Source organism: Mustela nigripes, chromosome 7, assembly GCF_022355385.1.
Source record: "Mustela nigripes isolate SB6536 chromosome 7, MUSNIG.SB6536, whole genome shotgun sequence".
Classification (NCBI taxonomy): domain Eukaryota; kingdom Metazoa; phylum Chordata; class Mammalia; order Carnivora; family Mustelidae; genus Mustela; species Mustela nigripes.
The window spans coordinates 103516146-103588234 of record NC_081563.1 but is presented as its reverse complement, the minus strand read 5'-3'; the positions used below and the strand labels follow the sequence as shown (position 1 = coordinate 103588234).

Below are 72089 nucleotides of genomic sequence, written 5' to 3'. Positions count from 1 at the left end.
GTATCTCCATACCCAGTGTGGTCCTTGAACTCACAACCCCGAGATCAAGAGTCACGAACTCCAACAACTACGCCAGCCAGGTGCTCCTCAAGCTTATTTCCATATCAAAATGTTAAATTATAAACTTCAATATGAAAACTGCAACGTTAAGGAGTACATTCATAGTTTATTCTGTTGGGAAATGATGTCCTTGCTATCTGTATGAAGCTTGGTATGAGCATAGTAGTTTTTAATAATTGACAAAACTTGACTACTGGAAGTGTTCAAATTTCCCATTTTTTTCTGAATCCTCAGAAGGCCTGATAACATGAGACCTCTCATTCCTACACGGCAACTATAGAAAGGGGCTCAAAAGTAGCAGGTTCTTTTACAAAGGGGCAAATTTCATAGTCTCTAGCTCACCTTTTTTATTCATTTATATTGCCTGCCTACCTTTTGCTTGAGAAGTAAATCAATCTTGAATTTCCTTATAAATTTATATTACTAGAGGAAAGAAATGAAAACTTATTATGGATTCCGATTAGCATATCCATTATACTTGAAAGGGACAGCAAATAATTTTATCACTCTTTTCAGACATTTTATTTCAGGGAATGATTTTTTCTTTAATATTGCTCTGTTATGTTCTTTTGGACTACCTGTCCAAATAGATAACCTAATGCCGAAACACTGTGAGTTAATGCACCATTTAGGGGTTACATAGATTTCCACTGAATTTTCCTCGGTCCTAATGGAAGCACTTATCAGACTTGGTGCCAGTGTGATCTGCTTTGTAGCTGAGAAACCTAGCCCTTTCATTTATCATCCCCACTAATTCTAGTCCACTTTTCTCTAAGAAAAGTCTCTAATCTGTCTGAAGTCACTCTTAGTATTTGTGGGCAAATTTCAATGCCTTCTGAGAAGGGTTATATTCTTACACTCTAACTGTAAATGATTTGTTTCATAATTGACTTGCCTAACAATAAAATTCTCAAAATGTTTTAGATAAATAAGTAAGTTTACCTACTTACATCTTCTTCAAAACAACCATTGCCTAGCAAAGATGGGCACAGCATAGTGCTGGCTCAGCTGCTTCTGTAAAGATTCTAGAAGAACTGTACTTTTGAGTCTAATTCATTTTCAAACATTAGAAAGAGAGAATGAAAGGCATTTAGCTGGTTTTCCAGTAAAGGAATAGAATCTATTTTGGCAAAGAATAGAGACACAACAATTCAAGCTCAGAATGATACTTACCAGCTCCTTAAAAGAAAAGCTGACTAATCAGGGTCATTCATTCCTATCTTGAGGATATCAAAGTATATTAATTGATCCTTGATAAAAGTTTTTTTTTTTAATTCTATGACTTACTATAGCTACTTGTTCACTGTCAGAGGTCTATATCTTTCTCATCTTTATAGATGTAATACAGTGAATAGTTCCTTCCTCTGCCCAAAGTAAGCGCTCAGTAAATGCCAATCCACTGACTTACACAGAGCCTGACTGAATATTCTTCATGCTCCTACTGTGGGTAGGTATATCCCTTTCATCCCTCAAGTCAATCACAATATTCACAATAGCATTAGTGACCTTCTGTCATATCCATCCTTCTCTCCCCACCTCTCCCTCTATGGCCCACAATCAGGAACTGTTCATCTCTCACTAGGACTCTTACAATATCACCCTTATAGTCCTCCCTGCCCCTGTGGTCTTTCTAATATCAAATTCTGAACATACCACTCCCCTTTAAATTCTTCAGTGCCCTTCCCTCCCTACAAAATGATAACCTTCAGGAATGCTCTAACACATGCCTACCTGTCTAACTTCATTTACCATTCCACCTATGATCCGATTATAAATTCCAGTGTTACTGGACAATCCAAACATGCTATCTCTTCAGACCCTTTCTTTACATAGGCTGTTTCCTTGGCCTGGAATGGGTACTTCTGTCTGAAGGCCTGGGTAGCTCCGACTCATTCCTCTCAGCTCCTAAGAGCCTTCTCTGAAACCGACCCTCCCTTCTCTAAAAGGACCTCACCTCATCTGGTACATACCTCCAATAGAGTATTCCTCACATTGTAATAAAACTTGTTGGGAAGTGTTTCTCACCCCTACACTGTGAATTCCTCCAAGGGAGGCAGCTATCTCTTTTTTTCTTTGCATCCTTGGTACTTGTTACTGACAAGTTAAGGGAGGTGAGCACAAGGAAGGCATTCAATTCATTTTGACTGAATGGAAGAACGGACAACCCTGACTAGTCGATTCCTTGAAAACTTCATTCATTCATTCATTCATTCATCCATTCATTGGGTGCTTGCTATAAATGAGTAGACTATTGTAATGGAAGCTTAATAAAATGAGGCCACTTCATTTGTCAGGGCCAGAGGCACTGAACGCCAAGTTAACCCACCTCAGAATTCTGCTTAGGGCCATCATGTCCCAATTATTAGGGTCACAATGTAAATATAATAAAGAGAATAATAATACACAATGTACACGATAATTATGGCATCTCATATGTAACATCATTGAGGAGTTTATGAAGCACTCAGGTGTTTGCAAACTATTTATCACATTTTAAATCATTAGAAATATCTGAGAGGAGGGTTGGGTTCTGGATTATGATCATCTTCAATTTACTGACAACAGAACTTATTGTTCTAAATCACTGAATTTGGAGGTGGTTTTGTATAAGGCATTATTGTGATAATTCATGCAGTTAATAAAAAACTAGCACTAGATAAAATAATGAGCAAAATTTTGTTACTGTAGTCACCCTTTGCAGATATTGGCAGCCCTAAAAGACATTAGGGGCCTAGGTATTTGAAGGCTGAACATATCCCACGTAAGGAGTCAGAATTCTCTTCATTTCCTAGGTATTATCCACCCTGAGTAGTTCTGTGACTTATCGGTGAAAGTTTAGATATACTTCTTTATATCATGAATGGCTCATGATTTTATGACTTCCAAAGTATCCTTCCTAGTAGAAAAAATCATTTTTAATGAGAAAAAAATATTTTTGTAACATTTATTTTAGAAAGAGAGAGAGAAAGAACACAAGCAGGAGGGGCAGATGGAGAGACAGAAAGAATCTCAAGCAGACTCTGCACTGAACATGGAGCCCAATGCGGAGCTCAGTCTCAGGATCCCGAGGTCACGACATGAGCTGAAATCAAGAGTAAAATGCTTAACCAACAATGCCAACCAGGCGCCCCGAGAGGAAATATTTTCATAGCACATTATCCCACGCTAAGGTAAACTGCGATTTGAAGACTAGTTGTGACTGATGTGAACTGTTAGATGAGGCTACCCACTCATGGGAGCCAGGGGTATGTTAGAGGGAAATTGTCTATGTAAGTTTCTGGGTCAGAAATGGGATGGATGAAGGGGTAGGTAGAGGTCAGCGGTGGATGCTTTTTCCAAGATCTCTCTGGCTATCAAGTATAATGGCTCTAGAGAGAGAGAGGAAGGTCATGAGACATGAGCTGGGATGAGGGATTTGGCCACTTGGATCAAGGAGGTGATAGAAGTGGAAGCAGAGACAGTACTTTGAAGCCCAGATGACAAAGACTTTTATGATGGAACACAGACTCGGACTCTTGTGAATGAAACACAGCAGATGTTCTTCAGTCACCCTGGATTTTGATAGCATCTGAAATACTGGGCAAAATCCCTCTTGGTAGAGACATAGTACCTACTTAAAAGGCTTGGCATCCATGTTACTGATTGAACCACCCACCACACACCTCTTGGACACCAAACACTAATGAATGGTCAGAGACAAAATCCAGAAGAAAGTCCCTCTGAGCTAAATGGACAGTTGGAAATAATTGCATGGCTCCGAAGTGGGTATTAAGACCCTGCGTTTATGTAGTTGGGGACAAGGGACAACAAAGCATATTTCAGTGTTAAAATCAGTGTTTAGGGGTGCCTGGGTGGCTCAGTCGTCAGGCGTCTGCTTTTGGCTCAGGTCATGATTCCGGGTCCTGGGATTGAGCTACGCATCCGGCTTCCTGCTCGGCGGGAAGCCTGCTTCTCCCTCTCCCACTCCCCCTGCTTGTGTTCCCTCTCTTGCTGTGTCTCTCTCTGTCAAATAAATAAATAACATCTTTAAAAATAAATAAATAAAATAAAATCAGTGTTTAACCTACAAGCTAGTGATAACAAGAGGCTCAGGTTCCAACTATTCGTATCTCCATGATGATACTGCACCTAAAGGAATGAATACGATGAAAAAGACGGATAATGTGACATTTTGGTGAGATTATGAAATGACGAGAACTCTCAAATGATGCTGGTGGGAGTATAAATTTGTACAACTACTGTTGGGTGATGTGTACCAGAGTTGAATATATACAAATCCTCTGACCCAGCAATCCCACATGTAGGTGCAAGTTCAACAGAAGCATGTACCTATGTTCATCAAAAGACATCTATAAGAAATTCACAGTACCACTGCTTCTAATAGGAAAAAAGTAGACGTGACCAAATGCCCACCAATGATCATATGGATGATTAAATTTTGAAATATTCATATACAGGATACAATACAATGATAAGGATGAACAATCTACCACCATACTTCATAGTCTGGATGGAGCTCACAAACTTAATATTGAGTGAAGAAAGACACAAAAGATATATACCATATGATTCCGCTTATGTAAAGTTCAAAAAGGCAAAATAAACGAATGGTGTCAAAACAAAGGATAGTGTTAATCTGGGGTAAATGGGCAGTATTGTCCATAAGACGTCTGAAGTAGGCCTTTCGGATGAGGGTTTGAGTGACGGTTGCATGGATATTTTGAAGTTGGGAAAATTTCCTTAGTTTCATACTAATGATTTGTATGCCTTTTTACATGTACTAGTTTGATAAAAATTTTAAATCTTGATATTAAGCATCGAGTCAAAGTAACATGATGTGATAAAAATTCAGTTTTGTTTGTTTGTTTACAAATAGTCAAAACGGTCTTCATAGCTGAATCAGTAAATTACCATCTCTGAGTTTTAGCTTCCTCCTTTTAAAAGTGAGGGAAATGGTATCTGTTCTGTTCATAAGGTTGATTTAAAAGTCAAGTGAGTTAGTGGGCATGAAAAGAAACTTTGTAAATGGTGAAACTGTGTACACATGGAAGATATTCTTGTTGGAACAAAGCAAAATGAGGTTTTAATTCTAATTTTTAAATGATTTTTACACTGTTAAAGAATAACTCCCTTTGACAAATGATAGTAATTTTAAGTGTTTTGGATCAAGTTTTAAAAAGCAGGTTTGTCAATTATATAATGGTCTTTAATGTACCCAGATTGTTGCTTTTGTTTCAGAAAACAGAAAATTACATGATAGCTTGTAAATGGCACATTCAATTTCACACACTGAGAATGTTTGAAAAGCGAAAGGTCCACATATAATGCAGGAACTCAAATTTAATGGCATCAAATGATACATAATTTGATTCGTTCAACTACATTTCCAGAAATTAATCACTGAGTGTCAGTATCCTTCCGTCCTTCATGACTTGGTTTGTCAAAAGAAAGCTGCCCTTTTTGCCATACCCTTACTAATGAGTAATAGTTGGTTCTCTGGATTTAGCATTTCAATCCTGCACTCAGCATCTGGCAACATTTAAGAAGGTCAGATTGCTACTCCCTTATTCAGTTTAGTAAAGTTTCATAAAACAAAATGAGCTGCCTTTCTATGCCTCCCAACGTGCTTAGCAACACCTTTAGAAATCAATGGAAACTTTGTCAATGTAAAATTTGGGAGTAAAGATTAGAAAAGGAAATTGGAAGGCATGACCTATAGCTTCTTTTCCCACTGATGTTGTTTCTCTAGATCAGAATATCTCAACAGGGTCATAACCGAACTTCTAGGATGGCTAATTCTTTGTGGGGTGGAAGGGTATTGTTCTGTACGTGGTAAAATGTTTAGCAGCATTCCTGATCTGGAACCACCTGATGCCAACAGTTCCCTCCCTCCCCCACATCGGTGACAAACAAAAACATCTCCAGCCACTGCAAATATCTTCAAGCAGGGAAGTGGGGGGCAAATTTTCCTCCAGTGTGCTTCTGATGGATATCAGCTAACACTGTAGTCTTCAGGTCTTCTCCAAGATGCCTAAACCTTTGTACAAGTTCTTCCAACCTTTCTAGAAACAGTCTAGAAGTAAAGTGCCTGCACCAAGGGTGTGTAAATAGCCTGGTAGTTTGACAAACCCATGTTGTCCCATTGGCATAGTGGGTCACCATCTGGTATGAAGATTTTTTTTTTTAAGATGTTATTTATTTATTTATTTATTTGACAGAGAGAGATCACAAGTAGGCAGAGAGGTACGCAGACAGAGAGAGGAGGAAGCAGGCTCCCTGCTGAGCAGAGAGCCTGATGCGGGACTCGATTCCAGGACCCTGAGATCATGACCTGAGCCGAAGGCAGCGGCTTAATCCACTGAGCCACCTAGGCGCCCTAGATTTTTTTTTTTTTAAGTTCTAGTTATTTACTTAAGAGGAAGAAGGAGGGACTCTCCAGCAGACTCCCCACTGAGTGCAGAGCCCGGTGGCCTGGGGCTCCCTCTCAGGATCCCGAGATCATGACCTGAGCCAAAACCAAGAATCAGATGCTCAACTGATTCAGGAGCCTTTAGTATGTGTATCTTTAGAATATAACTTTATTGAGAGTATTGAATTCTGAGAGTATCAAAGAGGACAAGAAAACAGAAAACATGGGGAAGGAGGTATTAAAGGAAATGAAGATAAAATTCAGGTCTGCCTTGGAAGGGACTGTATGATGATGCCACTTTGTGTCCCTCTGTACCTGGTGCATACTGGTGCTACCCAGCTCTTATTTCCTTACATGTACTGGTTCAAGATGCCTGGCTTACAACTGCCAGCAACTGATAGTTTTTGACTTTTTTTCTGGCCACAGAAACACCTTTAGTTTATAAGCAAGGGTAAATCAAAGTGCAGGGAATAGCTTCCCTGGGAGCAGCCCTCTATCTTGGATAGACTAGATTCCAGCTCTCGTGTCCCTTGATGAATGGTAGTTAGTGGATAATGATCCCAGCTCCCTGGACTCTTGACTGGAATATCCCTGAGGCACGTGCTCTGTGCTGGGTCCCAGAATTTTCCTTGCATGATTGAACTTCAGCCTGTAACTTGGCTGCTTCCCCTTCATTGTTTTTACTTTCCCACTTCACCACCAGCGTTTCCTTGGATCATCTCCAAATAAACTACTTGCACTTGAATCCTGTTTGGAGGTTTGGTTCTAAGGAAAATCAGAGCAAGGGGTGGGGAGTTGGGTGAGATACAGCTTTATGCTGTCATATTAAGTTCCAGAATATTTCAAATCCACAAAACTAACCTTGGGAGAATCAGAATCTATAAGGCCTCCCCTGGTCCAACTTATTTTATTAGAAAGTATAAGTTATCCAGCTTTATGAGGAGTTACACAGTAATAACCGTTTTTAAAAGGGCAAACAGCACAACATAAGTATGTGGTGTTTTCTTAGGCTATTTTTTGTCATTTACTCATGTAGGCACAAAATGTTGCATGGCAATTCAAAGCTCTATGAACTGTAATTTACTCTTATAAGGTTATAATCCAGTAACAAATAATTTATAATGCCTGTTTACAGGGAAAAAGAAAAAAGGTTTCCATAGGTCTTTGAATCTCCACCAAAGAAGTAACCCCAGAGATGGAAACATAGTTGTTCTAGTTCTTAAAGCAGAGCCTAGTCATATACCCAACTGATGAAAAACGATGGCTTTTATCTCATGTCTGGGTTTATGAATCTCTCCATACAAAACCCTTCAGGATATTTTCCTCAAAATTCAACCAGAAATGGTTTTATATGATGAACTGGGGAATGATTTTACTTGATAAATTAAGGTATCCATTGTAAGGAAATGCAGCGGATAATGCTTGTGTTAAGTACAAAAGTTAAATGGGTACTGAACAAGCAGGAAGTATTTACCAATATTATATGCATATGAACATTCTTACTTATTTAATCTTTCTGAAATCTGGTTGAGAATTTAGACAAAATATAGAGCATTTTAAACCTTTTTTGGAGGGTGCCTGGGTGGCTCAGTGGGTTAAAGCCTCTGTCTTCATGCTCCCAGGGTCCTAGGATGGAACCCCACATCTGGCTCTCTGCTCAGCAAGGGGCCTTCTTCCCTGTTTCTCTGCCTGCCTCTCTGCCTACTTGTATCTCTGTCGAATAAATACATAAAACCTTTAAAAAACAAAATAAAACAAACCAAAAAAAAACCCTTTTTTGGGAAAAAAACTTTTTTGAACTCAAGATAATGTAGTCTTTTAAACACATTATATCTGTTTACTGATTAATTGATCAAACATCCTATTTATTTACATTATTTAATCCTACAATCATATTTTAAAAAGAGGCTTCAAAAAAGTGTAAAAATGACTAAACCACAAAGAAGAGTTCTAAAAGACGGATGCTAATAAAACTTAGAGAAAGAAAGATTTCTTTTACAACAGGCAAAAATATTCAACCCCGCAGCCAAGATAGATTAAAAAATCATTGTAGAGTAAGAACTGGAAATGAAGAGAATAAAATATGATAGGACTAATCAAACAAAACACTAAACATGGCAGATTGAATGCACTAATGTCTGTATCCACATCCTTTGGGAGTGCCCTCCTGCACGGACTCTGGGCTTGCCCAGGTGCCTTGCGCTGGCCAATAAAACAGTGCCAACTTGATACAATCAGAGGCTTGAAAATCTGTTCTAGCTGAGACCATCCGAGATCAACCAGCCTCAGGCACCCCATCCACTAAATGTGGGTGCTTGAGAGAGCACGGACAAGATTAGCCAAGCCTGGCCCAGACACAGAACAGCCCAGACAGACTGGCAGACTTGGAAACAACAAAGGTTGCATTTTTAAAGTCAGTAAATCTTAGAGTGGTTTGTCACTGAAAAAAGTTAGATGTACCCAATATATTAGGTGCGGATGGTCAGTAATTGCTGGAATAGAAAACAAGATGGAAAATACTTGTCATGAATGTGCGTTAACTCTTATGCAATAGGATACTGGACACAAGAGTTAAACATATCAAATAAATGTAGGCATCATAGAAAAGTTTTAAGACCTGGTTGTCAGAGGTGGTTTCTCTATGAGGACATTCACTAAATAAACACAATGTAAAAAATCCAGACAACATATACAGAAGTGCCACTGAGACCTAGGCTGTCCCACTAAAGTAGAATATAAGGTATAGAAATAATTATTTTAATATTCATATGACTTAACAAAACCTTGCTTAATGTATGTGTTTACTTCTTTCAAAACTGGATATAATGCTCTGTTAGAGGTTCATTTTTAAAGGAAAAAACCCCTCTGTAACCCAATACTGGATTTGTCATACTGTTTTTTATTCATTGCTTATACAAAACAATTTATATGCATTTAATTTTTATGATTATACTTAATTTGATATTTTAAATGTCACTCTGATATAAAGTTTAATATTCAACAATAAAGGTATAATTAAAATGTGTAAAAGTCAGCTAATTGGAAAGTTGTGTCAATCACATTTTGTTAGTGGGATAAACTATTAGAAGGAGGTAAAGAATAACCAATATTGTGCCATGTTATTAAATTTTGATTTTTCATGATCAAACATACTTGTAGGAAGAAACATTTATATTGCCATTCTCTCTACTGGTGATCAACATTCTACTTGTGATACTGAGCAAACTGAATTCATTTGAATAGCATAAAAAATCATGGAGACTCTACATATGAATAGTGTAGAGCTAATTGTGTTTTAAGTCTAATTTTAAACCATTTAATGCTAGCACACTGGTTAAATTTTCAAGGCAACATTCCAGGGTTTGTAATTGAAAAAAAAAAAAAAAATCTGGCCCAGGATGTATTTTAACTTATTTCACATCTCCTATTATCATTATTATTCATCAGATGATAATTAACATCCATGGCTGGAGGCCATTCCTTTTGATTTTTATTAAAACTCTTCCTTTTCTACTATAGGGTTTTCTTTAATCCCAGATTAATTTATTTCCCATTCACCATGGCAAAGTTCCTGAAATGAATATATTCACAAATTCTCAAAATAAAATATCCTGAGTATTAACAGTTACTAAAATGCTAGGTTATTTCCCCCAAATCACTTGCTTTTGTAAATGCTGGAGTTGGTTCACCTTCTCCCATGGTGGAATATTTTGTTCTCGGCCAAAAGGAAAAAGGAGGGCACGTTATGACAGCACTGGTTACAGGACATACATGATGGTCATCTTTGTCCACCTGTGTAATGGTTTCCAACTGAATCATTCCTGTCTTTTTATAAACCCAAACACCCACCTTTTGTTATTTTCATTTTGGTTTTTATGTATTTTCCTAATAAATCTCCATTAGGTCAGGGAAAATTTATCTCAGTCTTTTTGTTTTTTAACTCTAAAGTTACATTCTCCCTTAAAGATAACAGGCTTGATAATAAAGAGAAAATAAAGAAAACTGGAGCTTTTACATCTTGAATGACCAGTAAATGTTTGCCCTACCCCACCATCTCTTTTTCTGGTAGCTCAGAAGTGAGTCAGTGGAATGTTATTTTAGTTGATATTTATCAGCTTTGCTCAAAACAGTTTTAAAAGATGCCTGCTTCTCTACCCCTTAGGCTATGCAAAGTTGGGGGCCACAATGGAGACAGGTTTAGTAGAGTGAGTCCGCAGCATCAAGTTCCTGAACAAAATGTAATTGGCCCAATCATTCACATCCTTCCAAAGGAATTTGCCACATCCTACCTTAAATTACAGTTATGATTATTCATTTTTTCATAGGCTTTCTGATAAATTCCCTGAGGGTAGGGATGTTGCCTAGTACATAGTAAGTGGCAGTATTTGTAGATTAAATGGAATATTTTATCCATTTTTTGCATACTCCCAGTAGCTATGGGCCCGCCCCAAAAGGAATTTAATAAATACACTGAGTTCTTTATCATGTACCTACTCTGAGACTGGGAATTATTTCAAAAGTAACCTCCTCTTTGGTTTCTCCCTCCAAGTAGCAAGTAGAGTGAACCGAACTGAGGCTTGAGTTGGAATAAAAAGTTCAGATGTGAATTCATATCTCTGCTTTGCATGTTTGGTGTTTTAAAAAGTACAGCTAAGGGGTGCCTGGGTGGCACAGTCAGTGAAGCATCTGACTCTTGATTTCGGCCCAGGTCACAAATCAGGGTCCAGCCTGGGTTGGGCTCTGAGCTGGACAGGGAGCCTGCTTAAGATGTTCTCTCTTTGGCTTCTCCTCCCTTCCCTACTTGTGCGTGTGTGCGCATGTGCATGCAGATGCACGGGCACTCTCCCTCTCTCAAATAAAGTAAAAGTACACCTAAAGTCTATCTTTACTTAATAGATCATTTGGCGTTTATTTGCAAAATTAAAATATTCATATGTATCACCTTTTAGCATGTCTGAGTTAGGAGGATCAAAATTTTGTTACTTCTTAAATTTATTACATTTAATATTATTACTCAGTGAACTGAGAAAATGCTTTTCAGTGCCAATATCCATCTTTTCTCCTCTTTTGGTTTTGCCTTTGCTATTCAATTCACAAGCAACAGTAGTTGCCACTAATTCAGACCCTAACATATGCTGCCTGTTTACCTACTTTCATTGAATTTTTCATAACCTCTCAAGTTAAAGATTAGCATCTCCATGTTTCAGATTCAGATGGTAATTGACTTATGTAATTTTCATAAACTTGCAAAGTATACTAGTCAGGGCCCTCCAGAAAAACAGAACAATTTGTCTGTCTACCTACCTACTTACCTATCAAAAGGGAGTGAACTGAGAGACTTATTTCAAGTCTCACATGACTCACATGATTGTGGAGGCCGGCAAATCCCAAATCTGGAGGGTTGGCTGGCTCGGTGGAGACCCAAAGGAAGAATTGCAGTCTGCTGGCAGAATTCCTTCTTACTCAGGGGATGTCAGTACTTTTCTATTAGGGCCTTCAACCTTGTATGATGCCTACTTACATTATGGAGGACAATATACTTCACTCAAAGGTCACTGACTGAAATGTTTTCCTTACTTTGAAAAAATACCTTCCTGGAAACATCTAGGACATGTCTGATGAAATATCTCAGGGCTGTGGCATAGCCAAATTGACACATTAAAATTAACCATCATGATTCCATTCTGCTGATGAGCACAGTTAAGACTCAGAGATATTAGTTATTTGAACAATATCAAACGGTTTGTTATAGAATATTTGGGCTTTAGAAAAGGGGTTTTTGTTTCCCAAAGCCCACGTGTCTATACACAAACACACACAGTCTCTCGAATTTAAGTTTTTCAATTGTGGACAAGTAAGGGCCCAACCAGGGCCCAATTCCAGTTAGAAGAAACATTTAGTGACTGCGGCTAAGTATTTTAGAAGTCTAATTTATCCACTAATAAATACTTACCAAGGATGATGATCTAATCTAATGAAGTTGGTATCTTTAATAAACTGCCCTGTATATGCAAAAAGGCAGTGACATAAGCTTAGGAATTCTCCTGTCCTTCGCAATCTTTGAAAACTACTCCATGCTTTCTATGCCTGGTGCCAACACTGGAGTTAGGACCCACTAATATACACATTGTACGTCTCTAGTCTTTGTAGTTCTAAATTCTGCATTTAATCAGACCTCACCTCTTCCCTTCCCACCATCTTTAGCATTTTTCAATCACCCACTGAAAAAAGGTAAGTTTGAGGTTAATCATTAAAAATATTTTCCAGATGAGTTTCAAGTGCCCTTTCAGCCATTCTATTTGCCCTTCATTATGAACAATACACTCTGGTTAAACTTGTCTCCATGGGGTGTGTGTGTGTGTGTGTTAAGTTTTTGCAACTTAATTCCCTTGTGTCCACCTTTCTCTCTAGGTGAACTTCTGACGCCAGTTCTTATTCTTCCAGGCTTCTCAATGAAGTTTTCGGCATCACCGCAACCCAGAAGCAACTCTCCTTTCCCAAACCACTTAAGAGTGTTGTATCTGTTCAAAGAGAAGGACGCAATCAGTTCAGGAAAAAGGAATTTCAAGACAATGGTTCCCCGTTATCGGAGAATGCCCTGTATCCTGAACAAAAGCTCTGCAAAAGTAGGTGCTCAATAAGTGCTGAACACATGACTTGAAGGAACCAGAGAAAAAAACCCTGCGGTCTGCGGGAAAAGGGTGAACTTAACTCTCAGGGAGGAGGAATCCTACCCCTTTTCCACTTTGCCCCCATTCCCAGTTCCAGGGTCACCGCCCTCTTCGCAACTGGACCCTAGGAAAGGACAGGCACTGCGCATGCCCCTTATCCAGGGCTGCCTCCAGGCGCGCGGCCTGCTTGGCCCCGCCCCTCCCGGCGCTCGGGCGCGCGCGCGCGGCCCCGCGAAAGCGTGCCCTGCGTGCGGGTGCCCGCCAAAGCCCGCCGGGCGCTGGATCCCCGAGTGCCCGGGCCGGGGCCTGAGGAGTGGGCACCGGGCCGGGGCGTCGAGCGGCGAGCAGCGCAGGCGGCGGCTACGCCGGAGGTGACGAAGAGCGCGGACGGTGAGTGGAGGGCGCCGCGGGTGAGCTGGCAGGCGCCTCCGCGCGTGCGCAGCACCGGACCGCCCGGCCAGGGGCGCGCTCCCGACCCCGGGCCGAAGGTGCGGAGCGCTTCTGGGCCGGGACGGGGCCGCGGGGCAGGCACCCGGCCGGGGGTTATGGGGGCGCCGGGATCCCCAGCCTAGGCTGGAGAGACACTGGCTGCACGAGCGGGCTTCCCGAGGGGTTCCAGGCGGGAAGGTGCGGGGCCCGCGTGGGGGGTCCCGGCGCCGTGGCCCGAGGGGCAGGGCCAGCTGCAGCCAAGGGGCGCCGGGGAGGGGCGAAGCTAGCCCGCCCGGGTTCCAGTTGACCACACGGCCGCCCGCAGAGTGCGCGACCCGCGGAGGTGGCGGAGGTGGCGGAGGTCCAGGGAGGGGGCGCGGCTGGGCAGCATTGGCGCCGAGCAGGTGGCGGGGGCCGCGCCCCTGGGTCGGGGAGGCGCATGGTTGGAAACCGGAGCAAACTTCCCTGAGTAACTTTATTGAGGCGCTGCCAGCGGGGCCCGCATTGGGGGCTCCAGGGACGTACATTCCGGCCTTTCCCAGACCTGGTCGCCTCAGAACCTCGTCGAATGATGGTGGTCTTACGGGAGTTCTATTTCCTTCTGGTGCTGGAACTCGTCCTTCCAAATTCTGAGAAGCATTCGTGGTACATTCGCTCGAAAAATCGGTGTAAAAGTTTAGTGTTTGGGTCGGAAGGATGTTTGCTATCTTGGGAAGAAAAAGGTTATACTACCTAGTCTTTTTATCTCAAAGAAAGTACTGTTAGAGCATGCTGGGGATTCCTGTTTGTCAAGAAACCTATTGTCCTGTGTGTGCTTGGAGAAAGCCAGCTAATTCTATTATTAGCCTTAAAAAGACAAAGGGAGATAATTGTGCCGCCTTTTTTCTCTCTTTTTCTTTTTAAACACTCTACCACCTCGCCAAATCACGGACTATAGTAGTTTTCAAAATTGCCCGCAGAAGAGAATCACTGGAGAGTTTTAAAACTCTTCAGTCTAAATAGCACCCCAGACAAATTAAAACAATGTATATTTTAAAGATCCCTAGGTGTTTCTAATTTGCAACAGAGTTTGGGAAACGCTGGTTTAATAAAAAGTCAAGATTTCAATTTTACCAAGTAGCATTCTGTTTGTAGTGGAGATAAAAGTCTAGCTTCAATTTGCCGAGACAGGAACTGACAAAGGGTATTTTGTTTCCCACCGGGTAGGGAGGGAAGTGTCTAATGGTTCAAACTTAAGTTTTAACTATACTGTGACTCCAGCGTCCAGGTCATTGTTCTCACTGATGTTTTGAATTTCCTTTGGGGTCACGCAGCCCTCCTTCTCTGACCCCTGCCACAGCCAAGGAGTTTCATTGTCTTTTAACCTCTCAACCCACCCCCCTTTCTTTACCCTCTCCCCGTTCCCTTCTTTTAACCATCCCCCAACCTCTGGGAGAGTCCCCCTCCCCCAGACTGTACTGGCTCTGAAGGGTTACTGCGGGTTCCTATAGCAACGAGTCCTCCAGGGGAAGTGGGCGGGTCCTCCTACCTTTGGGTTTCAGGATAGGACTCTTCCTTTTCCGAAGAATTTGAATCACCCTTTTCAGTTCTTGGCCTCCGCTCAGGTAAGGGTGAGCTCATACAGTTCCAGTTTTTCTTTCTAAGTGATTACAGAATTATTAATGCTGTTGTATGGCGTGATACAGCTCGCAGCTATGAGGATATTCATTATCCAAGTCTTTGCGCAGAGAACTTGTTTAACAAAGTTCTAAAATGTAGTGGAGACGGTGTTTCTTTTTTAAACAGTTGTCTTTTGGGGGCACAGAAACCTAAATATTGTATATTTAATTTCTGCAAAGTCCTAAGGCATTTCAGAAATTTTAAAATTGAAATACAATCCCACAGCCAAAAAATCTTCTGGTAATTTGTGGCCAAAAAGCAAGAAAGAAGTCGTCATCAGCCTTAACTTGTTTTGTTCTTAGAAAGTGCTTTGCTTTGATTCTTTACAAAAAGTTAAATGACTTGTAGTGATATACTTTAATAAAGGAAAGGTGTTTTTTTTTGTTGTTAAATCTGCAAATTTGCCCACTCCTTTCTTTCCCAACATACACACATCCAAAGATAATTTTTGAAAATGTTCACTCTCAAAACAGGTATTCTAATTCCGGTTTGGATTGCAAGGAACTGTTGATGCAGCTCTGAACAAAGTAGTACAGAAATCTGTCATTTACATGTCTTAGGCTTTTGCTTCTTGAAACCTTTCAAACTTTACTGTGTAAATAATAATCAGAATTCGGTCCATCAATTCCAAAATGTTTTTAGTAGACCAGTGTTTCTGAGCATGCTTTGGGAGTTGAAGAGGTTTTCTCCTGCAACTATCTCCTGTCTTAGGTGCTAATTAAATATCCATTAACTGGACTATCAAGCAAATTCTGAAAGGATCATTTTTTCCCCCATCTTACTCAAAATAATGATGGAAATCTTTCTCATTTGATGTACCTTGTAGTTCAACAGTAATGCTTTGCTGCTAAGATCATAAACTCTCACCTCCTCTTTCCTTTTTTCATCACATTTCAAAATTGAGGCCTTCAAAGCACCTACATTTGAGAGAATCTGTTGGTTTTATGGCTTCTGAACATTTTGAAATAAAAAGAAATTGTCCCTGTTGTAGACATTTAGGGAATTACCCCCCCCAAATTAAAATTAAAATCATATCATCAGAAATAAACTGTTCATGAAATGGCATGCATCCACTTGTGCCTTATTTGTCTGAATATTTTAAAATTGGCAATTTTAATTTCATCTGCAATTTTAAATACTGCCCTTTTTTTTTAATGATTTCATTTATTTATTTGACAGATAGAGATCACAAGTAGGCAGAGAGGCAGGCAGAGAGAGAGAGAGAGAGAGAGAGAGGAGGAAGCAGGCTCCCTGCTGAGCAGAGAGCCCCATGTGGGGCTTGATCCCAGGACCTGGAGACCACGACCTGAGCCAAAGGCAGAGGCCCAACTCACTGAGCCACCCAGGTGCCCCTGGATGTAAGATTTCTAATGATGGATATGTCAGACTTTATTTAAGTAGTTTTCTGTTGTCTGACATTTCCTTTTTTTAGTAGTTGAAAAAAATGGTGTTAAATGCTATTGTAAGTCCTACTTCCGCCACCTCAGATCTAAGTAGTCTTTATTAATTACCCAATTCTTTTATTGGGTTTGCTTTATCTGTGGATTCAGGGTAATAACGGTGCCTGTAACATAGAGTTTTGGAAAGATGGAATGAGCCAAATAGAGGAAGGCCTTCAACAGAATCTGGCAAGAGAGTTAGTAGGCTCAGAAAGTTAAGAGCAGACTCGCAGGCAGAACTGGGATAAATGCCTATGCCTTAAATTCTTGGTATCTCAGACTTGCTTGGGCTAGATTTATAGCAGAATTCCTAGGGCAGAGGTGAACTCTTTTTAGGACTCTTAAGGCATGTTGCCGAACTGCTTATGCCAAGACTGCTTATGCCAATGCCGCCCCACTGTGGCGGCATTCTAGTGTTTAATCTTTCCTAATTTTCTATAAAAATGTGGTCTTAACTTATACTCTTTGGTAACTAGTGAAATTAGTGATTTGCTTCTTGTTTTATCTTTGAAAGGTGTTTGTTCAGGTACTTTGCTCCCTTTACTCTTAACTGATGATTTTAAAAAATGATTTTAAATACCTGTTTCATATAAAGAGTATTATGCCTTTATCATATTTGCAGTGATTTATTTGTCTTTCTTATTTACTTGATGGTATTTTCCAAACAGCAAAATAGTTTTATGTATTCAAGCTCTATCTTGTCCTTTATGATTTTTCCTTGTAAACATTTATGTTTGAAAAGTGTAGAGGTGAGGTAAATGTAACAGAAAATTTGGAAATATATTAGATTTTCACATTTAATTATGTATTAATGTATGGATGTGAATTGTCTTATACCATCTCCTCACCAGCTGGTCAGTTCCACCAACATCCTTTCCTTGTTGGTTGTGGTCTTTCCATTATTACATATTAAGATATTGGCTAGCTTGGGTTTTCTTCTGTTTTAGGTCTTACTCAACTATGTGTTGATCTCTAAACTTAATGCCAATTCTTTTAAATTGTAGATTAAGAATACGTAGAAATACCTGGTAGAGCAAGTCAGGATACTCCTTAGAAAAACAATTACATTCATTTGTCCTTGCAGATAAAGATAATTATTTTATTATTCTTAAACTAATACTTGCACATAGTTTAAGTCTAAGAGTACCAAAAGGCTTACTGTAAAATAAATGGTTCCTTGCCCCTCTCTTTTCTACCTCTCCCCCATTCCCCTCCCCAGTGACAGCCTTTTGACTGTTTACTGTTTCTTCGGAATTGTTCACTGGAGCCTTTTGTAGGGTCTTTCCTCTTGGGCTGCTCAGAGAGTGTGGTCTTCCAGCATCCTGAGCTGTGGAAAGGATCTAGCTGCCATGTTCCCAGAGGCATCTGGCAGGAGTCTCAGCATTCTCTTTGTATAGAGTCACTTTGGGGGAAGAAGGTTCCTGGGCTCTCACAGCCCAGAGACTTAACTGATTTATCTACTCTCCTATGAATCAGTCTCCAGTCTTACTGAGCTCTGGGACTGTCAGCCAGACCTTTGCAGCAAGTTAACTTGGAAGAGCATCCTGGGATGTAGGGCTCCATAACCAGCTTTTACTAACCTTATTTTAGCCTGACATCCTTTCTTCTCCAGTTTGAGTAAACTGGAGTACTTCTCAGTTTTCCTCACTTAAGGTGTAACATTTCATTCTTTTTAGGTGGGCTAAGTTGCTGCTTGTCTTACCTGCTTTCCCCTTTCCTGGTTTTGTTGCAGTTTTCCACTACGGTAACGAGTATTCTTGTTCTTTGGCAAGGACTGTCATCTACATGTAGTCACTGTCTCTCTTAAGAGACTTAAAAGTTTATCTAGACCTTCTAGCTCTCCTAGAAGAGTTTTTTTGTTTTTGTTTTTTGTTTTGTTTCATTTACGTCATAACATGTCTTATTAGGGTTCTTTGGTATTTATGTTTTTGTTGCTATTGTGATGAGTTCTTCAAATTGGCTACTGCTAGTATAAGATAGTCGTTGATTTTTGTATATTTATTTTATAGCTGGCTTTTACTCTAAGAGCTTTTACTCTAAGAGCAGTTTATTCTCTTGGGTTTCCTAGTTATATAATCAGTTGCCAATAATGACACTTGTTTCTACTTCTTTCTAATAATTATACTTTTTATTTTGGTTTTATGGCATGCTGCACTAATGTTAAGATTCCTAGAATATGATAAAATGATTCTGGAACATTATCAAGTAGTATTGGTGGTAATGTGCAAACTTGTGTTGTTCTTTATTTAATAGGAAAAACAAGAGTGTGATAGTGGCTTTTGGTTTGTCATAATTCTTCACCAGGACAAAATATATATTTTATTTCCAATTTACCTAAAGGTTTTTTTGTTCTTTTTTTTTTTTAAAGATTTCATTTATTCATTTGACAGAGATTACAAGTAGACAGAGAGGCAGGCAGAGAGGGGGGGGGGAAGTAGGCTCCCTGCTGAGCAGAGAGCCCGATGCCGATGCTGGACTCTATCCCAGGACCCTGAGATCTTGACCTGAGCCAAAGGCAGCGGCTCAACCCACTGAGCCACCCAGGCACCCCTGTTCTGTTTTGTTAAATGATAGGAATTAAATTGCTGATTCAGTTATTCAATTACTGACAAATTACTGATAGAATTTATAGATTATCACTTTCTTTCTTTTTTTTTTTGAATATTTGGAGTGAGAGCGAGCATAGGCAGACAGAGTGGCAGGCAGAGGCAGAGGGAGAAGCAGGCCCCCTGCCAAGCAAGGAACCCTATGTGGGACTCCATCCCAGGATGCTGGGATCATGACCTGAGCTGAAGGCAGCTGCTTAACCAACTGAGCCACCCAGGAGTCCCAGAGTATCACTTTCTTAACAGTATTTCTTAACAGATCAACTGATTTGAGTCCCAAATATTAAATTGTAGTAAATCCTTTCTTATGGGTAATTCTTTAGAAAAACATTCAGTTCATATGCAAATTGAAGTGATAACATCATATTTCAATCCATACCGTCACTAGGACATTTTCACTTGATCTTAGCCAAAAGGCCGAGAAGCGATTACCAGGACATTTTCTAAAGAGATTCCAAGTTGCTAAACCTTCGGTTCTCATCTTCACCTATTGGTAGCATTGATAAAATTGGTCATTCTCTTTTTTTATATACATCACTTGATTTCAAGGACTCCACATGCTGCTGCTTTTCCTTGGCCACTGGTTTCACTTTTTCAGTCATTTTTTAAAATTTACACTGCTTTTTTTCTCACTAGCCTATTAATTTGGAATGCTTCGGGGCTCAGTTCCTGTAAGACTCTTGTCACAGTTATAAGACTTCAGTAAAAAAGCATATAGCTGCATAAGACTCCCAAATGTGTATTTCCAGAAAGTGCTCTGAAACTTCTGAAGCACATGTCAACTACTTTTTTGAAATCTTAAATACATTAAAAGATACCTCAGTTTTAACAGGATTAAAGCTGAGTTTTTATTTTTCTTTACAAACCTGCTGTTTCTCCAGCCTGGCCCATTTTGGTGGGTGGTAGGTTCATTTCTCAGGTTATTCAAACTAAAACCCTTGGAATCATCCTTATTCTCTTCTTTCCACATCAAGGCTGTCGGCAGATCCTGCTCCTATATCTTCAAAATGTATCCACAATCCTGTTGTCCACATAAATCCAGGATCTCTGCCCCTTTCCCCACCTCTATCTACTCCTCACACCCTTGTCCAAGTTTCCAGCACCTCTTGACTGGATTATTACAGTGGCCCCTCTTTTTTTCATTCCTTAGCTTCCTTTTAATATGTTATCAGCATAATAACCAGAGTAATCTTTTTAAAACAGGAGTCAGGTTAAATTAAAACTGTGCTGTGGCTTTCCACCTTACTCAGATTAAAGTCTGTTTTCTCATAAAGCTTCACAAAGCCCAATACAAATCTGCCTACCACTAACTCTGCCCTTTTCCCCACTTCTCTCCCTCTCTTTCCCTCCATTCCAGTCATCTTTACCTCCTTGCTGATCCAGAAATATAATAGACTCATTCCCACTCATTCCCACTCTTTGTGTTGGGTTTTCCCTCTGCCTGTAATATTTTCTCCCCAAGTATTTTCATGGCCAGTTTCCTCACCTCCTTCCAGACTTTACCTGAATATCACTTTGTCATGTCAGTGTGGTCTGCCCCATTTGTAAGTGCATGTTAAGCTCTGTATCCCTCTTACAGAGCTCTGCATTATTTTCTTTTTCTGTAGCATCTATTAACATTCTAAAATACCACCTGACTGGTTAATTGATTGATAGTGAATTGTCTCTTTCCCTACCCCTGCTAGGCTGTAAGTTCTTTGTGGGCAAATATTTTATGTCTGTTCATTAATTTGCCCCATGTGTCTGGTATGTAGGTGTTCAGTAAATATTTTTGAATGAATAAATGTAGTCTGCCTTATCTTTTTGTTTTCTTTTTCAATAAATTTCTTATAAAGTAGTATAAACCTTGGCATCGTTGGGTCCAACATTAATTATTTAACATCCCACCAGCAAGGGAGAAGTTCTAGAACGTGGGATTTACAGTGGATGTAATAATATGTAGACTGGCTATGAGGATTAAGTCAGAGACTGTAAAGTGCTGAATTGTGCCAGTGTGTGGGGACAAGTTGCTTAACTGTCAGGAAAGCCCAGTGCTCTGCCTTGATTCGCATTTGAATGATGTGAATAAGGTTCTAGAACCTGCTCTCTGGATTTCAGCTTTTAACCAAGGGTACCCTGGCTTCACTTTGGAAACTTTTCAAAATCATGTCTCAGCTCCCTGGTAAATATCAGTGATACACTGTTACTAAATTTTTTAACCACTCCCTCAAAGTGGAATGCGACCATTTTTTTTTCTCTTTTTGTGCTTGCTTGCTGTTAAGGACATCCTCCATCTCTTGTTCCCTTTAAACTTTTTTCCTCCGAGGTTGCAATAAATAAGTTCTTTCATAAAGTGATTTTGAAACCACTCAGAGCCACAGTACATGTTCAATTATGTAATTGAACATGGTACTAAATCCACAAAATCCAGGCATCTCAGTCCTTTACCTTCAGCTTCCCAGACTGCAGTCTGCTGCAGTCATTTTAGAGTTTTGCTTACAGTGTTTCTAGAGTCTCCTCTTAGGTTCTTCAAATCCAGAGTATGGCAAAAACATGAGACTCCCTTCCCTTCTCTTTTGGTAGAGTAAGAGCTGTGTGTATGGTTTGTCCTGTTGTAGTTGCTGTGCAAATAAGTGATGTCAAATACAAGAAAAAGCTGATTTTTTTAGAGATCATATAAGCAACCAAAGAATAAACCAAAATGTATGTAATTCTAGAAATGCGTTAAGCTCAACAGCTATTACCTAAACACAAAATCTATGACATTTTTCTTAAGTTTGTGCTTTCTTTTCCTCTAGGCATGTATAGTTCCTTATTTTTTACCTCCTGAATTTTTCTGTAGTAGTATATGAGCAAGAGCAATCCCCATATTCAGTTAGAGGGTGTTAAGTGTTTTAGACATGCTTACCGAACACATTTGGAATAGAATTTCTGAAGCACCACTATTCTGAGTACATTTGCCTGAAAAGTTTGATTTGCCTTTGAAACTCAGATTAGCATTATATCTGGGTTTAGTTATTGTCAGGATTCATTCTTTTGCAAATATCACTGTTATAATTTATTTTATTTTGAACCGCAAACAGTGTTATTGGCCAAGTTGGAACAGAAAGCATTGACCTGTCTTCCTGCTGCTGAATCACAAAATAACCCTTAGATTAGGCTATTTATTAATTGATAGCTCAGTTGGAGAATATACCTTGTTTTTATAGTTCTACACTTGGTTTGGGGACATATGTAGCAATTGTTTTCTTTGTAAAGTTATTTTTTTGTTTTGTTTTGTTTTGTTCTTTTTTAAATTGCCACCTCTTTTTATATTCATCCAGTGTTTTTGGAAGTGGTAATCTTGCCTACCCAACACCAGCAAACATACCTGCTCTATAGTGAGGGACTAATTTTGTCCTTTCGGCATTATTGCACTTTAGGTCTCTGGATAGACAAGGGATTACCAAGATCCTACTTACTTTCATATCTCTGTTCATGAAAAATGTAGTTAAAAAGTCAGGTATAGTAGTAAACTACATTTAGATGTGTTATTGGGGGGCTTTTTGGGGAATGATCTACATTCCTAGAAAGTCTAGAAAATGGTAAAATTTTTAATTAGTGTTACAGCAGGCTTCTCTTCCTGAAATAATAATATTGCCATCATTAAAAATCGTGGAAAGCTACTCAGAAGCACCTCTTGCTTAAGATGTAAGTTCAAGCTCCAAACAGCTGTTGCCAGCTGTTGCTTTCTCTTGTATAGCCCTTCCCACAGGCCACATCCCCTCACCCCCATGTCCCCTCTCTCTCCATGTCCCCATGTCAGACACCCATTCTGGCAGGGGTGCATCCCAGAGCATCCCCACCCTTTCCATGGTTTCTTCTTTCCCTTTCCTGGGGCCTTAGGAGATAGGGTAAGTAAGTACTAGAAACTGACACCTGTTTGTTGGAGGGCAGTCAGCAGTGGAGGGAAGTGTGTGGTCCGGTCACTTCTGGTCCCTTCTGATCGTTCTTCAGCAGACTCCCCACCCCTCCCCCACATGGTTTCAACACATCTTTCAATATATAGAATTATTTATGTGAATTAGTGGGTTTTCTAGTTAATTTAGTACTACTCGACAGTATCTCTGTGGGACCTACAGCCTATACTTACCTGAGATACTGGGTTACTTTATTACCTATTTTTTCTTGTCAGTGTCATGAAAGACTCCTCAAAGTGCCAAATTTGATCTTGAACTCTTGCTAGCATACAGCTGCTGGCAGGTACTCAAAATCATCACAAGGCATTGATACATTCTGTGAAATGGGTGTTGGTTAGGGATGTCAATATATAGTAGTGTCTGGCTTGAGTAATAGGAAAATCAGATGCTCAAGTTTGGGACAACCTGTATTTTGATTTTACTGTCTTTCTATAATAACATATAATTATTGGGTATAAAGTAATTATGAGGATTACAATTGTACCAACATACACAACCTCTAAAATCCTTTTATAAGTGAAGCTAAGAAAGTATTTGAACACCAGGTCTTCAGTAAAAAGTTTTTTTTTTTTTTTTTTCCTTTTTTAAAGATTTTATTTTTAAGTACTCTTTATACCCAACAAGGGGCTCAGACTCACAACCCTGACATCAGGAGTTGCATGCTCCACCAACTGAGCCAGCCAGGTGCCCCAGTAAAGGCTGTTTTTAAATGAGAAATACTGCTTGTAGATGAAGTATTTCCTTTGGACTTCAGCAAAGTCCTAACCTGAACTTTATTTCCAGCAAACTATTTTCTACTTAATATGTTACAAAGATTTTGGTTATTATGTAGAACCAAATATATTGTACTGTGTATACATAGTTCATAGGACTGTATTAAATAAGTGTGAGAGAGCCAGGTTTAACTAATTGTGTGTCTCTAAATGAAGGGAGAAAGTGAACAGCAAATTCTCTTTATGTTGGCAGCCATGCTTACTTTGGGGGGACAGCAGAGGTTGCTACTTTTTCTTTTTGTATGTATGTATATATTTATTTGTTTATGCTATGTAAGTCACCATACAGTACATCATTAGGTTTTGATGTTGTGTTCCATGATTCATTGTTTGCATAACACCCAGTGCTCCATGCAGTACGTGCCCTCCTTAATACCCATCACCATCTTAACCCATTTCCTTACTCTCCCTATCTCCGAAACCCTCAGTTCGTTTCCCCAGAGTCCGTAGTCTCTCATGGTTTGGAAATCAGAGGGGAAGATGAACCATGGGGCTGCTACTTCTAATTCTTCTAAGGAAATGTGGTATAAGAGAAAGCAGATTATCAGGGAGAAACATCTACTTCATTCTTAGTGCTAAAATTTATGTGAAATTTCTAAGGACAGTTGTCAACTCAAAATCTGTTTAAATTTTTCTCATTTTAAGTCTTCTGAGAATCTTGTACCTCATGTTCTATGAATTTTGTGAGGTTGGGGCAAAGCTAATAAGATACCATACAGGGTCATAGAACAAATAGAATATTAGTTCTTTGACTGCTGTTAATTTTTGTGGCAGTTTGTCTTGTTTCTCTTGTGTTCTCTATTCTACTTACCTAATGTGCAAAAAAAAATTTTTTTTTTTTTTTTTTTTTTTTTTTGCTCTGGGAATGTTTTCTAGAAGAATAAAACCAAAAGCCTGTTGTGTTAAAAGAACCTTTGTTAAAAACCCTTAAGGGCTGGGCACCTGGGTGGCTCAGTGAGTTGAGCCTCTGCTTTCAGCTCAGGTCATGATCTCAGGGTCCCTCAGGGCCCTGGGATTGAGCCCCCCAATCGGGCTCTGCTCAGTAGGGAGCCTACTTCCCCCTTTCTGCCTGCCTCTCTGCCTACTTGTGACCTCTCTCTCTTTCTGTCAAATAAGTAAATAAAATTAAAGCAAAACAAAACAACACGTAAGAGCTGACCACAATTCATGCTTACAATAAAATCCAAACTCTTAATCCTTATAATGCTAGGCAGGTATCAGTGGTTTTCATACTTTTTGGTCTCAGGATTCTTGTACTCCTATTTTGAGAAACACAGGGAAGTTTTGTTTATAGGGGTTTTCTCTCTTGTTATTTATTAGAGTAGAAATGAAAGCAAAGAAAAAAATTATGTATTATGTGTTTAAAAATAAATAAATTTGGGACTCTTGGGTGTCTTAGTCAAGTAAGTGTCTGCCTTCGGCTCAGGTCATGATCCCAGGGTCCTGGGATCAAGTTCTCCATCCGGGTCTTTGCTCATTGGGGAGCCCATTTCTCCCACTACCACTACCCCTGCTTGTGCGTGCTCTCGCTCTCTGACAAATAAATAAAATATTTTAAATAAATAAATGTATGTATGAATGTATGTTTGTATGACGGAAATCTCGTCTCCCAGACAGGTAGCTGGGAAAGGAATGATATTTTAATAGCCTTTTCAGATTATTGTGAATATTCTTTGCTGCCTTGTCAAAATTTGAATGTTAGTTTTTTTTAAAGGTTAATTGCCATGTGAAATCTGAAACTATCAGTGAACTTGTTGTACTTCTGTTACACTAAAGTCCATTGGTCTGTCTTGTACTTCAAATCGACCATTTTTTTCCCCTCTGCATGATTTTGTAATGTAATTGCACTGTTATTAGAAAATATTGGTTCAGTGAGTTATGCAAATCTCTCAAATGTTATGTTTCATTATACAGTATTTTAAAACTACATTCATTTAATATCATCACCAATCTCATTAGAAACAGTCTTAAAGTAAGTGTTGGGAAGCTATCAAACAAACTCATGGTGGTATAATCAAGATTTCTGAAATTTTAATTTCCTTAAATATTAGAATTTTATCATTGGCAGTAGTTTTTTTTTTTAATTTGTTTTGTTTGAAGTGACACTCTCACTTTATTCATTTTTGAGAAGATGTCAGCTAGATATTTAAGTGTCATAAAGCATATTTGGCAAATTTTCTCCAGTACAATGGTATTCCATGAAGAAAGTGGCTCGTTCAGCTCTAACACAAACGATTGTATGAGTTGTTTTTTTTCTCAAGGCAACCATTCTATCTCTGTTTCACTATATATGCTTTAAGGGTACTTCCCATTTCATCACACAGAATATTAAAAAGATATGTGCTCAAGGGTCAAGGTTTAATTAAATCCAACAGTTTTTACTGCTGCATCTCCCAGAGATTCCCCCACGAAATAGTACTTTGACTATGGCAAAGGAAGGAACAGTAGCTAATCTCTATTCATCGAAGTTGTTTTACCACTGTTGCTAAATCCTCCAGTTCCCCAGGTGTGGGCAGGGAGGAATGGGGGGAGAAAGGCAATTTGACTTGTCCTTCAGTGCATGTTCCCTTTGGCTGTTCAGGACCCGCTGGAGTGATCTTCACTTCAGGTGGCTTAGGAACCAGCAGCATCAGCAGTGATAAGAGTCGCAGAGCTAGGCTATGGATCAGTTCTTTAAGAGCTTCTGGAGCGAACTCTCCCTCTTCTGATTTGGAGCAGATGGCTCTTCTCATGAGGGCTTTTGGTTATGCATCACCACTACCAGATGTTATTAGGAGGTTTCAGAGGGCTGCAGTCACTTCTACCTACTTCAGATATTTCTTAACTGGTTCATTTCAAAACTGCTTAACATGCTTCATACCTTAAAGTCATGCATACTTTTAACAACAGGCACAGAACAACATATTTACCTTATCCCACCTTCCAAAAAAATAAATCTTATAGCCATTTTAAGTTACTTGGAAATCCAAGTTACTTTTTTTTTTTTTTTTTTTGCTAGTGCACAATTCAAACCATTGCTTTATAACAGTTTATTAACATTATCAACCCTACTTATGGTTTTTAAAATCATTTCTGGTGGTAAGTTTCCTTTATTAACATGCAAGAGACTTTGCAGCCATGGAGAAGGTACTGATATTACCGTCTTCATTTATTCTTACTCCAGTGTTGTAAGAGAATATATAGACAAGTTGAGAATTCTTTATTTTTGGTGGAACAAAAATCAAACACTATTTTAGTTCTTCTTGGTAAAGGATGATGTGGAAACACACATGTGTAAAAAGTGTACTTTTCTACTTGTGCTCATGCTCTGCAGTAATCCTGTTGTGAATTGCCCATCCGGGCACTGTGGTATGTTTGCCACGTAGGTGTGAGTTTCCAGACTGTTCATATACTGCGCTCTGTACACACAAGCCTGTTTTATTACTTTGTTTGAAGATTGGGTGTGTCTAATGTAGTGGAAATTTATCCATTCAGTGTTAAGTATAGACAAAACGCATTTCAAAGCAAAAGTCTCTGTAATTATCTATTTTTTTAGATTATTCATATGACTGCTTTCTTCTTTTCATGTGAATTGCTGAGAATTTATTATCCCTTCCAGTTCATTAAATCACTAAAATTCTCTATTGGTGCTATAAATAAATATGCCAGACCATGAATTGAGACTAGTTGATAAAGGCAGCTTTGTCCTAGTAACTGGGTCTTGCTTGCATATTCTAACTTTGAATATGTGACTATCTGTACTACAATAAATTTTAGACTTCTGATGAAGAAAAGCCTTGATTTAGGCACATGTGGGGACTTGCTTTAAGTAGAGCTTTAGCATTGTCAGTTGACCTAGCTGCAAGATGAATGCAATATTACAAGACCACATTTGTGCTTAGACATGTTCAAGAGAGCCTCGGGACACATTTAAAAGATGTCTAAGTTCTTTACCATTGTACCTCACATAAACCAGCTCAGGCAGCTAAAAACATCATAAACCTCAGTTTCAGACCATTTTAAACCCAGAATCAGTTGCACTCCATAAATGCACTGTAGGGTTCTAGATGGACTTGGATGTGTTGGACACGGTCCTCCCTGTTAGACAGTGATTGGAAGCCAGACGTGGGTGTGGTGCTGTTAGCTCTTATTGGGAGATGTGGAAATGGAGCCCTCAGAGAACTCCGACTCATTAGACCACGTAGGGCAGGAGGAAATGTGAGAGAGTGCTGCATGAAGAGTCTCTAAGCACCAGGAAATCTTCCTTGTTGAGGGGTTGGGGGGGGGTGCATTAGGAAGGATGGGTAGGCTTCTGGTAGGTAGATTTGCCAGGAAGAAGGAGCAGTGAGGATGGCAAGAGGCAACAGGCTCATTTGCAGTATGGGAACAGTCTTCTTTGCTAGGTGAGCTCATGAAGAGGACAAGATAAAGAGCTCACAGCCAGGTCATGGCAATTCAAAATGCATTGCAAACCATGTGAGAAGGGTGAGAGAGAATTTCTTTTCTTCCTGGATGGACTCTTGGTCTGCAGTCCTATCATGCTGGTGGAGCAGGAGAGACTGAGCCATCCTTGTTTCACATTGTACCTCTTCAGGAAGAGTGGCACAGAGTCGTTGGTTAAAACTTGGCCACACACCACCTACTAAATTTTCCTTTTTGTTTCCCTTTTGATGCTATCTTTTACATTAAAAAAATTTTTTTAAGGATTTTTATTTATTTATTTGACAGACAAAGATCACAAGCAGTCAGAGAGGCAGGCAGAGAGAGAGATGAGGAAGCAGGCTCCCCACTGAGCAGAGAGCCCGATGTGATGTGGGGCTTATCCCAGGACTCTGGGATCATGATCATGACTTGAGCCACCCAGGCACTCCTGTCTTTTACATTTTATGAGAGAGTTTTACCTTAAATGCTGATATCAACCAAGTCTCCTCTACTGAATTCCTGGTGGATCCATGGCCTTGCTGTGGCCAGCTAGTAAAATGCTTATGCAGAACTCTAACGCCTGTAAATTGGGATCACCATTTTCAGAGACTGCTTTTCCTTTGGTTCCAGTTATCATCATTACCGTAGACCTTGAATAGGTGCATGTAGCTCTCAACTATGGTGAAATGGTAGTTCTGTTATTTAAAAAAAGTAACAATTGAATTGCCACTCGTTGAGGATATATTTAGGTTTGGATATTTATTAATCTTTAATCTGCTCTTTATACTTAAGGTACACACATAAATACTGTCTGCCTATTGTTTTATGATGCAGAAATTAGGGAAACCCAAATTTAAAAACATTTTTATGAATACTTTTGACTTCCTAAGTGAGACTTATTTGGGCATTATTTTATGAGCAATTAAATTATCTTATTCTATACATCTGGGCAGTTCAAGTACTGACCTACTTACATAGTAGCTCTTAATTAAAAAAAGAAATGCTTGCTGAATATATATTAGAATTTGAATTTTCGCTTGAAATACCTTATTTTCTTAGTTCTGGCATATGCAGTGAAACTAAGTACAGAACCGTCTCAACTTTTATTCTGATGACGGCAGCATGAGGGATGGAAACAACAAGGGAGTACTTTATCAATGCCAAATAATTATTTTCTGCAGCAAATGGAAGTCATCTCTGAATGTTACTTGGTGTTGATATAGTGAAGGTTTTGCCAACCTTTATAGGACAGTGTACCTTTATATTGTGTCCTTCTCAACAGTCATGGAACATTGTATACTTTAAAGCTAATTAAAAGTAGGATAAAACATTTTTTAAATTTGGATTTAGAACAGATTTTACTTTGAATTTTTGCCAGAAGTTGGTTGCTATAATAATCTTTTGTCACAGGTTTCTAATTCTACTTGAATTTTTTGTTAGGAAACATTTTTGTGACTTAGTTTAGAACTGTTTGTGCCTTTTTAATTTTCATTTGATAGTCTCTACTCCAGAAAAGTTAGGTTAGAGATTGGGTGTGAAGATGCCTTGTATAACTTCACATGTATTTGTATTTTCCCATAGCACGATTTCTCTCAGTGGAGCAGATTTCTTATTTTTAGATCTTGCACTGTTTGCTTAATATAACTATATTTCATGCTAGTCACGTACATTGTAAAAGGGAAAGCAGGCATTTCATTATTAGAGATCCTTGTGGATGTGTTTATTATGATGACCAAATTGTAGAATTGGTAACTGTTTTTTTTCTACATGATTTTGTTAAAATAAGAAATAAAAGCCCCCACCCCCACCTCCCCTGGCCTTGCCTTTACCAAACCTATCCTGTTCACTTTACAGTGATAAAAAATTTTAACCTAAGTTAATGCATTTCATTACTTAAGATGTTTTAGGACGCAGCTGGTGCATTGATAGGAGAGCAGTATTCATTTCTAAGCATTCTGTAATGATAAATATAAATATAAGTATATATTTAGATGACTTGTGTTTGGTAAACTTTTTTTCTTTAATCTTGTAGAGCTTTTTAAATAAGAGTTGTGGATGTTGGGAGAAATTGATCTGTGACATTTGTGCCATTTATACACTGTCTGGTGGTTTGAGCACATTTCCCATTGACCCATTCCATGTGCTTATTGGAAAAGGATGACTTGCCCAAATAGAGCAGGGATTCTTTAGTTTAGTTAACCATTAATGAGGAAGGGTTTTGGCTTTTATCTTAATGATCTGATTGTAGAAATGTTTTTGGGTATTCCTACTATCAGGGAAAAAAAACAGCACCTGCTAAAGTTAAAAAAAAAAAAAAAGTTTTTCTTTGACTAGCAGACAATTTTCTTCTGTTAACTGAAGCCACCAACCAGCCTGGAGAAGGCAACAGCAAAGTTACTCCATTCTAGCATTTCCAGTGGAATTAATGTCCCCTGTTGGATCAGTACAGTCTCCCTTCTAGCCTTCTTAGAAGTGACTTTCTGAAGCCTGATTTTAGTTTTCTTTGGAAAAATTGTTTTTTAGGTACCTAGGTGAAAGTCATACATGTAATGGAATCATTGTATTATGATAATAATATTTCTGCCTCTTAAACTGACATTTTAATATAGATTCTATTTGTTTGAAAATAATTAAGGGGTCATTTAGCTCCAGGTTTAATCTATATATAGTGTTGTTATAAGTTAATCTTTGATTGACTGATAAAATATCCTTAGCGAATATTACCCAGAGAATTAATAGGCTTCCGTTAGTCAAGTTTATGTACATGTATAGTTGTGTGCCATGAAAGTGTTAGAAATGCATTGTATTAATACTGGAACTCTTACCAATGGAAATTCTCATTTTGGAATTTCCATCCAGACTTTCTACTGTATCATCGGTTATTGTTGTAGCAGTCTCAGTTGAGAACTATGATTATATACTTTATCAAATGACTATTTGATAAAAGCTCAATTATTCTAATGTAATTGAGTCAGAATTCTGTGCTGCCATCTTGCCTGATTAAGGGAGTAATTAACCAATCTAAAGAAGAGAGCCCTTTCTTTTTGTTGAATTATATATCTTCGACCTTACGTCACTGATCGTAAGGAGCTATCAGTTGTAAGATATGCTATTATTTATGTACCAAGAAGAAAGGGAAGAAAAGGTCCTAGTACTTATACTCATGAGATGCCATCAATTATAAGATAAACCCAATTTCAGAGATGTTAAATGGGGGAGAGAGTAATAATTGATAAAATATGGCACATTTGTATGTATATAGTTTTTGTTGGGTATAGGTTATAATCATAATATGAAAATGTAAAGAAAACTGTATTAAATAAATCAGTATTCCTGCCAAACACACAGATTCTTTAATCCTAGAAAACTAGAATTGGAAAAAAAGAAGAGATTATGTAGTCAACACTTTTACACAAGAGGAAATTTCCTAGGAGATCATCTAGAGTATATAAAAATTAGCAATTTTTGTTTAGTATCCCATATGACATATGACAAGTGCATACGACAGAGCTTATAAGCATCAAATATCATGTTAAATACCATATGAAATTTTTTAAAGAATCATTTTTCCTGCCTTCAGAGAACAGTCACATTCAACCTTTGGGCATATTTCCCAAGATTTAAGTACAGTTTAATGTTAATGGGAACTCTGTGTGATGAAAAGGAAATGACTTAGTCAAACTATCCATGAGCTTCATCCTTCCAGCCAGCACTGAGGTATGCCACGCCCAGTTACTTGTGTTGCTTATCACCCTTGGTGCCACAATTAAAACTAGGTCATTGTTGAGAGAGGCCAAGTTGACTTGATAGTGTAGACATTACTCTGTGCTCCGTAGATAGACAGCTTGCAGCTTTCGGCTCTCAGAAAGGGGTACAGCAGAGCATCTGCTCTCAGTTTCAGTCAAGCAGAAAACGCCTAGAGTAGGGGTTTCTTTGGGTTTTGTTGTTTTGGAAGATTGTATCACAAATATTTCCCGCTTTGGGTATAATTGTTACTAATAGTGAAAGCTTACCTTTGCAAAGTGTTTTCAACTTTTATCAAAATGTTTTCACAAACATGTAATCTTGCCTTCACAGTAAACCTGAGAGGGTTGAATGGGTATAATTATCCCATTTGGCAGATGAATAAAACAAGGCTCATGGATATTAAGTAACCTCTTAAGGTCACTTTTTGTTGGCTGTCGGTCTTTTTCACTATACCATGCTGCCAATGCTTGACTCCATATTTATTTCTAAATTTAGAAAGCATCTAGCCTATTTTGCAGCAGCTCTTGCTGTCTTAAAAACTGCCAACATTTTGTTGCTTACCTGTTTTACTTCCTTAATCACAAACATAACTTCTGCTCAGTATTGAAAAGTAAACAAAAGCAAAACACTATTCCATCGTGATTACCAGGTTAAATTAAAATTATTCTCCTCTCTGATGGTCTGTTAGTAATTTTTGGAAGTGATACTCATTTCCACAGTCTACTCTGACTTGTTTAAGCCTCAGTTAACCTTGCTCTGTAGCTGTTTAGGTATCTTGTGGTAAACCATACACAAGTCCAGACAAGAACTTCAAAATCAGAGCAAGTTAAACAAGACTTGCCAGCATTGTTAGTTGTTGACATAGGATTTGTTAGTATAAATCACAAGTGCCCGGTTTTTCCAACTTTGGTTTTACCTGGCAAGCCCCTTCTGTTCTTGAGCAGCTTCCTCATGGCTGTTAGGCATTTACGTTCCTTCCTGTTACAGTTCCTCTCCATGTCTTTCCAGAAAGTGTCCTAGAATTCTTCCTGCAGGGTGCAGAGTATATATGTTCACGGTTTTCTTATCTGTACATTTTGCATATATTTTTTTCTTCTAAAGTAGATTAGAAGTATGAAGACAAAGCATTATATAAAAATATGGGGTAATTAACTGTGGATGGAAATTAGAGTCAGTGGAACAGACAAAATTAGGCAGCCAATCTGGAAATCTGCATTCTAGTCCAGACATCGCCCCACTGCTTAACCATTCACAAATCCCTTCTGGACGCCTAGTCCCTTTATCTGTTGACAGAGTTGTATTAAATAATTTCTAGATTCCCTTTCTTTTCCGAACCTCATTCAAGTCCCCGCGCTGAATATACAGGATTCTACTAAATAAAGAGGGATTCCTGGCAGACCTTCCAGTGGTGAAAAAGATGATCTAAGTGAGCTTAAATTCAGCTGATAATCTTGTTGTTATTGGAAATTGAATGAAAAGAGGTAAAGGTGGTTGAACTTTCTGACAATTGTAGAAATCATCAGAAACCCACAGTGACTAGCTAACCTCTTAAGTTTGGTTCTTGGTCTTGCTCACTATTGTGTGACAGTCACCAGCATGCTGTAAGATCATCATGTTGAATTTTAAGTGCAGGTTTTCCCTACTATTCAAAGTACAGTGTACCTGTGAAACCTTTTGTAAGCCAAAATGGCATAAAGAGGCAATTACCATTAGTTTATTAGGGAAAATTTTTGAGTTTTCCCAGACCCGAAAAACAGCCTCTCTTTGGCTTTTCTGATACTTTAGGACCTATCTTCCTAATGGGTGCACAAAGTAAACCAAGGTAAAGCATAGATGCTATGATAATGGGATGGCAGCTTGATGCTGAGTGTAGTTCTTGAGAAAGGAGCTTGGTGGTGCCACATTTCTCAGGATGTGTGCTGCTTCCACTGCAAAACACGCTGAATGCTATTTTTGCTTTTTCCTTTTTTTCGTGAAAGCAAAAATTCTTTGGGTTTCCTTTAGCTAGTGGAAACATATATTAATGTAGGTCTTTCATAAAAGCAAAGTGCATAACATGAACTTTCAGAAAGTGAGGGATACATATGTACTTTCATAAAAGATCAATGGGCTTCTTAATCCATTTACTTCATTAGGGCAGATTAACCTGTCTCATAACAGCTTTAAAATTCAGGAAGTCTGGGACGGGACGCCTGGGAGGCCCAGTCAGTCAGGCGTCTCCTTCAGCTCAGGTCATGATCCCAGGGTCCTGAGACAGAGTCCTTCATCCATCCTCCTTGCTCAGAGAGGAGTCTGCTTCTATCTGACCCTCTGCCTTCTTCCCCTGCTTGTGCTGTCTCGCTCGCTTGCTCTCAGGCAATAAATTAAAAAAAAAAAAAAAAAAATCCAGGACGCATAAGAAAAAATACAATGCTAGTTGAAAAGAATTATTAGAATGAAATACAAAAATACATTTGGGTTGGTATCCTTTATTTATCCACCCTTCAACCTAATGGGGGGTGTTTTTGCATTGCAGATTCAATAGATGGAATTTTAACTCTATGCTTAATTTCGCGGGGAGGGGGGAGAAACCATAATTTGTATTTAATGAAATAGCCTATAGATACGTAAGCAGAGAAGAAAATGATATAAGGGCGCCTGGGTGGCTCAGTGGGTTAAGCCGCTGCCTTCGGCTCAGGTCATGATCTCAGGGTCCTGGGATCGAGTCCCTCATCGGGCTCTCAGCAGGGAGCCTGCTTCCTTCTCTCTCTCTCTCTCTGCCTGCCTCTCAGTATACTTGTAATTTCTCTCTGTCATATAAATAAATAAAATCTTTTAAAAAAATGATATAAATATTTTGTGTATTCAAATCAATCATAAATCTTCATAGTATTTCATTGTGTTCTGGGTCATGGATTACCCTGAAAGACAGATGATAACTGTGGCTCTTCTTCCAGAAAAATAAATGCACACTCCTAGTTGTGCATGCCATTTGTTGATGCAACCATTGCCTTCTTCCCCTTAGTCCCAAGTTCTTGATAGGAAAGTCACCCTGGAAAGTTAAACCTTGAAAGCTATTAGAAATCATCTAAACTAGTACTACTTAAACTGTGCTTGTGAAATCAGTGGAATGAATCAAGACCAACATTAAAAAGAAAAGAAAAAAATAGGATAGAAAATATCTGTGCTATCATAACGGGCTAAGAGTTCTGTTTTGTGAACCATCTTTCCATTTATGGGCGCATATGGTGGCGTGCACATGTGCTAGTACTGAGTCCAGATATAAAATGCATTTCTTAACTGAGGATTGAAGGTAAAGATTGAGAAACACTCAGCTGTTCTAGAGAACCTGTTCATATTGTAGCTGAGGAACTTGATGCCCTTAAAGGCTAAATGACTTGTCAGACTCCCCTCCCCTTCAACACACACATACAATCAATTTTTGGTGGTTGAGCCAGTACTGAACCACATTACTCAATTGCTAGTTTTGCTGTTCCACAATACTAAGTTTTCAAAATAGAATTGTGAAGTAGATTATTTCAAAATATTAAGTGGTCATCTGTTTCACACTTGGCATTCTTTAATCCTTTATTTTTCCTACTGAAATGACCTCTGTCATTGTCCTATAAAATAATCATGAGCATGAGCTGCTTTTCCAGAGTTTGAAAAATATTTTGAGGCCTTTCTGTTGGCTCTCCACACACCTGAATCCTAGAATTCTGACACTTAGGGCCTAATCAGAAGAATTTTAGAATAAGACACCAAGGTTAAGTTTTATGACCAAACCAAATTAATCATTTTGAATTATTTCTACATTCAGTTGATAACTAAATGCAAAATGTGGCTCCAACTTTTGATACTGGATCACTGGGAGACCTTGTAGCCTTCTTTATTTTAATCTAACAGGAGGCTTTCTCAAACTTGAATGTCATACAGATTGCCTAGAGGGTCTTGTTAAAATGCACTTCTGGGGGCGCCGGGGTGGCTCAGTGGGTTAAAACCTCTGCCTTCAGCTCACATCATCCCAGGGTCCTAGGATGGAGCCCCTCATTGGGCTCTCTGCTTGGCAAGAAGCCTGCTTCTTCCTCTCTCTCTCTCTCTCTCTCTCTCTCTCTCTCTACTTGTCTCTGCCTACTTATGATCTCTGTCAAATAAGTAAAATCTTAAAAAAAAAAAAATGCACTTCTCATCCAGAATCTGGAGGAGTTTCTGGATTTCTAATAGACTGTCTGGAGGTGCTGCTGCTTCTAGTAGCAAGGGCTTGATGTTACCTTTTAAACCATGGTAGGAAAATAAAGCTTTCAAGAAGCTTTCCATGTCTTGATTTTTATTAACATTTTCATGCTTTTCAAATGGGCTACAAAAATTAAAATGTCATTTAAATTTTAATTGTATTACTTTTTGTATTTAAGAATATAACTTTAAAAGAGCCATACTTATCAACCCCCACATTATATGAATGACAGTGGCCCTCTTTGCAGCGTTGTTCTAGGGGATTCAGAATGAGCAGTGCTTCATGTAACTAGAATGTTCAGGCTTTTCCACAGAACTTAATTTTCCAAATACCCAAAACCTTGAATTTCAAGAAGAACATTTTCTAAAATATTATATAATTTTCTTAAGCTACTGTGTGCACTTGTTGTTCTAATGATGTAAGAGCAGTGGTTGTTCAAGGTTTTCTTGGAAAAAGGTATTGAACTGCATGTGAAATGAGTAAAAGCCACAACGCCTTCTTAAGTTCTTACATCTGCTTTTTGTGCTTTGACTATTTTGTCTGTACAGATGACAATTATTAGTAGTAAAGCAGCTCATTTCCCTTTGCAATCTAATTGGTTGCTATCTGACCTGAAAGTCAGGTATGTTTGGACTAATCCTGGTCAGAAGGACCTCCCTGTTGTGGGGGCTTTCTATTGAGGCTGGTGTCTGGAAGTTCAGTAGCAGTTGAGCAGGAGAGAAATCTTTTGGTTTTATCCATATCCTGGGTAATTAGCTCAAATAGAACACATGTGCTCCTTCTTTATACCTTTCACTGCATGCTTTTTAAAAACTGGTCTCTAGATCTCTCTCTCTGGAACATTGTGTGATTTGAAAGGATGGGTAGCCCTGTGATTGGGAACACACAATAATTGTAATAAATAAGCAGCACTTCGGGGTCCTTCTAAAATGGGGATGAATAACCTTGTGGAAAGACCGTTGGTTCTCTTACACAGTCAGTCCTGTCCTGGCTTTGCAGTTTTAAGAGTGATAATGAAGACAATAAAGAGGATATTCCTTGGCTCAGTGTCACGATTTAGGGTCCAGGGATTAAAAGTTTGATTTCAGTGTGTTCTCTTCAGCAGATTATTAGTTATAATAACCATCACAGTGCATTCGTAGAGCCCTCGCTTGGTCAGGCAGTCATTATTCTGAAGACTCCTGTGCTATAAGTAGGACTGTGGCCATGAAGACTGCCTTAGGTGAAGGGCTGGGGGGACGGGGAACAAATTTCTGCTGCACTTGAAACAAATGAGAGTAATCCAGGTAGATAAGGGTGAGATTCAGTCTCCTCACTAGTCTGTCTTTAGAAATAAACAAGCATGTGTGGCACCCGTAGCAGGTGTTTTTTCTTGCTCATCAAAGGCTAGAAATTGTTGGGGGATTCACATGCATGAAAACCACATACGTAGTAGTATATATTCTTCTGATTCAAAGGAGGGAGAACCTGTTTGCATTTTTAACTGAGCAGCATCAGAACATTTATCATTTTGAATAGCCTTATTACTGGTTTTGTGTTAGAAGTTGTGGATTATATTCTTTAAAATCATGACAAGTTAAATGTAGTCATAACATTTAGGCTGGATTTTGAGATCCTGAGCAGGGCCCATCTGACCTATTTTTAGTGAATTATAATTTTAAATGCCGATTAGCAGATTTGTGTAATTTGAATCTTACTTTTTATGTCTAAAATCTGTCTGTTTCAGTGCGGCTAAACCTACTGGTATAATCTTAGTCTAATTTAAAAGTATTTTCCGGTCTGGGACTCCTGTCAAAGATCGTCATAGGAACTAGAAAATGTTGGGAGGTAAAACGAACACATGACCTCATCTCTCTTATTTTGCACTAGACTATAACTTGCATTCAAAGAGACTGCAAAAAGAAAAACAACATTCCTTTCCATTAAGCTGTAATAAGTGTGTTATTTAGTATGGTTTTGCTATAATAATCCCTTTTAGAGGGAAGAAAGGAGGATTTTGTTTGAAGTATTTGAAACTAAATGCTGCCGGGATAAAGATTTTACTAGAAATACAGAGTAGATATCAGTTCCTACCTACCCTTTGTTAATTGATCCTGCTTGTTTAGCTGGGGAAATAAAAAATGTACATCTACTGAAGAGAAGTCTGTGAGCACAAACTGTTCCTTTCCTGTTTGCAGATCTATTTCATAGGTTGTTTATTTTATTTAAATATACAGTAATACAGGAGACAACAGAATGCAACTGCTGTTCCTTTAATATCAGAGCTATGCACGTTACAATAGGTGTCACTGTTTTGCTTGGTCCAATCATGATTGGTGACTTCAGCTATTGGCTCCGAGCACTGGCTGTCTGACTCCATCTGCAGGGCTGTAATACCTACTCTCCTCCGATCCATTCACCACACAACTTCAGCCGGCTGAACAGACTCGCACGGCTCCAGCACATCTTGCTAACCTAATTCAGAAAACAAGCGCTACTGCTCTCTGCCTGTCATCTTCGCTCAGTCTAGCATTTTTCAGGTGATCTAGGAAACTGGGTTATTTTTATGAGCAAATAAGAGAAATAGGAATCATGATGGAGATGTATTTTGCAGACCCAGTACTGGATAAAACTTAAAGCCAGTTTCTATTCAACATAGTGAAAAGGTCACCTTGTCCGGCTGAGAAAAGAAGCAAAATAACAGCTTGTTGGTTTCTGTTAACATCTTGGCTCGTGCCAGCCTCTGTCCCTTGATGTGCGCACCAATTTGGGATATCTAGCTGTAAAGAGAGACATACTGTACTCATGGTAGATGACAAGGAAAAGAACATGAAATGTCTCACCTTCTTCTTGATGCTTCCAGAGACGGTAAAGAATAGGTCCAAGAAAAGCTCAAAGAAGACAAATACTGGCGGTGGCGGCGGCGGCAGCAGCAGCAGCAGCAGCAGCAGCAGCAACAGCAAGTTGCCCCCAGTTTGTTATGAAATAATTACCTTGAAGACTAAAAAGAAGAAGAAGATGGCTGCTGATATATTCCCTCGTAAAAAACCAGCCAACTCCAGCAGCACCACTGTCCAACAGTACCACCAGCAGAATCTCAGTAACAACAACCTCATTCCAGCCCCAAACTGGCAGGGTCTCTATCCCACCATTAGAGAAAGGTAAGTTCCCAGCCAGCATATTTACTTTAAAAGTTTTCCTGTGTTGAAGTTTCTGTTTTGCACAACCTGTAATGTATTTTAACATAAATCTGTGTTTCCTCTTTTCCCAGAAGCTTTATTGGTAATGGAAAACTGCCTTGTATCTTTTCCAAAACAGTACAGCTGTTTTCCTCTTAGATAAAAATGTTTTTGCAAGCTGTAACATTTAAGTGACAGGCTTGTGTCCACGGACCATGGAAGGTTTGAAGATAGAAGCCTCTTTTTTGTCCTTAGTCTAATGAAAAGTTTGGATTACTTTTTGGGTTTTTGTTTTGTTTTGTTTTGTTTTAACTCTAGTTACTTCTCATGTGTTTGCAATGATCACAAACAGTTGTTTAGTTGGAATCTTTATTTGTAGTTTAACCCTGAAATTACTAAACTGTTGCTTAGCTTGTGATTCTTTCATGGGTTTTGTATGTTGGGGAGGGGTATTAAAAATGCTGGCTGCTATACATTAATGAATTGCCTCTGTTTGTAGAAATGCGGTGATGTTCAATAATGATTTGATGGCAGATGTACATTTTGTGGTTGGGCCACCAGGTGGGACTCAGCGGTTGCCAGGACACAAAGTAAGCAACAGCTGCATTACTGGTTTAGTCCTGAGATTTACAAAGAGGGACCCTCTTCATAAGCCCGAAACTTGGTTGGGGTGGGCAGCTTGCCGATGGCAGGCAGTGCGTGTTTCAGCCATCACAGAGAAGGCAAAGCCTCTCCAAAGGGTCTTGGCCACGCTTAATTTTTTTTTCTTTGTTTCTTTCTAGCCTGCTTTACATCCCACACAAAAACATGCCCTCTCAACTTTCCAGTCCTGGGAAGTTGTTGCGACAGGTTAGGAAAGTCATGTTTACTCTTCCCCTAGAAATTGGTTCTGTAAGCTTTTATTTGATTTATTTATTTTGTAATGAGGGAACTTAGACATTAATCTCTTAAAGCCTTGAGGTAATTAGCGGCATAAAGACTGGCTTGCTTGAGCATCTATCTTCTGCTTTCACAGCAAGATACACACTGTACCTTGGCTTTGAAGAAAGAGCAGGTGTAGGTGCTCCATGTCCACCAAACCTGATTGTTCAGAGTTGTTTTTCTGGACTGATTTGCTGAAAATGCTTTCAGTTTAGTGCATGAAATAAGATTTCCCTTTCTCCACAGTATGTTTTAGCTGTTGGGAGCTCTGTGTTCCATGCAATGTTTTACGGAGAACTTGCTGAGGACAAAGATGAAATCCGTATACCAGATGTCGAACCTGCTGCTTTTCTCGCTATGCTGAAGTAAGCATCGTTCATTTGTTTAGAAAGAGTTTGTTTATGCTCTGTTTGTACTCTGCTGGTTTCTCAGTTAAATATAAGAAAAGGAGACTTATGAAGAAAGAGGGTGCTGCTTACCTTGTAAATGTTTTTGGAGAAAACTTATGTGCATTTTCAGGGGAAAGCATGTGGAACTGTGCAGGCATCTATAATACACCTTGGCATGGGATTTGGGAGCATGTGACATGGATAGTGATTTGATTTTTAACGACTCACAGTCAAAGAAAAATCACTTTCTTGTGTAGGATTATCTGATTGCGCATGTTCTCTCTGACAGCATTGTGTATGAAGAAGTGTCCAAAGACATAAATTATATTTTTGTTTCACAAATTTTGTTTCACAATTTGAAGTACCACTAGTTAAGAGATTTCTCAGTTTTTTAGGAGTTCCTGTTTCCTCTTGGTAAATGTAAAAGTTACTGTGTTAAATAATCTGGTCTTTGCCTATATGTACATGTGCATACCCTTATATAAAATCAGATACCATTTCTCAAAAGATAAAGCATTTGCATTTGATGGTAGAGGAGACATTTTGAGAGAGATGAATAGTTTTCTATAGTTTTATATGTATTTTAACAGGAAGACTTTAATTAATAATATACAAATGTGAAGCTGTAAGATATATGCTTATTTAAAAAATAGTTTTTTGTCTCATGGGTCTTTTTTAAACTCCATTACGTGTTGACTAGCTAAATAGAGTCTACTCCTCTGATGTGCACTGCTGCTGGACAGTGATAGTCTACTCTGTGATTAACCTGTAGTGATTATTTTAAATAACGTTTTATGATTTTTGTTAAATCTTCTTCTTCTAGCACACCAAGTATATGCAGAGTTCAAGGTTGTCTACTTCTGTGGGGATTTAGGTTCCCTGGAAAAAAAATCTTTGTTTAAAAAATATCATTCTGTGTGTCAACAAGTTGGATGATAATTGGACGATAACCCCACAAATGGTTAAAAGGTTGCAATATATTTATTGTCTGCTCCTATTGAAAAATACGTACTGCAGTTAGCTGTAGAAAAAGTATTCAATTCTTTATTTATGTTGTAGTTTTGAAATCTAATTGCTTCTGACTGAAACTTTCACAGTGGGAAATAGGGAAATTAAAGATAAGTTAGCATGTGAAGTATCAAAAGGTAAACTAACTCATCACTTTGAAGCAGCCAACACTCTAATCTTTTAGAGATAAATGTACAGAAACCAATTTTAGCTTTGTTTTTTTTTGTTTTGTTTTCTTTTCTTTTCCGATCACGTCAGCTTTGTGTACTTGACATTTCGGTCTCAGAGGAGAGCACTAACACTAGTTCAGCATTGGGACTGCACTGCAGTCCAGTGGAGTGTTGTGTTGTTTCAGCCAGAGATTCATGGTGAGGAAACACAAGTAAGAATTACAGAACTACATTTCACCCGAGTCATTTGAGTTGCATCTTTTCTTACAAATATATCACCTAGAATATATCTCAATACAGCTTTTTAAAATTATACATGTAGCCCAACAGCAGTCTTAAGAATCAGAAGTGTAATAAGGTGCTGTTTGCTGTCGGGCCATAGTTGATCAGGACTGCACTGTTGCCAGGGCTGATGGAGGCCAGGTTTTCCAGACAGCTGTGTTGTATGGCTGAGGAGTCGGTATTCCTAGAAAGGGAGTCATCAAGAGAAAGGGAAGACCGCTCACTTGACAGTTCCAGGGTCAGAGCAGCACTGAGCTTCCAGTATTTTGTGAGTGCATCTTGGCCAGTGGTATATGGCTCAGCCTATCAGAAGAGAAAGAGCTTCCTGGGAGCAAAAATGAAGGTTTCATTTGTGATTGTGGACATTTTTCTTGTTATCACTGTGGGCTTTTTAACTTCCTTTGCAAAAGCCATTGCTAATCTTTTGTTACGTGTGTTTAGTTACTATAGTAACTAAAGTAAAACTTCACAGCAAGTAGCTAAACACCTTAGCTTTGACTGGAAAAAATTAAAAGTTAAGTTTTATCACTATGTATTTTTCACCCATATGTAGTTCTCACTGAACTCTTGTACTCATCCGTGGCTATCTAAAAGAAGCAGGTGATTTTTACTTTTATGTACCATCTTGGGAGACTGCCACCATCTCCCCAAATCACCAAGGAGTGTTTTATCTCCTGACATAGAGATACTTCACAGAATCATAAAAATAGTGCATATTTGGGCTTTCTTGCTTTTGTCTTTTAATTAAATATATTCAGAAATAGTACATTCTTTAATTCTGAAGGTAGAAGAAATGTATGGGGGAGAGAAGAAAGAATTTAGAGTTAAAAAAAAAAATCCAGATGCAAAGCCTATGTTGTATCTGGAAGATAATGTTGAAATCCATATATGATAGTGTATTTAGAACTACTTGAAAAATATCTTTCTTAATCTCAGGTTTTATTTTGTGTTTAGGAAAAATTCAGGTCTTGGTTAAAAGAATTAAGATGTAAATCATTGCTAACGTGGTATTAAAGGCATTTGTTCCTTTTTTTTTTTTAAGATTTTATTTATTTATTTGACAGAGATCACAAGGAGGCAGAGAGGCGGGCAGTGGGGGGGAGGGGGGAGCAGGCTCCCTGCTGAGCACAGAGCCCCATGCAGGCCTCAGTCCCAGGACCCTGGGATCATGACCTGAGCTGAAGGCAGAGGCTTTAACCCACTGAGCCACCCAGGTACCCCTAAAGGCATTTGTTTCTATTTGAATATATGAAAATTAAAAAAATAAAACTATGTATATGTATTTATGCATATAGAAAGAGAGCTTTTGAAACATAAGATTATTCTTTTTTAAAATATTTATTTATTTGAATGAGAGAGAGAGAGTATGAGGGGTGTAGGGAGTGACAGACTCCCTTCTCAGCAGGGAGCCAGGACATGGGGCTTTCCAGGCTAAATCTTAGGACCCCTGGATCACGACCCGAGCCAAAGACAGATGTTTAACTGACTGAGCCACCCTGGCACTCCAGAGATTATTATTTGATTAAATATAATATGGCATATTTAATAGAAATTTTGTCCTTTTTTGGTTGTTTTTTGCTAATACTAACTCCGATACACAGTTTTTTGTGTTTTGGTTTTTTTTTTTTTTTCTTTTTTCCAAACAGTTCTAGTATCTTCTCTTTTTTGAGAAGACATTGAATGCAGGTTATAAAGTAAAAGCTAGAATGGTAATACAAAGTAAATGTCTTTAATTATACAAACTTACTGCTGAGTTGAAATATTAATAATTTATGAATATACTTCAGATGTTTCTTTAATCCCTAATCATTTTTGTAATAACTGTCACATAAGATGATTTTCTTGGAACTAACTTGAAAGTAGTTGCATCTTTTCTTGCTAGACACATTCATTTTGTGAAAGTTCCATTTATGTGCTGGGTGCTCTCTTTCAGATATATCTATTGTGATGAAATTGACTTGGCTGCTGACACAGTGCTGGCCACTCTATACGCTGCCAAAAAGTACATTGTCCCTCACCTCGCCAGAGCCTGCGTTAATTTCCTGGAGACCAGCCTGAGCGCCAAGAACGCCTGTGTGCTCCTCTCCCAGAGCTGTCTGTTTGAGGAGCCAGACCTGACCCAGCGTTGCTGGGAGGTGATCGATGCCCAGGCCGAGTTAGCTCTCAAGTCTGAGGGATTCTGCGATATCGACTTCCAAACTCTAGAAAGTATCCTCCGCAGGGAAACTCTGAATGCCAAAGAAATTGTGGTTTTTGAGGCAGCACTCAACTGGGCCGAAGTGGAATGCCAGCGACAAGATCTGGCTCTGAGCATTGAGAATAAGCGCAAGGTCCTGGGAAAGGCACTCTACTTGATCCGCATCCCCACGATGGCCCTGGATGATTTTGCAAATGGTGCTGCCCAGTCTGGAGTTCTGACTCTCAATGAGACCAATGACATTTTCCTCTGGTACACTGCAGCCAAAAAACCCGAGCTGCAGTTTGTGAGTAAAGCCCGCAAGGGCCTCGTCCCCCAGCGCTGTCACCGTTTCCAGTCCTGTGCCTATCGGAGCAACCAGTGGCGTTACCGGGGCCGCTGTGACAGCATCCAGTTTGCGGTTGATAAGAGAGTGTTCATTGCCGGCTTTGGGCTCTACGGCTCCAGCTGCGGCTCTGCAGAGTACAGCGCCAAGATCGAACTCAAGCGGCAGGGCGTCGTTCTGGGGCAGAACTTGAGCAAGTACTTCTCAGACGGCTCCAGCAACACCTTCCCTGTGTGGTTCGAGTACCCGGTGCAGATTGAGCCGGACACCTTCTACACAGCCAGCGTGATACTGGACGGCAATGAACTCAGCTACTTCGGACAGGAAGGCATGACGGAAGTTCAGTGTGGCAAGGTGACTGTCCAGTTTCAGTGCTCCTCGGATAGCACCAATGGCACTGGGGTGCAGGGCGGGCAGATCCCTGAACTCATATTCTATGCTTGAAAACCCCTCCCGAAGCGGTGTGAGCTCTGAGGTGCACATCTGGTTCCCACTTGCTTGATGCTTAGCTCATCTGCAGAGATGTGATCAGCGCAGGTAATTCGTAATGAATGAAGCTATAGGCAGTTTCTCATTTCTTTCAACCTTTTAATTATGTACAGGCAAAAGCGCGGCATTCAGCTTCTAACTATATGCTTAAAAGAGCCAAGTTCTTATCAAGACTTTGTGGTTTTTAGAGTTCGTCTATACACCTGGAGAGAATTTGTGCTCTTTTCCAACTGCCCCACTGACCTCCCAGTTTTGTCCCTCTTAAAACTTTCTAGATCACCTTGAATTTCCTTTAGGGTTTTATTTTGACAAATAGAAATAAAGACTTTAAAATGATAATCAAAAGAGTTATTTTTAAAGAGAACCCTTATCCCCCCCGCCCCCGCAAATTACAGGTAAACCTCAGTGCACAATTTTGAAAGAAGTTTTCCTTCGTAATAAGTAATAATTTAGAAAGTAGGCAATAGTTATGTTTAGCTCTTATTTTACTTCATTTTAAATATTTTACTCTGGGCATTATTTTTTTCTTAAATTCTAAATTCATACGGTTGTTAAATGTTAAACACTGCAAAGTATCCATGTAAAATAGGAGAACAGGAAATTGGATATTTGCTTAGGCTATGACTTATACTACAACCAGGTTCTTATTCTTTTAGTTTAGGAGACAAGCCTGCAATACAGACACGTCTTTTAGAACTAACTAAATTACACATTTTTATTGTCAATAGGGAAAAATCACAGGCCTATTAATTTAAACTAAAACAGCTTATAAAGGAAACCTTAAAAAGTCCCATTCTACCAATAGTTTATTCAATGGCATAATAGAATACACGTTTGAAAAAGCCAGTCTTTTCCCCACTTTGCTTCTGATCCCCACTGTTTGCTTGTTTTTATGTTATACTGTATGGAATCTTTAATCCCTTTTTCCCATGAAAAGAGGACCAAACAATTCTTCAGATGTATGGAATAACCACTAATTTTGTAGCACTACACGTTAATATAATAAGATACTTTTATTCATTGATTTTTCTTTTATTTTAATTCCAAAATACACTTTACCTGATCTGCTTTGACCACATACTATCTTCTTCGTTACTTATAGTTATGTCCTGTTCCTAGACTGCTAGAATTTGGCCTTTGGCCATTGTAAAGTGCCAATATACGCCTGCAGGGTTTAAAAAAAAAAAAAAAAAAAAGTCTGGAGCGATACACTTGATGGTACCTAATATTCACTGCATCAGCATCACATCCAGCCCTCTTATTTGTACATGGTTCGTGCAAACAAAGGAGGGAAAAGCTCATCTCAAAATTCTCCTTCAGTGATGGCTTGTGATGGTTTAGTGCCTGTGACCCTGGTAGTGTCCAATTTGTTCACTTCCAGTTAAAGTATCCATGTGTTTCTGGGCAGTTTTTCTGCTCACTGTGATCCTGAGATGGCTTCCCCCACCACCCAGAGTGTGGTCCCTGGCCACCTCCTTCTCCTGCTCTGCAGGTCCCTAGCTGACTTGTCTGGAGCCAGGGGTTAGTCCTGGGGTGGGCAGGTGTGTGCGCGTTGTGGGCGTCTGTGCACGTCCATGTGCATGCAAGTGTGTTTGCCAACTCAGGAATTGTCTCCTCCCTGCCTGGCCAGTAAGAGGTGGGACAGAAATGGTCCCCCTGCTGGACCTAGCAAGGCCCTGGGAAGTGACTACCCTTAACTGATTCACTGTGCTTCTGGGCCACCTTTTCCCCCATAGACTTGGGCTTGTTGCTTTTGGCCAGCTTCCCTGGTGGAGGAGAACACTGGATTATGGGAAATGTATTAATCATGTTTGCCATTACCTATGGCTGTTAGCATAGGTGATCAAAAGCTGTTACTGGTGATTATAGATGAGTACTCCCAGGACAACTTTCCAAAATTACCTAACAATTATTTCTTGTTAGGAAGATGACAGAGAGTAGTTATGGCAAAGTATCTATGAAATAAAGGTTATGTTTTCAATTTAAAAAATACTTCTATAAAGAATTTTGCTTTTAAATTATGATTAAACATTTCAGTAACTCATAGCTACCATGCAAATTGGTAGGCTGTATACCTGGTTAGAAGGCACTCATTTTTAAGCCAGAGGAGAAGAAACTTGATTTAGCACTAATGTCATCATCTCAGATTGTTGATGTGGGTGTGTTGAGTGAAGATTGTTCAATCGGTAACATTCACTGTCAGTGTTCTTGTTAGCAAGATGCCCTCCACGTGGGTAGGGAACTGCTGTGGGGGGAAAGCTGAAGGAGATCCTGTACACTGGGGGTATGAGAGCTTGGTTTTATGTTAATTACCATTAGCTAAAAAAGAAAAGACACATCTACCACCTGATTGGCTGGTGCTGAGAGCTGTGGGTTAAATTTGAAAACTGTATTTAGAATAAGAAATTTTGTATTTTAAATCCTATTCTCCCTTTTGCATTTTCAACAACATGGAATGAAAGCTAATGTGCTTGCTTTATTTTCTTCGGTAATCTCGAATTTTGTAGCTTTTAAAACTAGAAACCATTGTTCTGACAAGGCAGGCAACTCTTGTGTATAAACACAACTTTATTAAACAGAATATTCTGTAGATGCTTTTCCCAATATATCTGGCAGTCTTTGTTGTTGTTCATACTGGGGATAAAGGGGAACTAGGCTAGCGGTTCTAATGTAACATTCTTTAAGCATATCTTAATATAGTATTTAAGTAAATGGTCTAATTTCTACATAATTATTGCACTGAACTGTCTTTTTTTTTTTTTTTAAGGTGTTAAAATAAGCTCGGCTAATTCAAGACACTGGTCACTTGTGCATCAGAGTGCTTGAATTTAGTAGCTTACAGCATTATTTATGAAGGAAAAATATATAAATATGAAGTACCTCATGTTGAATGTTATTGTACTGTATTTTTAATGTAACAGTGCAGATCTTGTTAGACACATGAATGTGTATAATCATGTTAAAAGCAAATAAAAATAAAATTGGTTCATAGATTTGTTTTCCTTAGCATTTTTGTAGGTCCCTTGAAACAGTAAAAAATCCATTCTGGCATTTTGGTGCCACTACATTTTACAGAGATGGTTTTGCAGGAGTATTTGTTTGCTAAGTATTCACATATCTTTGATCCCTAAAGATGTAAAAATTTGAGGCAAAAGCATAAGAGAACAATGAATATGTTAATCAATTGCATTGTTCAAAGCCTGACTGTGACGTTAATGAGAGGAAGTGAATGGGTGCGTTTATATTCCCTATATGGAACCCATGCTTTGCTGGCATTCTGATGCTATAGTTGCTCACATGTCTGTGGATCTGGCTGTACTAAGGGGGTGTGGATACATCCAGCTTTAGATGTAACCCGTGCTGCTTGTTCCTGCTGTGTTATAATAGCTTAAGTCTCTGAATGAAAAAAATAAATATCTTATGGGAATTTTGAATATAATTTTTATGTGTTCAACGAGTTTTCCATTATATTTGCCCATATTGAGTAATATATACACACACATATGCACACATACTTGTACATAATTCATATACATGTACATATATTTTTTTCTCTGCAGTTTTCTGTTGGTTTTATACTAGAGTTTATCATGAAACCCTATATATTTGTCTAATCACTTTATCTGCTCAGCTTCTGTAGCATACCTACTCAGAGGATTTTTGGAATTATTCCAGAGAATAAAAAAAACTGGAAATTTCTTTCTAATCAGCTTAATTACAGATACAACTTAAATTGCAAAGGTCTTTAATCCAGGAAAGTCAGCTGTTTTCTCTGTTGCTAGTTAAACTTAATCCCCATATGCTTGTTTTCAATATCCCCAAACAGTTGGAGATGATACTCTTTCTTTGTTGGCATCCAGGATCAACATGTCATGGAAATTATATTCTTTTCCCTGTGGGCTCTGGCTTGCCTACAAAAGCCATGAACTTAAACTTAGGAAAAAACAGAAACTGAGGAACTAAGTCATATGAAATGTGGAGGCCAAAACAAGCAAGTGGCCCTGAAAACCTGTGCTTACGCTAAGTGTTTATTAGAATAGGACTCTGGGCGCCTTTGAGATGTGTCAGTGAAAGTTGACTACACTTTCAATTTCCAGTTAATACATTTCAACATTTTTTTCTGAGCCATTTACATTTATTGACCAACTACTCCCTTTGGTCAACACTTCATTGAGTGTTATCCTCCATTTAAAAAAATATATCCTCTAACAAAACTAAAATCTGGGGAAATGTTTCTAAAATAAAATTTCCTCACTTATCTCTATAACCACTGTAAGTACTGGTGAAAAGACCTTCTCTATCAAGATACTATCCTATGGGTGAGATGGAAGTATTTGTGAGGCAAGGTTGAAGATGGTGGTTGACCCTGTCATGCACCAAGCCACACCTTTGGGTGGCACTGCACCTTTGGGTGCAGTTCTCACGTGGGCATCTCTCATCTGCTGCCTCTTTAAAGCCTTTTTAAGGAGGGAGTGAGGCAGGGGAAGTAAAATTGCCACCAATGCCAACCCTAACTATCCTATGACCCTTGTTTTCTATCTGCTTGTTCATGCTGATGTCCATCAGATGGCCGTTTTACTAGCAGATGCTATTTTATACTCTGCCATCTATAGAGTCCTTAACCTCAAGATAGTTAAACAAAACACCTGCTCTTTACTTTGTTTAACCTATACTTTAAACAATTCTGGGTACTGATGGGATTCAAGTTATCTGTTCAACTACCAACCCTTCAGTGTTCATTTATCCCAGCTACTTTCTCTTTAAGGTGGTTTGGTAGTAACGAGTCCAACTGCTATGAAGGAAGGAGGGCCTGTGTGTTAGACTTCAAGAACGGTGTCTTTTTTTTTTTCCCCTTTGTGGAACAATAGTACTGAAAATTATTTCAAAATTCAGGAATGTTTTTTTGTTGTTGTTTATTTATGATGGTGAGCAGTTTATATTTAACAAGCTATGTCTTACATCAGTTTGTTTTAGAGGAGTAAAATTACACCTGAAAAAAGTTGAAAAACAAGTCCTACAAGTAGCCTTCTTAATTTTAGCATGAAGTGCTGCAAGAAAGCTTTCCAAGCAGCAGATAGCATAAAGACTGTTGCGAGAAACCAGAGAATCTGAGATATTTTGATATGTAGCAGTCTTTACCGTAGCTGTGCAATTTGCATTTTTCTTCCTAAACTACTATATTCAAAAAATAGTCAAAGAGGACAATTTAAGGAAAGCTACAAATAATCTTTCAGAGCTTGAAACAGAGGGTACCACCTTCTGCTGTACAGTAGAATACGTAAAAATGTACTTTTGAGAGAGACTCTGTTCGTTTTTGTGCTTCTCTTGATCAGCCCTAAACTTCAGATTTTAAACTTTAAATATTTCAGTGCCCCTTAGAATAGTGCCAAAACAAACAGTACACCTGAGTCCTAGCCAATTCAAAATTAAAGACAAATTCCAATTCCAAGAATACTTGGAGGCATTGGTGGACTCAGTGTTTCCTAGATCAAAGACCTAAGGTTTAATGAATCAATGGATTGACCCAATGTTTGTTCACCCATTGATCATTTATTGATCCTTTGCTTTATCCCAGTCAGTAAGAGATCTTGGGGAGTCAGAGACCCAGTAATGTGGTATGTGCTCTCAAAAGATCCAGGGCAGTGCTGTTCTGCCCTTAGCATGCAGAAGAATCATGATTTGCCAAGCTCTATCTCCAGAAAATCTGATTGGGTGGGTCTGAGGTGGAGCCTGAGAAACTGCACATCAACAGGCTTCCATAGGCTGCTGCCGCCATCTGTCCTTCCCATTTTGAGGGGCTCATACAGGGTAGGAGAGGAATACCTCGGCTCCTCCTAGTGCAAGCATGGCAGAGGGCATCCAGATCAGTGGAAGAAGAGGTAATGTTGAGATGGGTTTTGAAGGATGCATTAGAATTATCTAGTGAAGAGGTTGGCGATGCCAACCGAGGGAGCAGGGGGAGCAAAGGGAATCCCAGAGAGAAACAGAACAGCAAACAGCTCAGTGTGGCTTAAGCAAAGGAACATGTGGAGGAACGAGGCCACTTACTCTGCACCAACTGTGGAGCCAGGTAACGAATTGGACCACCAGTACACAAAGCATATCATCTGCTAGGCTGAATATCTGGCTTTTATCACAGAATGAGCCAGTGACATGAAAGAGATTTGAGATAGAGCAGAAAACAGCTTTTCATTACAGAAACATCTTTCTGAACTCTGGGAAGTATAAACTGGGTCAGAAGTAATTAGGGCTGGGCTGTGAGTAATGCAAATGAAGACCAAAGGGGGCCAGGAAATGTTTTTTTGTTTTTGTTTTTGTTTTTAGTATGTTATGTTAGTTACCACACGGTCCATCATTAGTTTTTGATGTGTTTCATGATTTTATTGTTTGCATATAACACTCCGTGCAATCCATTCTCTCCTTAATTCCCATCACTAGGCTCATCCATCCCTCCACCGCCCTCCCCTCTGAAACCCTCAGTTTGTTTCTTGGAGTTCACAGTCTCTCATGGTTCATCTTCCCCTCCAATTTCTCCCTCTTCTTTTTTCCCTTCCTTCTCCTAATGTTGTCCTTGCTATTCCTTATGTTCCTCAAATAAGTGAAAGCATATGATAATTGACTTTCTCTGCTTGACTTATTTCACTCAGCATAATCTCCTCCAGTTCTGTCCATGTTGATACAAAAGTTGGGTATTCGTCCTTTTAATGGCTGAGTAATACTCCATTGTGTATATGTATAGACCATATCTTCTTAATCCATTCGTCTGTTGAAGGGCATCTTGGTTCTTTCCATAGTTTGGCGACTGTGGCCATTGCTGCTATGAACATGGGGGTACGGATGGCACTTCTTTTCACTACATCTGTATCTTTGGGTAAATACCCAGTAGTGCAATTGCTGGATCATAGGGTAGTTCTATTTTTAATTTTTTGAGGAACCTCCCCATTGTTTTCCAAAGTGGCTGCACCAACTTGCATTCCCACAAACAGTGGGGCCAGGGAATGGAGAGAATGGCAAAGATTCTAGAAATGTGGAAGGGTGGTCCCCAGTGTGCATTGGTTGTAGCATTCAGTTAAAGGAGGGCTTGGTGAAGAAGGAATGCCTTGCCTTGCATTTCTCCTAAAGGAGAACAAAAGTTTGCTTTGTTTTGTTTTGTTTTGTTTTGTTTTGCTCTACCTTCCTCTGTAGAGAATTGGTCTATAGATAACCACCCTTGATTCTAAGATTCTTTTAGGAAGAAGGGAAAAACAGCAAACATCGTATACTGGTTAAGAATACCGCTGAGCAAGGCTACAGGGCTCTGGCTGTGTGTGACTCCAGGCAAGTCACTTAACCTCTCTGAACCTCAGTTTGCTCAAGAAAGAGGGCAGTAATAACAGGGATTTCCTCAAACAGGAAGTGCCATGTAAGTGTTAAGTAAAACCAAATGTGAAAGGCCACAAATTAAGTGTATGCCATCTTCCTCATCTATGCCCTCATGAGAACAAGCTTACTTGCAGTTGACACAGACTTAACAAGTCGCCAGTGCAGACAGTTCAAAAGCATCACATTGTTACTGCTCTTTTAAGTCAATAGTCAAGACCTAAGGAACATTATAGAGTTTACAAAGAGTTGTATTATTGAGGAATTCTCTCCTGGTTTAACCAGATTTCTTATAAGTATTTCTGTTTGGTCATGATAATGAAAGATAAATGATGTGGTGGATTCTAGCCCCTTGGATAGGATTCCTCAGAAAACTTGTCTGTAAAGACTGACTGTGAGTACATTACACGTGTGTTTGACACCCTTTGAAGACATTTTCCAATAGGAGTCTATCTCCAGGTAAAAGAAGAAATACCCCTGTACGGGTTCTACTAGAGTCAAAAATAAGCTCTTTATTCTTGGCTGACAGTCTTAGACAATTTTGGGTATCACCCCTTCTCCAGATGTTTGGGAAGTGAAATCAGTTTAAGTATTGACATTATTTGCTGTATGTTGAAAGCAAGTTTGACCTTTGGTTTGAGGGATGTGAACATCCCAGGGGGCAATTGAATGGCTAATTGTCTTTATTGAAGTAAGCACAGGTGTCCCCCAAGTCCTGGCAGCTCTGAGTTTACTTGTTCTTGCTGGCTCTTCGGCTCCTTTCCACTGCCTTCCCCTCTGCAGACTTACCTCCTTGAACCAAAGCTATGGCCTCCATGGACAAGGGCCTTGACATCATCGAATTTCCCATCCCTTGTTCAAGGCTGGATTCTCTGTTTTGCAAAATAAACCATTAGGAGCCTCACACCCCAGAGATTCTCATTCTGGGGCCACTTCTATCTGAAGCTCATGGCAGGTGTGTGGAGACCCTGATTCACAGGACAGATTGGGAATCCCTGGTATAGACACACCTCCTGGAACCTTTCCTCACACTTGCGTGGATATCTAGCTTCAGCACCTTGGTCCTTGCTGACAAGCCTGGCAACTTGCACTCTCAGAAATCAGTCTCATGCTTATGCCTGAACCCATGAAGCTTGGAACTGGCCCCAAGCAAAACCAGGGTCAGAATTAGTGGATGAGATAAACCAAGGATTCTGATTCTCCGACTTCTTGACCCTGATGTCTGCTTGTTATTTTTGCTCTGGTCAGCCTCCCTGTGTCCCCCCAGCCCTCTGTCTGTACCTTGAAAGCCCAGAGATCCATTTTGTTCAGTGTTGCCCTGTCCTAACTCCAATCCAGTTGACCATGTCACCTGCCAGCGTTCTGATCACCATTATTAACCAACCGGTCTTGGTGCCTGGGTGTTTTTGGGATCCCAGTTCTGAGCCCCATCTCTGTAACCATGTCACTTCCTTCAGACATGTCCTGACCTATGCATTCAACCTGTAGGGTCTCCTCTCCCAGGTGGATACTACTAGCCAGGCTCTTTGATTGCCCCCACTCTCAGTTCTTTTCTGACCTCTGTGGCAGCTTCCCTCTGCTCGGGTAATGTTTAACAAACACAAAAACTCAGGAGCACACAGCAATACATTTAGACACTGGTGCCTAAGAACAGCTGTGGGTTGTCTTGGCAGCTCTGCATCCTGGATCAGGCTCACTCACGTGTGGCTGTTGGCTGCCTTTCACTGTGGCAACTTTGATCTGATGGTCTCTCATCCTCCAGCAAGCTAGTCTGGGCATGGTTTTATGGCAGTGTCCAGGGCACAAGAAAATCACCTGCAACAGGAAGAACCATGCCTGGCCTCTTGAGGCTTGGGTTCAGAACTTGTGCCCCATCACTTCTGCATTCTGTTGGCCAGAAGCAGTCCCAAGACCACCCAGAAGAAAGTGGTGGTCAATTGGATTCTACCTCTTTACTGAGATGAGCTTCAAAGTCACATAGGAAGGGATGTGGATAAAAAGAAGAGTATTGTATTGGACCAGTCATGTCATCAGTGTTGGAGGTGCCCACATGTAGTATAGACCCTGTGCTCCTTTGTAACCTGGACCCCAGAGTCAGTGCTCCTCCAAGTTATCCACAAAGAATCTGCAAGCCCCCAAAGCATTAATTAACATGAAGATTTTATAGGGGAGAGGAGGAGGAATCTTTCTCATACTCATAGCATAAACTTCCCAAGTATCCATTTGGCAAATGTCCTCACCACATAGTTGGTTGGTTCTGCTAACAAGTTGCTTCTTGGTCCCAATCCTCCAGGCACAACTATATCTTCTCACCCCCTAGCTTTAGCTCCTCAAACCAGAGCCTTCACTTGGAGTACTGGACAACTCGTTAGATGTGATATTGTCTCCTAAGTCACTTCCACTCTCATACACCTCCCCATTAACATTGCTGTACAATTTAACTCAGAACACCAGGCCCTAGTAAAGCAGGAGTAGACAGTGGAGATGGATAGGAAGGAGCATTTCCCTTGTGTGTTTCTTCATTATCATTAACAGCAGCACTCCTAGGAAATTTTACATGGTCTATGGGCTTCTTCCAGGTACAGGAAGATGGGGAGAGACTGTGTCGGCCCTCAGAGGGTCAGGAAGGAAAGTGAAGTTGTAGGTTGATACAACAGTTTAGCCATCCCTTGGGGCCAGGAGGGACAGGAGAAAGAGGTTTGGATGGAACACAAAGAAAAGATGAGATCTCAGGTAAGCAGGAAGTCTCCCCCGCTTTTCTACCTGGAGCCTCTCTCCCATTTCTCATCTCTTTGGGAATTCCGGACCTGGGACCTACCCGCAGTGTTTGATCTGGGAACGTTCAGCAGGTAGGACAGTTGAGGGCGAATCTACCAGCCAGAAGGTTGGGCATATCACTTATACTCCTCTAATACCTGTTTGCCAAGGGCTCGCTTAATCTCTCTGTACATTGTGACCATATCACCAAGGCCTCATCAATAGAACTAGTTGCTTACGTGACCTTCCCAGCACTGCCTTGTCACCTCACGTGCATATTTGTAAGTCAGCTGTTTGCTGCCACTGGTCTTTGGGGGAATACGACCAATGCCCCTGATGCCGCTTCCATTCCTTTCTTCTCTGAAGAATGCCTTCCTCACTAGTGCTCCTGGAGGAAAGCCCTGGCCACTTTGTCTCTGTGTCTGTTCCACAGTACAGAAAGTTTTAACTACCAGAGGGTCCCAGATCCCTCCATACTGAGGTGGCATGCTTGGTTACCACTAGGGACCACTCAGAATCTTGACTGCTGAAAGACTTGCTGAATCCGTCCACTCCTTCCCCAAATTTCAGATTTACTTGCCAAATAGGTTTATCAGAAAGCAAGAGAGAAGCAGCTCATGCCATTCCATTTGTTTAGGCTTCCAGCCTTTACTTACTTTATATAAAGAATTGCTGAAATAGGACAATTGTGATAGGCTTTAAGTATTTTCATATCTACCCATAAAAGGGTATTGTTGCCCTTACAAAAATTTCATGACCATAGACATAATTTGGGCAAGAGGTAACATTCAGTGTGAATGGGAGTCCTGTCACATGGTGGCATGCTATGCCCCCCGCCCACACACACAGGCTGGGTGAAGTCTGCCCCCATGTGGGTAGGTGCTCTTGCCTTGCATGCATTCCTCCTTCCTCTTCTACCCTTCTTATCTCACTGGCCTCATTCCTTGCTGCTCACTGGATTCTAGCTACAGCTTTTGAATGTGAACAATCTGTCCCATTTCCTGCTCACCATCCCCACATTCATTGCTGAAGATGTTAAAAGGCAAGGGAATTTTCTCTTCCAGAACTGCGTTCACCTCTCCCAGCTAAAAGACCACTTCACAAGAGGTGGGAGAATAGGTAGGAACAAGGCCGGTGGAAGAGCCCCGAGGTGCCATGTTTGTCACAGTAATGAGAATGGGTGGGAACAAAGAGGTGAACGCCACCTGACACCTGATCCCTGACCCATGGACAAGAAAAGACAAGTGGCTCCTTACACCCTGAATAAATAAAATGTGCCAGTGGTCAGGTTTTGCATTGTGTCTGCCATTTACACATGGGTTGTGCAGCCTTCCCAAGCTCCCCCTAAGATGTCCTGGTTAGAAAAACAAATTGCTGCATGCGTCCAGAATGCAGTCTTTCATAGGTCATTATCAGAGCAGGTCTCTAGTCAATACCATGCCTGATTGGGAGCAGCTCTCAGAATCATTTAGTTTCTCTTGTCAAGGGAAGCTTTTTAACTGCTTCCTGCTGTCCTGTCATTTTGTGCTAACCCCAAAAGGCAGTGTTAAATTGATGTCATCTTTCCAATTTCTTCCAAGAAGCATTTTCCTTTCTGGTTAACAATGGAAACATTTGTGCAATAATCAAGGGAGAAAAGTGGCCAAACATGAATGCTACAAAAACCCCTAAGTGGGTTGAATACATTTATTTATCTGTGCATCCCATCGTTTGGGAGGACACAGAGAAGGATGAATCTCATTCAGGTAGTAAGATAAGTAAAAAAAAAAAAAAAAAGAAGTAAAATAAAAACAAGTCCAAACTAAGAAGAAACCCATTGCCATCAGTCAAGAGAAGCATTCGATTTGAAGCTATTGTAGAATTACCACCAAACTAAAAATTGAAGGGAATATTGATAATCATTGACCTGGCTGAGGCATACGTGGGTTTCACTGTACAATCTCTATTTGCATAGGTTTAAAAATTCCCACAATAAAAAATTACTTTAAATGTGATAGGAATTGGATCAGTGAGCTCATACATGTCAGGTAGGTCCTGGACAGAGGCCATTTCCTTCTATATTTATATTTGCAGTGCTAGTGGGGCCCATTCCCCTAACTTATAGTTGAAAGCATGTTTGAAAGTAAACTCTGTTTGAGACATACACGAGGACAAAGGGTTCTCTGTGATCGACCAACCTCTGGATTTGTATAAACATAGACTAAGGTTTTCACAAATGCTGGACGTCTGAATTTTAGAATTTAAATTATGCATCTGCTTAAGTGCAGGGATTGATAGGTATGCTTAGCTGCTTAAATCAAGACTCCTACTTCATAAGATTCCTAATTAAATGGGAAAGGCATTCAAAATTTTTGATCTTTGTTAATCATATCTGGGAGAAGCCTGGAAGTTTAGATCATGAATTAATTAGGGCATTCTTACAGTTCCCCTGGTGGCAACATAATCTAATTTTAGCAAATTTTAATTGCAAGTGCAGAAAGGGTTTATGTGGATTGGAGTTGAGTCTGAGATATTCTAGCTTCTGAAAGTAACACCACCGTCCTCTCTATCTCAGCCTCTATCTCTAATTTAACCATGCCTGATCCTAACAGTTATAGGGCCCAGGCAATGGTACAAATGGTGACCTATATATTATGTGTCTAAATTTTAAAAGTTATGTATCAAGCTAACAAATGCTAAATAAAATGTGTTCTAGCATTTCTTTTTTTTTTTTTTAAGAGAGAGAGAGAGCAAGGTGGGTGGGACAGAGGGAGAAGGAGAGAGAGAACCTTAAGTAGGTTCAGGGCCCAGCCTGAAGCCTAACATGGGGTCAATCTCACAACCCTAAGATTATGACCTGAGCTAATCAAGAGTCTGACACTTAAACAAATGAGTCACCCAGGCACCCCTCTAGCATTGTATCTTGACAAATATGACTCCAAAAGAACGTGGGAGGCCAGGTTCAGATTTCAAACTCTTGGCTTCTTAGAGTTCTCTACTGGGGAATGTTGGTGATTGAGAGGACTCTAACTTGTGGGTCCCTATCTGTAGTTCATATCCTTTCCTTGATTTTATGTCTCCTTAGCCCATACATTCAACTTTCTTCATCCTAATCCAGCAGCAAAGAGCTATGCCCTGGCCACACTTGGAGCCTACCACACACTGGTGGTATGTCTGTCCTCGTGAGGAAATATCCTTGAAGGTCATGAGGACAGAGAATTCCAGGATCCCAGATACTGCATGATGCAGAGATTGAGGCATTGGTTCTAGATAGGCATGTCCCCTTGACTGATTTGCACGTGTTAATGAAATCCATGGAAAAGAACTTTATCTGCTTCTCCTCCATCAGGCCCTAAATGTTGGCTCGGTAATTTTTCCTCTCACACCCAGGGCTCAGTAATCTTTCCTTTCATTCTTTCTTCCTGAGTGATCTCAGTGGTTCCATGACTTTATATCCCTCATTCATTCATCCAACAAACATAACATTTCTAGGTACTAGGGATACAGTAGCATATAAAACAGAAGACAAAAATCTGTGTCAAAGAGCCCACTTTCTAATGAGTGATGATAAGGAAGATGTAGCAGTTTTAATCATGATCCTAAATTCTTTGGCATTTCATCTAATGCAAAGTGGAGTCAAAGTCTACTACTTTGAACTTGGTTGGGCCATAGATCGTAGTGAAATGATGCTGTGTGACTTCCAAGGCTAGGTCATCAAAGGCCCTGACACTGGTCACTGGAAATGCTCACTCCTGGAGCTCTGCATGGTCATATAGGGATTAGATTACCCTGAGACCACCATGCTGGACAGGTCACATGTTGGTATTCTGGTCGACATTCCCAGCTGAGTCAGTCCTTCAGCCAAGGCATAAGACAGGAGAAGGAAGCTACCTTGGAAGTAGATCCTCCCAGCCCAGCTGTTTCTGTCTCAGCCGTTTACATCACTCCCAACTGATGCCCTATTCGAGAACAGGGAGGTTCTGTCCTTACTGTGCATTTTCCAAAACTCATCCATGATATCTGTGAACGGAATAAAGTGGTTATTGTTCACTCCACTCAGATTTGGGTCAAGATGTACAGTGACTTCTGAATGTATGTCTCCAGCCCAGAACTGAGTTCCAGGTTTGCATGTTCAGCTGCCTTCTCACAACTCCACTTGGATTTCTAAGTGGACATCTGAAAATGTCCACTTCCAAAATGAAAGTCTTCATTGCTGCCCCTCCCTCTCAACAACAAACAAACAAAAACAATTCATTCATCTTCCTAGTCTTAGTAAAAGTCACGGCCTCCAGTCCGAATGCCTAAGACATGGTCATCCTGGATTCTTTTTCCATCATTTCTCACATCTAATCCGTTAGCAAATCCTGCTGCTTCGATGTTGAAAATAAATCTCTCATCTGTCTATTTCCCCTCAACTCTGTTGCCTGTACGCTAGCCCTGATCACCGCTTTCTCTCACCTGGAACAGCCTTCTACCTCATTCCCGGCATCCAAACCTAGCCATTCTAGTCTGTTTTCCGAACAGCAGCCAGGGAGATCTTCAAAAACATAAATTAGGGTTTCCAGGCCAGGATAGTGCAGTGAGTGATGACCTCAGTGCTTTCTAACCACCACGCCTCATCCCCACCACCCAATTCTCTAAACAGCTAATAGTGAGGATGTTATCTATTCCAAGTGAAAAATGGAAACAACAAAACTAGGATTAAATACAGAATAAGCAAGTCCAGGAAAAGGAAATGGAATGACACACACAATCACACACATACACACCCACACATGGGATGGGAGCTCCAGTCTTGCAGATTTCAAGTCTCAAGGCAAGCAGGAGGTCCTGGAAAGGCACATGTGCTCCATGACATATTTCTTCTAAGGAGACCCCTGCTTGAAGTATAGGCTGGATATGGTCTTCCAAAGTCCTAAAATGAGGTGGAAAACAACCAACCCACTACTGCCTTTGATTATAGCTCCTGACAAAGTCATGGGGGAGAGGATGACACAGATACCTCCTGGAGATCAAGAGCTGAGCCAAGCCACCACTGGCTCTGCACCACCATCTGGGATCGAGTTCTGACTTGTGTGAGTGGAGATCCAGGTGGAGGCAACTATAGTGTAGACAGTGAGAGTTACACATGAAAGGAAAATTCGTGTATTGAGGGAGAATCTCCCATTTTAAATAAGCCTGTAAACTAAAAGCCCCTTATCCAAGAAATAATCCAGGGCTAAGAAGGACAATAAAATAAGACATTAGAATATAAACTCATTCTTAGGAGATCTCTGTGTTAGTTCAGTTATTGCTTGTAAAAATAAAACAAACAACAAACAAACAAAAACAAAAACAAAACAAAACAAAACACCCCAGAACCCAGTTGCTTTAAACAGTTTTATAAAATATTTCCCAAAGAACTTTCAGTATTAAGACCTCTCTATCAAATAGATAGATCTACTTGCACTAGAAAGAGAATAAGAATTTATGAGCCACAATCAAGTTCAAACATATAGAGATACATCTGATAGACCTGAAGGGTGGGATGCTTGAGGTCAGATTGCAGGAAGTGGCATTTGGGCCAAGGGGGAAAACAAAATCACTGTAACGAAGGTTAGTGTTCACTCTCAGTAGTGGGAATGGGCTGGGAGAGGGGACCAAAAGTGTTACATTAGTGTGAAAGTTCTAACTGGTGTGGGTTCCTCTGCACCATGGTAAGGAGGGAGATTTAGCCTAAAACGGGAAAATACATTTCACTAAGGGACTGTGCATCTTCATCCACTTGTGAGCACAGACACACCCATGCGTGCATGCACATGTGAGCAGAAAGAGAATTCCTTCCAATTAGCTGGAGAGTTCAACACCCAAATTCGTGGAGTGTGTGGTACTTCTGGGAAGGCTCTTCAATACCGGGCATCTGGAGGCATCTGGGGGTAGAGTTTCAGATGCAGTAACATCAACAGCAGTAGATTCAGATAGGAAAGGTGCCCAGGAGAGGTTCCCATAGAAATATCTGTGTGGACTAGTGAACTAGGAGAGGTAAAACTGTAGGTAACGGAAATGGAGGTTGCAAGGAATAAAACCTGAAACAAATAAAACCAGCCTCTTCCAACCCTGGTGACTGCTAGAGAAATACCAGGAAAGGGGTGGGCTGAGATCCTGCCATTTGGCTGTGGTAGTCAATGAACCTATGGACGTTAGGAGAAACTACTGAAGTAGCATTCCCTGGGAGCAGCAAGCTGGGGGGCAAGAGGAAATTCAGATGATATAAAAGACTGATCTGGAAGGAAATAGTTCTCTGAGCACTAACTTGTAGATCTAAATCTGCAAAATTATTTGTGGCAGTCAGCCTCCAAGATGGCTTCCACTGATCCCTGGGTCCCGCTATTCACAGCACTGTGGGGTTCTGCACACATTGCATAGGCTGTCCTGTGAAGCCAATAGGCTGTCACACAGATAATGGTGCTGCTAGGTAATAATCTTAGCTGCTAGGTCATAAAATACGTCATAGCTTCTGGGATACTTTTTTGGATCATTCACACTATGCCCAGCCATGGGTCATGTGAGAACGACACTCGAGCCAGGCCATGGAGATTCCCAAATGGTGTGGAATCAAAGGGTCTTGACAATAGCCTTGTGAGTGGGCCATCCCAAAGCAGATCCCCCAGCCCCCGTCCAGCTTTTAGCTGACTACAGCCTGTGCACATCATGACTTCACCAGTTTAGAGACCCCAAACCAGAACAGCCCTGTTAAGCTGCACTGAGATTTCTGACCCACAAAAACTGCACAGGATAATAAATGCTTATAGTTCTTTAAGCCTTCACATTTTAGGGTAATTTTTTATGCCCCGAGAGAGAGCGAATACAGAGTTGGCACCAGAAGTGAAGTCAGACAACAGATCGTTTAAAGATTTTAAGAATGTGTCTTCTCATAGATTCTATGGCTATAGTATTCTCATGGGCTCCGTCCCCTCTAGACTGCTTGACTTAGCCAAGTTTCACATGACTGACGAAGGCTGGCCCGGGCTTGTAAACAGGAGGGTGACAGGAATCCAAGAGAGAAAGAAAAAACACACAAGCATTTTTCAAGCCTGGACTTGAGTCAAATTTGCTACTGTCCTGTTGGTCAAAGAGAATCACATGTCTAAGCGCAGAATCACCTGGGAGGCTGATACACAAGGGCATGGGTGAGGCAGTTGTGATAAACAGGGGCTATTCATACAGTTAATGTACCACAACAATCCAGGAAGGTTGCTTTAAATATGTCAAGTTATAGGAATATTTTCAAGATGACGGCCCCCTTGGTCACATGCCCTTGTTTTCCACAGCTCTTTAACCCGATTTTCCTTGAGTTTTAACGAATGGTTTCTTAAATGTACACAAAATTTTCAGTGTTAACGTCTCCCCAGTGTATCTGGCTGGTTTTCACACAAAATATCTCTTGTTTGCAGTTACCTTCTTTTATTGGTTGCCAGAGGCTTCCCCTAAGCTTTGATAGTCTATCTAATAATAAAAACCTGACAGCTTACAAATACTATTTTTTAAGTGTCGTTAAAATTGAGGTTTTAAGGGGCACCCGGGTGGCTCAGTGGGTTGAAGCCTCTGCCTTCAGCTCAGGTCACGATCCCAGGGTCCTGGGATCGAGCCCCGCATCGGGCTCTCTGCTCAGCAGGGAGACTGCTTCCCTTCCTCTCTCTCTGCCTGCCTTTCTGCCTACTTGTGATCTCTGTCTGTCAAATAAATAAATAAAATCTTTTTTTTTTTTTAAGATTTTATTTATTTATTTGACAGAGAGAAATCACAAGTAATCGGAGAGGCAGGCAGAGAGAGAGAGAGGGAAGCAGGCTCCCTGCTGAGCAGAGAGCCCGATGCGGGACTCGATCCCAGGACCCTGAGATCGTGACCTGAGCCGAAGGCAGTGGCTTAACCCACTGAGCCACCCAGGCGCCCAATAAATAAAATCTTTAAAAAAAAAAATTGGGGTTTTAAAGAACTGCAGATCACTTCACCAAGCACCTATATTCCTTGGCTCTTTTCCTTACAAAAGCAGAAGGGAGATTCAAAAACAAATAAATAAATAAAAATGAAAAATGCAGGGGTACCTGGGTGGCTCAGTCAGTTTAGCAGCTGCCTTCGGCCCCGGTCATGATCCTAGGGTCTGGGATCGAGCCCCAGGTTGGGCTTCCTGCTTGGCAGGAGTCTGCTTCTCCCTCTCTCTCCTCTCTCTTGAGCCTGCTTATGCTCTCTCTCTCTCTCTCATTCATTCTCTCTCAAATAAATAATAAATAATAATAATAATAAAATGCAAAGCATGGGGGTTGCCTGGATGGCTCTGTTGGTTAAGTGTCTGCCTTTGGTGCTCAGGTTATGATGCCTGGGGTTGAGTTTCCCATCTGGCTCTCTGTTCAGCACTCAGTGGAGAGCCTGCTTCTCCCTTTCCCTCTATTCCTCCCCCCACCCCCACTCGTGTTCTCTGTCAAATAAATAAAATCTTAAAAAAAAAAAAAGAAAGAAAGAAAGAATGAAAAAATGAAAAAATGCAAAGCATGGGATGTTTGTTAGCAGAAGCCCATGATTATCTTTACCCCTGATTGAATACTCCCTTTCCCTTAGTAGTAGCTCTTTGCTCTTTGAAGTCCAACTGCCGTTACTGTTATATTCGATGGTTCTTTTGCAATATTTCTACCTGTTGGTTAGTATGTTTCTATGGCATATGGTTTTTTTTTATTTCTTTTTTTTAAGGATGATTTTCATCCCTTTCCAGTAGCATTTCAGAAAGACTTTAGACCATGAAATTTTAACAGCATTTTTAAGCAAAACTTGGTGTACTAACTTACCTCCAAACAGAGTTACAAAGTGGTTTCATTACCCTGTGTGTATTGTAGGAGGAATCCCTTGTTGTAGAAAGCACCTGGAGCAAAAGCTGTATGAGTTATGGTCCTGCAGTGGATACTCATGGGGAAAAGTGCCCTACTTTGTGCTGTCAGCTCTCTTCTTTGAAGGCTATCTGAGCTTAAAAGCGTGGGGTTTAATCTATTAATATATTTCACATGGAGTGCATGAGACCATTAGTGCTTAATACACTGACTTCGGTGGATCTGACCTTGTGGTTTTGAGAATTTTAAGGAAATTTCAGGGAAGTTCGTGATTTGTAATTTTGTTGCGGCAGGACTTTTAATCTGAATGTGCTGTGAAGGGTAAGAGGCTCCACCAACGGGGCCACCTCATCATACTCATCTCATTCCACCATAACCCAGCTGGGAAGTCTTTTGCAGTGATGCACACAGATATGTTGTTTGCTCCTAAGACATTCACCCTACCTTATTCTTCTCCACTTCCTAATAGTTCATGTGTTCTTTCAAGTTTCTCCTTTTGCTTCCCCATGACAACTCAATGTGAGCCTTGATTGGATTAGATCCAACCATTGTATTGGTTTAGGAATGACCATGTGGCTTAAAACAATGTAATCAAGGCAACATTAGAAAATCTGGGCACCTTTTAGCTCTTGCTATGTAACATCCACCCCCAAAATTCAGAGTTGCTTTTAGTTCTACAAGTTAGCTGTATGGTTTCTCTGATGTCATTTGGGCTTATCTCTGTGTCTGTGGCCCGCTTCAGGTCTGCATGTGGCTTTGCTACTCCAGGGTGGGCTCTCCAATGTGTGTGGAGTTAGGCTGGCTGGAGGTTAATGTAGGTCAGGCTCAACCGAGATAGCTTGCTCCTGCTCCATGTGGTCTTTCATCGCCAACTGGGATAGCCAAAGTTTGTTCTTAGAGCAGGATTCCAGGTGAGAGGGAAAATGTGCTACTCATTTGAGGCCCAAGCCCCAAACTGGCACCTTCTTACTTCTACCTTATTCTATCGGCAAAAGGAGCCATGAGACCAGCCTATGTTCAGGGGGTGGAGACAAGACTCCATGTTGAGGGGAACTGTAAGCTCACAGTTGACAAAGGCATGGTATCTGGGAGGTGGAGAACTGGGGCCATTTTTACCATCCATCTCCCAGGGTCAGGATGAAATGTCAAGACCAAGACTCTCTTTGTCTCACTTCTGGATATGAACAAGGAATGGTTGGAAGCCCCTAGAGCTACTTGCAGCCTTCTTTTTATCACGAGAGAAGCCAGTGTGAGGATGAGGACAGCATACAAGGGAAGACAGAACCAAAAGAATTGCAGAAGAAATGTGTCCCAGCTCTCATGATCCTGTGGACATCTGGATCAATCCACCACCCCCTAGACTTTAGAGATGCATAAGCCAGTAAATGCTGATGTCATTCCAGCCTGTGTGATCAGCCTGTGTGATTGGAATTTTCTTGTTGGAGAAATTCAACTGCAATTCAACAGAACAATACTTTGTTTCTCTTTTAAAATTGTACCTCCTCCCCAAAAGTCAGCTACTAGTGCTTTGAATGAAAAGAATGCGTAGATATGTAGGAGACAGTTCTTAGTCAGAAAATCAAAGTTAACTATAAATTAAAGAGCAAAATATCTTACTCAACAGAAGTTCACATCTATAACTTTAATCCTATATTTATGGAATACTCAGGAGTCTGAATGGGTCACTTAAAATTTTCAGTTATAATTTACTGTCTCTCATGGAAAAAATTACATGTTTTAGTAGACAGTTACTCAGGCTGTTTTTTTTTTTTTTTAATTATGTCTTTTGAAATGCTCTCTCAGTTTATTTTCTATTTTTGCCACAGTTTTCTTGACCTTTGTGTTCTATGGCTTATGTTAAAAATACTATCGGTATATTGAATATGCTTTTCTTAAACTAAACACAATCCTTCATGATTTCAAGAAAAAATTTTAAGGGGCATTGAACTCACATCCTTCTTAGCCAATTTGAGAATTAATAGCTTTAATAGCATTTGAAGATTGGTGGATTCATGAAGAGCCTTGGGACATATCTCACTCAAGTGTTGAATGTCTATTTACCGTACATTTAAACAGTAAGTGGATATATAAAGTTTAGTGTGGTCACCACTGGCTAGATGATATATTAATAATTTTGAGTTCCAGGGGAAAGAACCCTGAGAAGAAGCCCAGGGATATAGCTTCTGGACCCAGTTGTGCTCCTGAATTGCCATGAAGCATTAGACAAGTAACATAAGGACTTCCTAGGAGAGATCCCTTGTTGATTAAATCAGAAGCACTCTTCACCTTCATCTACAGGTCATAACCAGACTTCAAATGAAGAATAAGAAGGAACATATTTGATTGACTTGAACTCAAGATGCATGAGGTTGAGAGTACGGGATTAGTATCAACAGAAGCGTGAAATCCTGTGATCCAACTCGGAAGGTGCAGGGTGTCATTTTCATTCCACTGTGATGGGAAATCAAACGTGGATGGAAATATTCTCAAAGAGCATGGGAAATCATACAGAAACTCAGATCGGCCCTACTTCTCAGGAGGGAAAATTAGTTTGATCGAAAAACTATCCCAAATGTTACATTCAGTTTGTGTTAAGCACCGTCGAGAAAGTTGCCAATGTTTCAAAGACAAAGGACTAAGAACAAAGAATGTCTAATAATCTCCACCTTAGCTTAATAATTTACAAGTGTCTGCCTAAGCAGGCTGACCATGTACAGCTGTGTAGCTAGTAAACTGCACATCAGAGATCACTGATCTATGGTATAAATGGCTTTCTCTGGCCAGGCACAATATACACCTTTATATGTGGCATCCCTGCACTTAATTCCCTTGCGTCATTTGTTAATTGGATTGATACAAGTTTTATCCAATTTCAGAAGCTGTGTATCTACTTTCTCAGGCTGTTTCGTCTTCTAGGGTAAATAAGCTTTCCTTATTAAGGAAAAAGTGGTCCTGGAATATCATTACCCCTTAGTTGCCTCCAAGCCTAAGGACCCAGTTCCTGAGGTCTCTTTCTATCAAGCCTCTCCTGGGGACATGACAATAAAAAGGGAAGTGTCAGCATCTGTCTCAGATCAACCAGTCAGCCATTCCTTCTCTAGGTTGCCATCTTCCAAATGCATGTGCTTCCTCTCCTCCCTGAAAGTGTCTCTTCATCCCAGTAAAGACTGTTGGCTTACATAGTCATCAAGTTCTTCCCATGTCAATGAATCTGCTCCATTAATACTTGTCAGTGCTAATAAGGTCTCCTTGCCATACTCTTTTTTCATTCCATCCACTCTTTTTTTTTTTTTTTAATTTTTAAGGTTTTATTTATTTGTAAGAGAGCAAAAGTGAGAGGGTGAGGGAGAAGCAGACTTGTTGCTGAGCAGAGGACCCAATGCAGGACTTGATCCCAGGACCCTGAGATCATGACCTGAGCTGAAGGCAGATGCTTAACTGACTGAGCCACCCAGGTGCCCCCATACCATCCACTCTTAAGAAATATTTGTGTTGTCTTCCCAGATAATAATAATGGGAAATACAATCACTTACTGAGTACTTACTGAGTGCATGCCATTATGCTTTTCTTCCCTTTTGTAATAGAGGGACTTGAACTTGAAGACACTAAGTAGGTCAGGTCAGAACTGGCATAGGATCCAGGGTGTTTCATCTACAAGGCCTTTGCTCTCAGGCATGCCACAGGGGATTTCATGACTCTGGCCTGGGCAGAGGACAGCGAGCTCTGGACCAAGACACGTGGACACTGGGGCCAACTCTTAACGTCTTTCCTTCAATGTGATATTATGCAAATATGGGGTCACCATCAAGAGTCTGTTTAACAGATAATCATGTCAAAAAATGGGCAGAAGACCTGAACAGACACTTCTCCAAAGAAGATATACAAATGACTAACAGACACATGAAAAAAATGTTCATCATCATTAGCCATCAGGGAGATTCAAATCAAAACCACATTGAGTTACCACCTTACACCAGTTAGAATGGCCAAAATCAACAAGAAAGCAAACAACATGTGTTGGAGAGGATGTGGGGGAACCCTCTTACACTGTTGGTGGGATTGCAAGTTGATGCACTTTGGAAAACAGTGTGGAGATTCCTTAAGAAATTAAAAATAGAGCTACCCTATGCTCCGGTAATTGCACTACTGGGTGTTTACTCCAAAGATACAGATGTAGTGAAAAGAAGGGCCATCTGTACCCCAGTGTTCATAGCAGCAATAGCCACAGTCGTCAAACCTTGGAAAGAGCCAAGACACCCTTCAATAGATGAATGTATAAAGAATATATGGTTCATATATACAATGGGATATTATGCCTCCATCAGAAACAATGAATATCCAACTTTTGTATCAACATGGACAGGACTGGAGGAAATTATGCTGAGTGAAATAAGTCAAGCAGAGGAGTCAATTATCATATGGTTTCACTTACTTGTGGAGCATAAGGAATAACATGGAGGACATTGGGAGAAGGAGTGGAGAAGGGAGTTGGAGAAAATCAAAGGGAGAAATGAACCATGAGAGACTGTGGACTCTGAGAAACAAACTGAGGGTTTTGGAGGGGAGAGTGGTGGAGTTTGGGTGAGCCAGGTGGTGGGTATTAAGGAGAGCATGTGTTTCATGGAGCACTGGGTGTGGTGCATAAACAATGAATCCTGGAACACTGAAAAGATAAAATTAAATTAAAAAAAAAAAAGGAAAAAAAAAGAGCCTGTTTAAGGAAGAAGGGAGAGTGGGAACCCACTGGTGAAGGTTCTTAATCTCTTCTTGGTTGTCATAAGTTCTTCACTGTAAGCTCCAGCTGCCTCCCCACTCAACAAAATGAAAGCCCTTTGGTTAAAAAGTCCTCCTGCCTTGGCGGGCAGGTCAGTGGCAGGAATATCTTGATTCTAGTAAGCGTCCACACTGGCTCTGCACTCAACCATGTGCTCTGCTTTGGCCAAGGGGATGGTAGCACATGAGACACAAGCAGGGACTTGAAAAGCACATGTATATTTCTCCTCCTGTTCCTTTTTTTATTTTTTTTAAAGATTTATTTATTTATTTATTTGAGAGAGAGACAGTGAGAGAGAGCATGAGCGAGGAGAAGGTCAGAGGGAGCTGGGAGCCCGATGCGGGACTCTATCCCGGGACTCCAGGATCATGACCTGAGCCGAAGGCAGTCGTCCAACCAACTGAGCCACCCAGGCGCCCCTCTCCTCCTGTTCTTAATCCCTGCTACTGCTGGGACAAGTCCAGACTAACCAGCTGGAGGCACCTGAGAAACAAGTGGAACAGAAGCAAGTCATTCCAGCTGAGGCCATCCTAGAGCAGCCAGCCCCCAGATGACTGGTCAGCAGACAATGGACACATGAGCAAGCCAGTCCGAGATAAGCCAAGACCAGCCCCAGATCAGCAGATCTACTCATAACTCATGAAAAACAATAAGCAGCTATTTTAATCCACAAGTTTTCAGATTGGCTATATAGCACCAGATAACTGATACAGTGGGGTGCTACTGGACTATGGGCATCAAAGTCTTTTCCCTAAGTGGTCCTTGGACTCACAGATGTTCTCCTGGAACAAGCTATGTATAACTATCAGCATCCTGCTAAGGCCACCCATGCAGCCCTACCTTTCCTGAGACTTTTCCCTGCAGAGTCCAGGATAGTATTTGCTTCTTAGGCCACTGAGAGTGGGCTGGTCCTTGGTGTGCGCTTGGCCTATGATTAAGGTGAAAGTCTTGTGAGGTTGGAACCTTTGGCTTAAAGCCACCTGCCTGGATCATAGCACTTAGGGACCCACCACAGAATAGTAAAACCAAGCTCCAGAGCCAGCATAAGCATCTGTAATTTGCTGTGTTCACAATCCCATGCCTGTGTTGAAGACCCATCCTAGGCATCTCCATTTTACTCCTTTGACATGGCTCCAGTTTCCTGGACCAGTTCTCCAGTTACTGCAGGTTTTTTGTGGGGGGGGGGGGGCAGTAAAGAGAAGCTCCCCTTGTCACCTACTTCTGAACCAACTGACAAGCAAGAGTTAAAATATGGCAGGTGGAGGTGGATGTTCTAAAATAACGTTGGTGATGGAGACTTTGTCTTGTATCTGTGGGAAGGTGAGTTTCTGAACACTGAGCCTCCAACTTAGGCAACATGGGGCTCCTGACGTGGTAGAATGCACTGTGTGGGCTCCGTACTCAGGGAGCTGGACAGAACTCTTGTATTTCCTCTGGCTGGTGTGTCTGCAAGGCATTTCCCCCATACTGTTGTATGGATGGCTTTCTTTTCACTTCTGTCTTAGGCCCAAACAGACCTTCTGTAAGTGTTCTTCTCTGATTCCTTGGTCACTGTCTATCATGTGTGACAGTTCTATGATATGTCAACAAATTCTTTGACATTCCTCTAATCTGAGATAGGACTCAAGTCCCCACCCCTTGAATCTGGGCCAACCTCAAAGACTCTGTTAAAACCAACAGAAGGTAGCAGAAATGACACTGCATAACTCACGTAACTTCTGGGGGGTCAAGTGATTAATAGTGATCGAGTTTCTGCAATGTCTGCTGGGACACTTGCTTTTGGAGCTCTGAGCCAGCAGGAATGAAGGCCAGCTACCCTGCGGCTGCCATGCCGGGAAGAAGCCTGAGCCACATAGAAAGGCTATGGGCCAGTGCCCCAGTTGGAACTCACAGTCCGTGTCCCAGGGCACAACCAGCATCAGCCACCAGACAATCACACGAGATGCCTTCAGAGGATGTCAACCTGCAGCAGCCGAGCACCCCAGTCTTAGAATCTTTCCAGATACGGTCCTACATATCATGACAGAAATAATCTACCTGTACTTCGTCCTGTTAAATGACTGAACTACCAAATCTATGAACATAATCAAATGGTTTGGCGATCCCCATTCACTTTGAAGTGATTTGTTATGATGCAGTAGTAATTGGAACACCTGTTTCATATCTTTTTCACAGCAGTACTTATCAGGGTCAGAAATTACATTTTTTATTTACAGATTTATTCACCTGACTGCCTCCCATTCCTACAGAGATGTAGGTTAGCTCTGTTAGTCAGGGGCTTCTCTGTCTTAGACCTAGAACAGCGTCCGCACATAGCAGGCAGTCAATAAATATTTGTTGAATGAATGAATGAATAAATATCTTTTCCCTTATAGAAGAGAAGGAAGAGTTTCTGGGAGAGTGTTTTAATCCTTTTATTCTTCATCTCCGAGACCTAGGCAACAAAACCAAGGATGTGTGTGAATTACAAAGTATATTGTTCTTTTTATAATATCCAGACAAACTGTCCTATCAAACACTCAATTATTCATTCAATGCCATGAGTTGAGCACCTGCTCTCGCCCCACAAGCGTGCCACTGTAATTCTCACGAGGGTCAGTGAGGTAGATAAAACCTGGGCGGTCGGGGTGCCTGGGTGGCTCAGTGGGTTAAAGCCTCTGCCTTCAGCTCAGGTCATGATCCCGAGGTCTTGGAATCGAGCCCCGCGTCAGGCTCTCTGCTTCACAGGGAGCCTGCTTCCTCCTCTCTCTCTCTGTGCCTGCCTCTCTGCCTACTTGTGATCTCTGTCCGTCAGATGAATAAATAAAATCTTTAAACAAACAAACAAACAAACAAACAAACAAATAAAACCTGGGTAGTCTTCCAGGAGTCATTGTCTAGGAAGGGCACGGACAAATTAAAGGAGGGAGAAGTGTCCTTAGCAGAATGTAGCCTCGGTGGCAAGCCCCTTAAAAGTCAGGGGCAGTGACTGCTCTCTACACACCACCATATCCCCAGAGCCCTGCTCAGAGCCTGGCACATAACAGGTGCTCAGAAATATTCGTTGACTGCTGAGTGGAGAAAACAGAGATTGTTCT

At 40.3% G+C, this 72089-nt stretch overlaps 1 protein-coding gene across 2 annotated transcripts; it reads left to right on the top strand.

Moving 5' to 3' along the window:
* The first annotated feature begins 13385 nt into the window (after positions 1-13385).
* On the top strand, positions 13386-48723 carry BTBD3 (BTB domain containing 3). 2 transcript variants are annotated; one of them, XM_059406531.1, is made up of 5 exons: positions 13386-13530; positions 39188-39485; positions 40003-40093; positions 40671-40789; positions 44207-48723. In XM_059406531.1, exons 2-5 carry the CDS (start codon positions 39343-39345, stop codon positions 45237-45239), a joined length of 1386 nt encoding a protein of 461 aa, XP_059262514.1. In that variant the 5' UTR covers positions 13386-13530; positions 39188-39342; the 3' UTR covers positions 45240-48723. The 2 variants fall into 2 exon arrangements, with proteins under 2 accessions (XP_059262514.1, XP_059262513.1); XM_059406530.1 differs by lacking the exon at positions 13386-13530 and having other exon boundaries at positions 38715-39485.
* Positions 48724-72089: the final 23366 nt, after the last annotated feature.

Excerpts from the sequence above, each read along its gene's own strand:
- BTBD3 (XM_059406530.1), top strand. The coding sequence starts at position 39,130 with ATGGTAGATGACAAGGAAAAGAACATGAAATGTCTCACCTTCTTCTTG. Across the intron at positions 39,486-40,002 it reads TATCCCACCATTAGAGAAAG|AAATGCGGTGATGTTCAATA; the intron begins GTAAGTTCCCAG and ends CTCTGTTTGTAG. Across the intron at positions 40,094-40,670 it reads AGCGGTTGCCAGGACACAAA|TATGTTTTAGCTGTTGGGAG; the intron begins GTAAGCAACAGC and ends CTTTCTCCACAG.